Below are 72,089 nucleotides of genomic sequence, written 5' to 3'. Positions count from 1 at the left end.
CCTTGAATGGAAATGCTTGTAAACGTGTGTTGAAAGTTGAGATGTCAGTGAGTGACACTATTTTGTGTGAAAATGTGCTACCTAATGTCACTAATCCTCCTAGAAAGAACTATAATTTTATTTTATTTGAATGAAACATATATATTGGGCCCAAAAAGCCAAATAGAGCTTTCACCATGCTTTGATTCTCCTCCCAATCTAAATTGTCATAATGAAACGAGCGTTGATGATTTAGAGAATTTCTCATATAATGTTGAATCAAGCAATGTATGACTAGATAGAGAATTCTCTGTAGATGATGAGATGAAACGTGTTAACTCATCAAATTATGAGAAATTGAGATCCATAATACCTACAAATTTGGAGTAGGAATATGAATTGAACAACTTGGCAAATAAAGCATGTCAATAATAGAACATATTATTTTTCAGAACTATAACTCCATCAAATATCACTACTAAGAAAAAACATAGTTTCTAGATCCCAGTCAATAAGGAAAGGCAGTGTGGTCACAATTTAAAATCAGGGAAAGATAAACTACAATTTGAAGGGGGTGGATGAGTTCGTGCAAAAAAAGGCATGGATGAATAATTGGAGCTATATTGTAAAAAAAGAAAAGAAATGTGGACCACATTCCTGAGTTAGTGCAACATTCTATTATACAAAAAGTTGCTACATAATTTGATATTATGCATTGTTTTACGTGAAATACGATATATTATCATTTTCAATGCATTTGCATAACTATATGAACTTTTTATTGTTACATTCAAGAGACCCACATCTCGCAACGTTCCAACTTGTCAACTTTGATTATCTGATGAGCACGTTGTTGAAAAAACCTCTAGCATTGGGAACAGTGCTCCAACAATTAGCATCCAAATTTCCTCCCTGAGGGTTCTTACCCTTGTTGTACAACTAATGAGGATGTATCATTGCCCACAAGCACCAATTTTTTTCCTTCATAAATTCTTCCATCCATATAATCGCCTCATCAAAACCTTCCTAATGGACACCCCTACACTTTATTCATCCACCCTTCTCATTGTTTCAATCATCAACCCTTAACATTCCAATTTCCCCCCTAGGGTGATCCATTGCCCTAGGGTGATTCCCACATTGGTATAATTGATGGGGGTGTATCACCACCCACATCCAGTACCTTTTTCCTTTTTCACTTCCATCATGCCTTTATCCATCACCCCTGAACCATGCCTATATCCATCACCAAGTGCACCACCATCTACCTAGGAAGGTATTCTTTCGAGTTCTCCATTGCCTTATATCCTCATAGTGAGAATGAGTAGTTGATCAATATCTTATCATGAATTAATGAAATTGATTCTATGCGTTTTATTTTCTACAACTAAGTGATTATTGTAAACTTTGCAGCAACATCAATTTGGAAATGAAATTGGGAGTGCCAAGAGTTGTGAGGTGACTTATAGACGCATTTTCTAGATCAGTGATGATGCCATTATGTCATTTATGGGTACGATATTCCATTATCTATGTCGGGAATGAAGTTCCATTTTGTAAAAAATAAAAATGTATAGCTGGACCAATTTTGAATACAAATATATTAATTTGGACTTGTGTATATGACAAAGTCTTCAATGACTTTTAAATTCATGATGTGGATTTGATTTTATATTCTATCAATGTTAAATTACTTTTGATTAATGTAGTTAGAATAGAATTATTTTTTTTATTTACAAATTTTCAAGTTTGCAAGTTAAGTTACTTTTATATTTATATCTTACTCGATGTTGCATGCATGGACGAACATATCATTACCATGGAGCTTTGCTTAGTTATAATAATAGATGTATCATCTACATGAAGAGAGCATATATATATATATATATATATATATATATATATATATATATATTACTTTTGATTAATGTAGTTAGAATAGAATTATTTATTTTTATTTACAAATTTTCAAGTTTGCAAGTTAAGTTACTTTTATATTTATATCTCAGTCGATGTTACATGCATGGACAAACATATCATTACCATGGAGCTTTGCTTAGTTATAATAATAAATGTATCATCGGCATGGAGAGAGCATATATATATATATATATATATATATATATATATAGATATATATATATATATATATAATAGGTCCATGATAAGGAGATACTAGCAATCTAGGCCATTCAAAAATAGATCCATGTTAAGAAGGATTCTTCATACGTCCATGACAAACATATTAAAGTCAAGGCTTCTTGCTTAAAATTGTACATATCAGATTCGAAATGTAAGAAATTTAAAAAATGTGACACAATTCAACCCCAGAAAACAACTCAAGCAATATCAAACTCATAGAAAACAACCTAAGCAATATCAAACTAAAAAAATTGTTAATGCTAGACACTCACCCATATCCATGTTATTTACCACACAAATAATTTTTTTGTGATAAACATTATCCATATTCAAGGATCCAAGCACATATCCATCTTAACATATATTTATCTATCTTGATTCATAATATCACTATCTTTCTCGATGCTTAACCTTCAATGAGTTCATGCTAAGGTAGATGGGTATCAAAAGATTTGAAGGTGACATTCTCAATGTTTCTCTATCTTTATTCTTGACCTTGAATCATTTACATAGGCACAACTATCTTACATGTAACTATGCCTCTTTTTATTGAGGCCAAGCTAATTATATTACATGTAACTATGCTTCTTCTTATTTATTTTATAAATGAACGATTTATAGCCCACTTGCTACACCAACAGGGATATTTTATAGAATTTTATTTATTAACTATGTTTATGTACCTTGTACAACTACTTCTATAGTTGCAAGACATATAATATACCAATCAATGACCCACTATTCTCCAATGTAAAGGCATATATTATGGAAACCAATGGCCCAATATTCTCTAATGTGACCTACACATAAATACTAGTTAGAAACACAATGGAAACAAGTAACACGGTTTGTAGAAATTCCTTATAGATTCAAACTGCTAATTGTAATTTACTAAAGAAATAGACTTGAATCTACTCTACTCATCAGCGGAAATAATTAAATGATCACGAAATCACGAAGCATACAAGAGAAAGAATTCGATCAACACATTACACAACTATTTCCTAAGGAAAGCCATAGCTAAAATCCCATGCTATTTGTATATTGCATTAGTAAAAAAATATGAGAAGATCACAATGCTTTTCTCAAGCCTGAGCAACCTCTGCACTATCTCTATCTGTCTCATATCTTCCTAGACAAGCCTAGGACAATACTTAACAAATTTTTTGCTTTCCCAAGTCCCTATTTCCTTGCATTGTTTCCTTCAGAATTAGCCCCCTGTTAATTAGGGAAATTACTCAAAGGAATTGTGCAACCCATCATAGGCCTTCCTCTGACTACATGCACCACCTGCATAATTCAGATGATTATACAACTGATAATACATTGTCCTTGAACTCCAATATCAACTGGGTAACTATTATATCTAACATGCATGAGTTATTTATGAGTGAATCATCTATTAACTTGTTGTTCAATGCAGACATCACCACACTTCTATACCTCCCACTAGTTCCTCCAACAGTTGGAACTATTTTAATTGACTTTAACTTAGTTAAACTAAATGAATTAATTACAACTCAAAATAAACTCAACCAAGGCTCCTATAGTGTAGGAGACACTCCACATGACTCAAGTTAGATCCTCAAATCAAATCAACTTAGCTAACTAAGTCAAATTAACTTAGTTAACTTACACAAGTTGTCTTGTGATGTGGAATTACAATTTTATTCCTAATTTAATTCAAGGACAAAATTAAATTAGGATTTTCTTGTTGCATTTTCAACACTCACTCTCAACAAGAAAGGGACTATCTTCTACCCCTATCCTACCTCTATGAAACTTAAATTTGCATTTTTACAATTCCTTTGTAAAAATATATGCATCCTGTTCCTTTGTGGGAATGTACTCCAACAACATGATTCTCCTTTGCACACAATCTCATAGATGGTGATACTATATGTCGATATCCTTGGAATGATCATGAAAAAATGGATTCCCATAGAGTTTGATACAACTCAAATTGTCAAATTAAATCACTATAGGATCCATCTACTCACCAAATAACCTAACAAGGATATTCCTCATCAAGATAGCCTCACAAGTTGCTTGACTAGCAATGATGTGCTATGCTTCTGTTGAACTGAGTGCAACTGATATTTTCTCCATGTTGTACCAAGAAGCTGTCGCTGACATAATAGTGAAGGTTTCCCCTGATGTGTTCATCCTGTCTGATGGACTCCCTCACCAATCTACATGTGTGAAGCCTTGAAGCTTCAATCCCTTTATCCGTTCATATCAAAGACCAAACAGAGTGGTGCCTCTCAGGTATCTCAACGCATGTTTATCTACCTTCCGATAGATTTTGGTTGTCTTAACCATTGCTTGACTAAGTTGGTTAATTAAGAAACATATATATGGTCGTTTGTTCACCAAATGCATAAGTGAACCCACAAGATGTCTGTAAATAGTAGCCTCCACTGCATCATCTGAAGTAGCATCTTCCTTCCTCCAATTTCTTTCTAGAGGAGTCTCCATGGGTTTTCTTCTCTTCATGTGGAACTTCTTCAGTATCTCACTGGCATACTTTCCCCGAGAGACAAAAATTTCCTCATCTCCTTTCCATACTTCCATACCAAGGAAATAATGCATGAGATCTAGGTCCTTCATCTAAAATTCTCTTGCAAGATCCTCTTTGTAAGATTTTTCTAGCTTCTCATCACTTGTTAGAATTAAAACATCGACATATAATACTATAATCAACAATTTACCTTCAACCATAATATGGTAAGGGTTTTCATCTTCTTTACTTTTGGTGAAGCCAAACCTGGTGAAATAATTGTTGATCCTAGTGTACCAAGCATGAGGTGCTTGTTTCAATCCATACAACACTTACTTGAGTATGAACACATGTGACTTTTTGTTGGAGGTTTCAAATCCTTTGGCTGCCCAATGTACACCTCTTCCTCAATCACACCATTGATCAGGAATGTTGTCTTCACATCCATCTGATGTATCTTCTATCCCATTTGCACTGAAAGTGCTAGAATATATCTAATTGAAGAGTACCTTACTATTGGATAAAAGGCATCCTCGTAATCAATTCCCTCCACCTGAGAGAACCCTCTAGCCACAAATTTGGCCTTTTGTTTTTCCACACTCCCATCTACTACTTGCTTTACCTTGTAAATCCATATGAAACTCACTGCTAACATGTCTGTTGGTCTTGGGACCACTTCCCAAACATTGTTTTTGATAATGGATTCATACTCCTCTACTGTGCCATCAACTCATATTGGCTTTTGCATTTATTCCTTGAATGAGGATGGCTCAATCTCTTTACTCTCGCTCATCATAGCCATGTAGCCAATGTACTGGTCTAGTGACCTCCTCTGCCTGCGTTATGATGTGGGTGCTTCCACATTATCTCTAGCATCATGCATTAATCTGCCAACCTCTCTGGTGGGCTTCCTTCCATCTCTAAAACTATCTGCATGAGTGGGTTCTTCCACTCTCTGCTTCTCTACATGTGGTTATTCCACATCATCCCGAGGTTTTTCCTTTGGAGCTAAAAGCTCCTCATCTTCATTTAACTGAATCTCCCTCTCAATGGAACATCTCATGGCCTTCTTTTCATTGAAATTCACATCTCTATGAACCAATGTTATCCTGTGAGATGATAGGTACACCCGATAGTTGTGAGGTGTATTAGTGTACCCACAAATATGCCCAACTCAACTATTGGTTCTAGCTTTTTCCATGCGTCCTTGGTAACATGATAGTAAATTGATGAACCAAATATCCTAAAGTGTGCCACATCTGGTTTCTTACCTAAAAAATCTTCTTCTAGTGTACTCATCCAAAGAATCTAATGGGGACTTCTGTTTTGCAAATATACAACTGTGTTGCATGCTTCAACCCACAAGTGCAACAATAGGCCCCGATCATGTAACATTTCTCGTGCAGCTCCCACAATACTTTTGTTCTTCCTTTCAACCACCCCATTCTATTGTGGGTTATGGGGTACTATTAACTCTCGTTGAATGCCTTCTGATGAACAGAAGTTCTTGAATTCATTCGACACATATTCTCCACTGTTATTGCTTCTGAGAACCTTCACTTTCATTCCAATGACTTTCTCAATAAGTGCTTTAAATTCACAAAATTTAGAGAACATTTGATCTTTCTTCTTCATGAATAAAATCCAGCACTTACATGAGAAATCATTTACAAATATTATATAATACTTGTGATTGGCCATGGAGGTTATGGATAATGGTCCACACAAATCTGAGTGAACTCTTTCAAGGATCACTTGTACTTGATTGTCCTTATCATGAAAGGTGGATTCAGTGTACTTCCCCAATGTACACCCTTTGCATGTGTCTCGTTACTCTAGTGCACCCTTAGGAAGTCCTATAGAAATATGTTGCATGATCTTCAAAGCTCCATGGTGTAAATGGCCCAATCTTCTATGCCACAACTCACCAATGTCTTGGCTTTGAACCTTCTCTGTTTTTGTGCTCAAAGTAGCACAATATTATACAACCAATTTATATAGGTTCTTCACCTAAACCCTGATCCTCGTCACTTGCCCTGACGCTATGTGACGAATGAAAGTCTTTCCTTTTCTAAATATCACATCGTAGCCACATTCCTCCAACATATCAACTGAAACCAAATTATTCTTCAGACCCGAAACATACATGACATCTTTTAATGTTAGAGGAGAACTAGACTCCCTCTAAAAAGTAATAGTACCAATGTCGGTCATGCTATAACTTCCATCATCTCCCATTTCGATGTGCATTTGGAGGTCCTTCTCCTCCAAGTCACTGAAGAATTCTTTTTTTATGGTCATATGGAATGAGGCTCCACTATCTAGATACCACACACTACCCATCACTGATGTCACCATGCAAGCAATGAGGGTGAAATCCAACTCGAATTGTGAAGAAAGAGATTCACTTGCCGCTCCTCCTGAGGGATTCTTGCTGAACTTATTGTGTGAACACTTTGTGGCATAATGTACCAGCTCATGACAGTGAAAACATTTAATCTTTGACAAGTCCTTCTTCTTTCTTCCCTGATTGGAATCTGATTTGGAATGGGATGACTTCCCTTTCCCTTTCTTTTCCTTTCTAGCTAAGGCACAATTCTACTCATCATCATGCTTGGATGAGGATCCATATATGGTGTTCCACTGAATCTCTTCTTACACCAAGTCAGACCACAAATGCTCCCACTCTGGTAGCTTCTCCCTCCCATTTACTGAATCCTGGTAGTTGTGTCAGCTCTTAGGAATGCCTAGAAGTGCTAGGCTGACCAAATCATCTTCAACCACTGTAAGACCAACACTTCCAAGCTCATCTTGACATTGGGTGAACTTGGTCAAGTACTTTGGTATTTTTCTGCCCTTCTCCATCCTTATTTTCCTGAGCTTGTCCTTTAGTGCCAACTTCCCGTGGTCATAGTTGTTTTGAAACAGGTCTGTCAAGGCCTTCCACATTGCATATGGAGTTTCCTTACCGTGGAGGTTCGAGACAATATGATCTCGAACTCCTTCTAGGATAATCATTCTCGCCTTTGCAACACATTTTCTCCACTGTGGCAAATCTTGAGCATCAGTTGCTGGAGGCTTAGGAATATATTTGTCTATGAATTCCTTAAGACCGTTGTCTTCCAACAATGCCTCCATCATGTCCTTTGGGGTAATATCGTTTGAACTACCCTAAAGGGAATATTCAAGTCTCAATCCATAGAACGACATCCTACTTGCTTTGAAGAATGATATTGCAAATTTCATTTCACCTGCAAAAGACAAACTCATATTCTCCTCTTCTAGAGTGATTTCTTCTCTTATACCATGTAGAAATTCCTTATAGATTCAAACTGCTAATTGTAATTCACTAAAAAAATAGACTTGAATCTACTCTACTCATAAGCGGAAATAATTAAATGATCGTGAAACCATGAAGCATACAAGAGAAAAAATTCAATCAACACATTACATAATGATTTCTTGGGGGAAGCCACAACTAAAAACCCCTGCTATATGTATATTGCATTAGTCAGAAAATAGAGGGTAGCGCGTGGAAGATGCCAATCCCAACCACGCCTAGCAAGGGGATGGGGTCGCATAAATACCTCACGCCTAATTTGGGAAGCAACACAAGCCTACCATGAAAAACTCATCCTCAGATTCGACAATTAATTTCAGGATGGGAGTCCAACTTAAACCAACAGGCTGAAAATACTGAATTGGATATGGAAGAATGGGGAGATTTTATCCCAGACCCTCGCTATTCCAGAGGTCGGTACATTCGATTTTAGTAGGCAATTTATCTTTATTGGGTGATGAAAAGCATTGTGGCTAAAGCCTTGGCAACCTCTTTTGTTGGAACATCGAACACAAATACTGAATTTTAGGAAATCCATAAGGAGTTTCAACTTATTCGATCACAGATTCAACAACAAAACCCCACCTCAATCGCATATAGAAGCATATTCGATGCCTTCCCCAAACTGAGCTGCCAGGGTCCAGTGCAAAAGATCTAGCACCTATTAACTTGTTTGATGAGTAGCAATGTGATTTGCATAGTTTGGTTTTCAAAATTTTGATATGTATGAATGACTAAATTGTAGACTTCGATACGTTGTTAAAGATATATAGTCATTAGGATAATTAAAGACAATCAGGTACATATAGTCTTGTTAGATAGTGTCAAACCCTTTCGTTTTTGGATGGCATATAATGCGGTAAGGTGGCCAACAAGCTTGGTTCTGAGTGGGTAGGTTGAGGCCACTTGACCGAGTTGAACATGGATGTAAAACCTGCCTATTTTTTGAAATGAATAGAAAGGAACCGCGAGGCTTACAAAAAAAATAACAATGTTAATATATATATATATATATACATATATATATATATATATATATATATATATATATATATATATATATATAGATATAGATATAGATATAGATATAGATATAGATATAGATATATCTATATCTATCTATATATATATATATATATATATATATATATATATATATATATAGATAGATATATATATATTAAAGTAGTTAGAGAGTATGTACACCTATGTAGATTTTATTAGTCAAATCCATTTTTCCACAAACTAGGGGATCTTAGACACCAATTTGACAATTTAGTTGTTAAAGGAATTCAGTGAATAATCATAAAGCTGTTGGACATGGATAAGAATTTATAGATTCTTTATTACATTGAAACATCTTTGGGTTAGATCTAAAATGCATGATTTCACATGGGATTACCTTCTTTAGGGTTTTGAGGAAAAAAATGATTGCTAATTGTGTTACTTGTTTCCATTGGGTGTTACATTAGAGAATAGTGGGCTAGACAAGTAGTTGTGTGGGGTACGAAAACATAGTTCATAAATTAAATTCTATAAAGTATCCATGTTGGTGTAGCAAGTGGGCTATAAATCATTCATTTATAGATCAATAAGAAGAAGCATAGTTGATAGGTTAGGCAATTCTCCTTTTCTACATTGTCATTCATCTATTTTTTACTTTGAAATCGTAAAATTGCATTTGGAACTAATTCATATTTTTTTGTTCATATTTCTTATTTTAAAATAATTGATTTAGGGTTTACTTTGAAGTTGAAGTGGAGGTTAAATCCCCTCCACATATAGATTGGACTTGTAATATATTATTTTCTTTTAATTACTTTGATTGGGTAGCATTATCTTGGGACAACCCAAAACTAATTTACCTTTTTACATTTCATAGTTTTACACCATACTCAAATTAGTTGTAGAAATATCTTTAATCATCTTAATAAATTGTTGGTTTTCCATGTTTAGATTGCAATAAACTGTACTTGTACCCACTCCATAAAAAACTAGAATTTACAAAAAGCAAATAAACTCTTCAGGAAAAAAGTGCAAAAATGTGTAAAATAAATATAGTACAAAAGAAAAAAAGTAAGCCGATCACTCAACGAAATCTCTTGTTCATTGATAGAATTTAAGTATATATATATATATATATATATATATATATATATATATATATATATATGGGGATTGTTTCAAATTTTTTTACATATTCTACCTTGGCATCTTATACCATAGTTTTATAATAATATAATTTTATTAGGGATTTTTTTTGGTTAATGATAATTTAATTAAGGATAATTATTGGTTAATTATATGGCAATAATAGAGACACGAGTGTTATTAGAAATTATCTATATATATGATTTGTTATTATTATAATTAAATATATTTATTTAAAATATAGGATTTGAAATACAACTAAAGAAAGTGAAATAGTGTGTAACTATGGCATTGTTTTAGGTAGAGATGGTATTGAAAATCCATGCTTCAACAAAATAAAGGCCTTGGCCATCACACTTTAATGGTAGGAATAGGTTTTGGAAAGAATAATAAAGTAATTTAATTATGGAAATTTTTATTTTATTTTATATATTTATTCAAATTATAATAAATATTTATTGCAATTGTAAATTTCAATTAACAACCTTGTTTTCAATTTTTTCGCCTATGTTATTTTGAACACCTGCACATTCAAAAACAATGTTAAAAACATCTTTATTATGTTCTGCAGTGAGAGCTTCCTGCTCTACCTCTTCATTCTCTGCGTTCGTTTTAACTTCACTGAAACTATCTTCCACTATTATGTGATCAGTGGATATTCTCATCAAAGATTTTCAATCACTTTATCATGTTCTTGAACATCAGCTGCTGCTATATGACATACTGTTTCATAAGCAGTTCCAACTGCTTCATATCTTGCTACTACAGTGGCAACTTCAACTTTCAATGGTTCATCAAACATGGCGCTTCCCATACTGCCACAATCAATCCTTGTTTCAAAAAAGAAACCACACATATCATCAACATAATGTTCATCCACACTATGGTGGGATATCTGAGCATGCATGTGCTCATTGTCAATTTCAACTTCACCAAATCCATCAGCTACGGCTGGATTCACGTGTCTCATCACAATGGAATTCACCATCATCTGTATCATCCACATTATAGTGGCGTCCTTGAGCATTTATTTTCTCTTTCTCTATTTCATACATAGAGGCTTCAACTTCTCTCTTTGAAATATTTGTTGAATCTTCTTCATCCATATGCATGCGTGCATAATGGGTTTCAATTTTATGGTCTTGATAACCATCATCCACTTTTGAGTGGGGTTTTCCAAGTTATGTTTCCCTCTCAGAGTCTTGCTCATATACTCTCAAATCCGTGACTGACTTCATTGCTTGTGACATAACCTGATGTTGCATGTCACTCCCCCTTGCGCCAAATTCTTCTTTGTCTTTTGCTAGACTTCTCAGTGCTTCTGTTGCGGCTTGAACCTTTTTAAATATGGAAACAATCTTTACCTTTTCTTTTCGTTTCCTTTTCTTAATCTCATTCAATCACACTTTGCGACCCATGATTGTGGTCTTTCCTTTGTTTTATAGTTTCTTTCCTGACTGCATGAGGCTATCTTCCATATCGCCCCCGAAAGAAAATATGATTTTGAATATGTGTCCCCGTAAGGCACAATTTTCACCCAAAATTTTTCACCCAAAACAATGTCATGCTTGACAAAATAACCAAATAATTTTATAGACTAACAGAGTTTGAGAAGCCCTAAACTCTTTTTCAATAAAATCCTTTTCTTTCTTAATTCTCTTTCCATTAAAGAAGCACTTTAAAAATCTTCCAAAACCTCATGAAAAAACTTTATAAATCCTTTTAAGAATAAACCCTTTATAAAACCATGAAACATGCTTCATAAAATTTCCATGTAATCGCCCTTTGCAAAAAATATTTCGAAAATACTTTATACGGTTATAACCGCGATTTTAACTTTCACATGAGCTTTATTTTAAAATCATTCAAACTTTATGGAAACCTTTCGAATAACTTTACTTTGTCAAACGTTTTAATGCCACGAAACGTCAAGTAATATTACCACATGGGCTTTGGCCGTTTCTACAGCTTACGACTCACTAGACAGAAGAAACCGCTAACTATGGACACCTTTAACGAATCAGAATGGCTTCCTAAAATTCTTAACCGCGGCCGCAACTACAACTACGACCTTTAATTTCGCCTGCGTATTTTCTCGTTGGCTTCGGTTGCGCTTTCAAATAAACCTTTGAACCTTGCCCACGACTTTTCCTGGCTGCAACGACTGTGTATATAGGCCGAATAGATTCTTTTCTCTATTAAGATGGCTCGTCTTATGATGCGTTGCGTGGTAACGCTATTCACGATATAATGCCCTGAATTTCACTGTAGGGTGCATGCATTATAGCTCAAACAAGAGGAAAAAATATTTCTCTCTTCTCTCTCATGGATCACTGTTGATCCTTTTTCCTTGGTTTATTTTAAACTCACTTTGATACCAATTTGTTGGAGAGGTAGAGGAGTCAAAGCACAAATTCACACACAAGCTGTGACTCTTTTATTGATCATACAAAACTTGATTAATACAATGAAATCGGTGAAGGGTATTTAAACCTTTTTGACTAACAACTTACTTAAAATATATTAACATGCACACACACTTAACTCAGTTAACTCACACTCTAAATATGGAATACACTTAACTCTTCATTGATCACTTCACTTGACTCAACCCTCAACACTTAGTTAACTGATTCTCTAATTTTAGCCAACTCCTCATGCGGGAGTAATTACAATTTCTAATAGAAGCCGCAGTTGCTCAACCAGCGAATGGGCCCTTCTGGCACTTGTCTCCCACTCCCTTCCTCTTGCATTTTTGAGCTCTCCTGTGATGCTATTTTCTAGATGCTTCTACTATAATCTTGAGTCCCATGCCCTTCATTTCAAATTAGGACCTTGCAAGATTTGATCAACTTCTCTTCACCGGTTAAAATCAAATCATCAACATATAAGACAATAATCAATAGTCTACCTTCCACCACAATATGATAAAGGTTTGCATTTGTTTCACTTTTGGTGAATCCCAACTCGGTAAGATAGTCGTCGATCCTAGTCTACCAATCACAGTGTATTTGCTTGAGTCCATACAATGTTTGCTTCAGTATGCACACATGTGACTCTCGATAAAAGGTCTCAAAACTTTTTGGTTGCTCAATGTACACCTCTTCTTATATAACTCCATTGCAGAATGTTGTCTTTACATTAATCGGGTGGATCATCCATTCCATCTGTGCAACCAGTTCTAGAATTGAACTAATGGATGAGTACCTTGCTACCGGAGTAAAGGTCTCCTCATAGTCAATTCCCTCAACTTGAGAGAATCACTTGGCCACAAATTTACTTCTCTATTTTTCCATCTAGTGATGCTTACTTTGAAGATCCATCTCAAACCCAACATTGATTTATCTTTTGGTATTGGGACCACTTTCCAAACATTGTTCTTTATAATGGAATTATATTCCTCTACCATTGCATCAACCCATACAAGTTGCTCTATTGCTTCCTCGAAATAGGATGGCTTAGTCTCTACAAGCTCAGTCATTAGACCCATGTAGCTAGTGTATTGATCTGGTGACCTCGTCTGCCTATGGTGTGAAGTGGGTGCTCCCACATTCTCTCTAGCATCATGCAATGATTTGTCAACTTCCCTAGTTCTTTTCCTTCCTTCTTTGGATGATTCTGCTTGGGTGGGTGTTTCCACTCTCTGCTCCTCAAATTGTGGCCTCTCCACAACTTCTTCAGGTTCTTCCTTTGGAGCCAAAAACTTATGATTTGAATGCAACTAAAACTCCTTATTAAGAGAACTCTCATTGCTTTCTCCTCATCAAACTTCACACCCCTTTGCACAATTGCCATTCTTAGGGATGAAAAGTATACATGGTAGTTGTGAGGAGTTTTTGTATAACCCACAAATACCCCAAACTCTATTGTCAGCGCTAACTTCTTCATTGATTCTTTGGAGACATGGCAATAAACTGAGGCTTCAAAAATCTTGAAGCGTGACACATCCAACTTTCTCCCTGAGAAATCTTCCTTTGGTGTACTCATGCCAATAATTTTATGAGGACTCTTGTTCTACAAATAGACCATTGGGTTGCACACTTCAGCCCACAAGTGTAGAGGTAGGCCTTGGTCATGAAACATCGCCCTTGCTGCTCCCACAATGCTTCGGTTCTTCCTCTAAGTCACCCCATTTTGTTGTGGGTTGTGGGGTGTTGTCAACTCCTATCGAATGACTTCTTTTGCATAGAATTTTTTAAACTCATTTGACACGTACACAACTCCATTATCTCTCCTGAGATCCTTCACCTTCTTGCTAGTTTTTTCTCAACCAGTGCCTTGAATTCAAAAAACTTGGGGAATGTCTCATCTTTCTTCCATGTGAAGAAGATTTAGCTCTTTCATGCCAAATCATATACAAAGATAACATCGATAAAGGGCCACATACATCAGAGTGGATCCTTTCAAGCACTGTGTGTGCTTTTTTGTCTTAATCATGGAATGAGGCTTTTGTGTAATTCCCCAAGGTACACCCTTTGCATGTATATTGATGCTTTAGTGCTCCTTTGGGGAGACCTGTGGTAATCTATTGCATAATATTCAGGGTGCCATGATGAAAATGTGGTCTTTTATCCAAGTGGATATTGGTGCCCACCTGCCTATACCACCTAGACCCCTAGTCAGTTTCATTTGTTTCCTTGTTCATTTCAGCGTTTACTATTTTTAGCAGATTTTCCAGGTCCTGAACTTTCGTAGAGGTTTTGACCCCCTAAATGACATTTTTTGGGGTCCGAGATAGGCCCATAGCCCTAGGCAAGGGTTTGTGTCAAAACCTGTAGTACTCGGCAAGACCTTTCCAACAAGGTATCATGCACGCTAAACAGAGATAATATGACCAAGTTACGACCCCGGGAAGTTGGATGCCCAACTAACACCAACGGGGCTGACAAACTCTTGGTGTTACATTACCTGGGGTTAGGGTTTTGGTTGTTTATGGTTTTCTCATGTTTTCCAATAATAAATAAGCCATTGAGCCTAATTGTAACATTGTTCATAGGCATGTAGCCGCCACATCTGTTTTCAGAGATAAGCTACCATCGCCAGAGCTATCTTATTTCCATTCTCTTTGTAAGCATAATTTAGTGTTTTTCTATTAATGAAATGAAGTGTTTTTCTACTGCATCTCCGTGCTTATGATTATATCTGTAAGTTGTTGCGTTTTTGTTTAAGTTCGGACCAGTGGTATCAGAGCAGTATGCTCTTTCTCTATTTTTCTTTGCATGTCCCCAACGAGGTCAGGCTATAAGGAGTTAGGGATCGATTTGGTTGAACCATTGCAGGGTCAACCTCACAAAACCGGATGACCTCCCATGGCGGAAGAAAAGAAAGACGAGGGGACAGGATATCCTTTCAAAATTTTGCGACAGAGGGACGCAATGATGGATAATTTTGCCCAGCTCCTTCGATGGCTATCCACAAGTGATGCATCTTCATCTAACAACCACTTTGGAGGCACCACTCCTTTTAAGGTACAAGTTAACTTCAATATTCCCATATTCGAAGCCCTGATAGATGCAAACACTGTAGATAAATGGTTAAATATGTTGGAATGATATTTTCCAGTTCATAACTTTTTCAATAGGGAAAAGATTACTTTTTCACTTCTCAAAGCCACCCCACACATCAAGGACTGGCGGGAATCCTATTGTGAACAAAAAGACGAGAGTGAACCCTCGTTGTTTTCAGCTCCACCCACTTGGAATTCTTTCCGAGACACCATCAAGAAACAGTATTACCCTATTGGGCGCTATGAAGATAAATACATAAAGTGGACCATGCTACAACAAGGAAGGGACCAAGATGTGTCAGAGTTCACAAATACTTTCCATACCTTTCGCAGGACGCTGGGTATTAAGGATACTGAGCGACATTTCATGCTTAAGTACTGCCACTGTCTACACAAGTACATCCAGGATGCGATGGAGTTCCTGGACATTTCCTCGCTCGACATGGCGTATCGATACGCTGCAAAGATTGAGAAAAGGTTTAAACATAAGAAGTGAGACTTTGGATCTGCAAATCCAAAGCAAGGAAAATGTGCCCCCAAACCACATAAAAAAGGACCAAGCCAAGGCGGGGCTACCCAAGACAGCCTGCCAAAGCTCCAAGAAAAGAACATCACCACAAAGACAAAGAAGGACACAGGAAAATGGTGTGAGTTCCATAAGATCTCCACTTACAATACAAGTGAGTGTTGAGCCAAGTTGTCACTAGTGTTTGAGCTAAAGGGTCTTGAATTGGACGCAGGTTCCGAATTTGAATCAGAACCCGATAAGGGAATTAACAAAGGGAAGCAGATCCTTGATGCGGATCCCAGTGCCACCATGGCGACCACAAAGATACAGAAAATTGAACCTAAATATCTAGAGGAGGGGGAAAGCCTCTTCCGTTCATAGATGTGGGTGAAGGGCTCTCCATTGCAGTTCATTGTCAATAACGGGAGCCAAAAGAATCTCATGTCAGCAGAGGTCGTGAAGCCACTGGGCCTAAAGACTACATCACATCCACAGTTGTACACCATCGGATGAATCCACCAAGGACAAGATCTTCGCATCAACCAGCAATGTTGCCTTCCCTACAGCATCAAGCCCTTCAAGGATGAGGTACTGTGTGATGTTTCTCCTCTTGAAGTTTCTGATGTATTGTTAGGACAACCATACTTGTGGAAGCGACATGTTGTATATGAGTCTAGACCTTGCTTTGTGATTATTACTTTGGCTAATAGGTTGTACAGGATACCGGAGGTAGCCCCGCATACCACCATCTCTTTGATCACTGTAAAGCAATGCAGTAAGATCATTTCCCAGACCAAGAAATTTGTTTTCCTTGTGATTCTCCACCAAGAAGAAGGTTGTGTATATATGAAACTTCTCATGTAATTTACTAAAAACCGAGACTCAAATCTACTCTATTATTCTGCAGACTTTAATTCACAATCAAGAACATAAATCATAAACATGAAAGAATATGTATCACACATACACAAAGATTTAGCTAGGGGAAGGAAACTCCTCAAAACCTCTTCCTATCTATGTTGCATTAATCAAAGCATAAAGATGAATACATATGCTTGCTCAAGCCTGCAACTGTATAGTTTATCCCTCCATTTGACTAAATAACTCTGGCCAACACTTTGAGAATTTTCAAGCCCTCCAAGCTCCTATTTCCTTGTGTTCTTCCTTGAGGAATTATGGCCCTATTAATTAGGAAATTTCTCAATTGGAATTGCACAATTATTTTAGGCTTATTCTCTGATTACATGCACCACCTGTACACTTCGGAATAGTTTACAACTAATAGTACACTGCCTTGGAATCTCCATCTCAATCGGGTAACCCGAATTATCTACACGCATCAGTTATTTTTGGTTGATTGATTAGTTAAGTGGTTGATCACTACAGTGGTTATAGTTACACTTCCACAACTTGACCTTCTAATAGTTCCTCCAACAATTACAACTAGTTTAACTGACCATAACTCAACTTAACTGAAATATATTGCTACAAATTATAAATCAATAATATTGAATTGAACTGAAGCTTCCCTAACTCTAATTAACTGAGTTAATTGAGTGACAAGTTCCATGTCACCTCAGTTAACTACCTCCAATATTTCTGTTGAAATGGAAATTCAAATTTTCTCTAGTTTGACCAAGACAATGTCAAACTGATATTTTCTTGCTGCATTTTCAACATAACATGTTAAAGAAAAATAGTATGTTCACTTTACATTATGGGCACACCAATTTTGGTAGCTCTACCCCTTACATTTTACATTTTTTATTTTACATTTTAAATTACACTACATTTTATGTTTTGCATTTTGCATTTTACATTTATATATTCGATTTCGTTTGAATATTAATTAAAACATATGAAGATGACACTTATTTTATTATTTTATTATTTTATTCCTGAGATTCAAAAAATATTGACATATACACTTCCTTATATTACGCCTACACATCTCCCCATACTAGGTTGTAAAGTGCTTCTCACCACAATCATTCAATAGAAGTTAATTGCTACCATCTATTAATAATTAAATAAATTTTAGAATCACAATTCCAAAATAAACATAAACACACTTATGTACATAATTATATAACAAATTATTTATTTTCTTTAACCACACTTATGTACATAATTATATAACTAGCACAACCACATTAATAACACAAATTAATTGCTCTAGATCGTGCTCTCTTTTCTATTAAGTCTCTCTTTCTCCAATAGTTTCTTTCAGTTCCATTTCTATTTGTATTTCATACAACCCTTGGACCATACCATTCATTTTACGTTGATGATGATATAAAAATGTTATCCATAATCAAGATGGCTCTATCATCCATTTTCAATTAAGTTTATTAGCCGAAGGCTTCCTATTTCAACCTCAAGTGGATCAAGCTTGGTTGAATTTTTACATCAACAATGAAGATTTAATGTCATGCTAATTTGCTTCATCTTAAGACTTATATGCGGCTCAACACTGATGATTCTACTTTCATCGTTGACTAAAACATGACAGAGATTGGCACGTGGCTCGACATGGAATGACACATGCACCAACTATTACCTTGAGACAATTGGTTGTCGTAAGAATTGAACCTGAATATACGCATGTACTTCACAAGCAGACCGACGCACTGGTGTGCCATGTCATCTCAGATATGATTTAACGAACTTGGAGGTAAGCTCTGGATGCCTCCACAATTTGATCTGCCGCCTTCTGATGTACCTATATTTACACCGAATGTGTTTTCTTTATGAACTTTCATGTCCAAACACGGTTCGCTGCATCAAATCAATGAGCTTTAATTTTTTCTTTCAATCCAATGATATTTGACTAAGTGGTTCATCCCTATTTGATCACGTGGGCCGTCCCCTAAAGCACAACCACACCGTCGGTGCTCTTCCATTTCAAAATTTTCATCGAGATATTGCCACTGAAGTTGTTGTTTGGTATATTGAGGAGCTCAAGTACTACGATACAAAAACATTGCATTTGGAGATGAGCCATGTGAGCTTGATCAATGAAGACCATTTCAACATTTTCCCATTGGGTGTTTCATGAGCATGGAACGTCCCATTCATCGGCACTAAGAATAGTAATAAAAAATAGTTTAGCATATCAAAACGGTTCATTAGCTTGACAAGATTTGATTCACTAATTTCACACTCAATGAGTTCCTCCTCTTCATATTTTTCTTGGTGGATCGAAGAAAGTAGATATGATTCATCTAACATGTTTTTATTTCGTTCCTCGCGAAATTGTACTTTCTCAATCACCAAGTGCTCCAATTTTAACTTACCAAATGCTACTTTAAGCAGGTGACCCTCCACAGAGTGGGTTGCGATAAGCCTATAAACATGCACAGGTCGTGTTTGTCCAATCTTGTGGCATCGACCCATAGCTTGCATATCCATTTGAGGATTCCAATCACTTTCATAGATAATACAAGTGTCTGTAGCAGTAAGATTGATTCCAAGACCACCAGCACGTGTGCTTAAGAAAAAGATACAAAAGTTGCTATCTAGGTCATCGAAATCCCTTATTTGATTTTTCCTAGCATCCAACTTAACACTTCCATTAATGCGACAAAAATCATATCCTCTCTAAGTTAGATGGCTAGTATTCGAACAAGTTAAGAACTTTAGTCCATTGAGAAAATATCAACGTCTTTTGTTTATGAGATTTCAAATTCGTTAATAGCTTGTCTAGCAAACCAAATTCACCACACTGCTTAACCAACTACTCCAGTTTTGCATATTCAAATGACTCAAAAGATCAAGGTGGTTGCAATTCTTTCGCAGTTGAATCATGCCTCATCCCATTGCTTTGTTTCCCAGCTAGATCAAACTAAGATTCAAACTCTTCACATAATGTGAATATTTGAGGCAAAATGGACCAAAGTTCAACCAAATTATTTTGTAGGGTCGTTCTAGTCAAAATCAACTTATTTTCGATAGGTAAGGTCTTCAATTCCCTCAGCAATTTGCAGTTGGAGTATTATAATCAATGTCCTTCATAAACAACTATTTTCTATCATTCAAAACCCCATATGAAGTGACAATAATAGGGAATTTTGGACCCACTGTGTGAGGCATGTGGATTTTCCTCTGCTCTTGTTGCTCAACTTTGGAATTGTGATAGATTATAGCATTCATGCTTGGAACAAACCTATTGATTTCAGTCACCCAATTCGAGAGAGTTGAAAGAGGACAAACTATCCCATGCATGCCCATCCCCTTAAGATGAGCAAGGAGACCAATAGTCTGCACCGTCTTTCCTCAACCCATTTGATCTGCCAGAATTCCATTTGTGCTAAAGATAAATCAACCACTTTACACCCTTAATTTGACATGACTTTAACCTTCCCCCGATCAATAGAGGAACAAGTTCCATCTGTTCTTTCCAGCTCCTCTCCTCTATTAAATTATCAGAATCTTGAATTGGGGTGCCTCGTATGCAATTCTCAGTCATTGCATTGATATCATTTTTTTACTTTTTCTGTTTGATAAAAGTCTGCATTATTAGTCATCATCTTACGCTTTCAATCCCTACCACTTTTCTTCACCACACTTGATTTTGCATTGCCATTCTCGCTTGGAATAAATGTGATGTCATCCATCTTCTGAAGAAAAAACTCTAGATAAAGTTGAGTCTGACTAAGAATCTCATCCAATTTGTTAAATAGCACATGATCCATATGTGAACTCTCATCACTCAGTTTCTTTTCCATTTCCTTCTTTTCTCTCTCAGCTCGTTCTTCTTCTAGGCGTTTTTGCTCCATGGCCATATCCTCTTAAACTTCCAATGCTTCACCATGAACTAATAAATCATTATCCTCTGCATCAAAAACTGGCACTTTACTTCCAGAGATTCCCTCATCTTCTAAAACATATATAGGTGAATGTGCATCTCCTTTAAGACCTGTGGTTGAATCCTTCTCCATTTTTAAAATCATTCCTCAATACCATTCTGATAATGGTCCAAACTCTCGATAGAGTGTTAAGCTCTTCGCCAGGATTATGCTCCTGTGTCCAATCACATGCATATTGCATGAGTTTGAAAGATATGAAGTTGGGTACCAAGTCCAAGTGAAATTTTCACTCCTCAAACTTGGCCCCTGAAATACACCTGCGCAAGGCATGCTAAAATGGGAAGCTACCCAGATATGAATGTGCTTTAGGAGTTGTGTTGAGAAAATTGAGAGCATCTCTTAAGTTAATGTTTGAATTTTTTTAAATGGTTGACTCAATGCCCTTGCTCTTTCAATTTTTTTATTTTTATTTTTATTGTTTTGGTGTATTTTTGCACATACAAAATAAATGAAAACGGTCAAGTCAAAATAAATGGAGAGACAAGAATATCCATGGACGCTACACTGTACCCTTCTTCATATCCTTCCCAGGACAAAATAGAGCCCTCTAAGTGTAGGAGTTGCAAAAAGTCTCCCAATTGGAATTGTTTCAACCAATTTTAGGGCACCGAATAAACACCCAAAATCCAACCAATTTTCACCTGTGACAGAACCCTACAATATCCCCCAAAACAACCAATCGAGTGAGCCAAACTTAAGATGCTATGATGCTTGCACATGAGGGATCAATCCTTGCACCTCTATTTGTTTTCTGCGTAATATCTTTGAGTTTATGCTTTACTTCCTCACCCTCCAGGCAAACAAAGATAGAGACAATGAAGTTGAGACAAAATGAGCCAGCCACAATGGAGGAGAGAAAAAAAGAACGAAGTTGAGACGAAATTGTTAGTTAAATATTTTATTATTATTTTTGTAGTCATTAGAGAAGTTGCGGAATAAAAAATAAGTGTGTGATTCGGTCTTTTAACCATTTATTTAGTGTTAGAGGTATCTTTAAAATATCGTAGGCCAGGCCATCTTTTTTTAGTTGTAATTTTTATTATATTATGAAGGGAGAATAATTATTATTTTTTATTACACAATAAAAATTAAAATTTTAAGTTATATATATATGTATAAAATGAATCTATAAAAATAATATATTAAATAATAATGAATTTGTTTTTAAATAACGAATTAAATTATAATGAATTTATAAAAACAGTGTATTAAAATTATTTTTTAATAAATAATTAATTTATAAAAATTAAAAATATGATTTTAAGTTTTAATAAAAAATAATAATTTATTTCTCAATTATCCACATTCATATTCATTTTATAATTTAAATATTTATAATATATATATATATATATATATATATATATATATATATATATATATAAATTATTTAATTATTTCAGAATTAACTTTAACTAATTATTTAATATTAAATTTTTAAATTTATTTCACAATTTAATTTACTAGAAGTTTTTCAAGTGTATTATTTGTAAGTGAATGAGTATTTTCAATGTCAATGTTATGACAAGGATTAGATTTGTTATTATTAGAATCTTTTCATGTGAATTGACAAGTTAATATTTTGACTAATTATTTTGAAAAGTGATTTCAAGTTTTTAATTTGGTTAAGGATAAATAATAAATATATATAAAAAATAAAAAATTAAATATAGAATTTAATTGTAAATATTAGTATAATTATTACAATATAAAATTAAAAAATGGTCAATCATGGTCCAATTTTGCAATGTGATAAATATTGTCTCGATATGAAAATCAATCATGCTAAACCATGATCAACCACGGTGCAACGTCGCTTTGTGACAAAAATTGTTTCAAGTCCAATGTCGTAATGTGGCAAAGATTATCTCAATATGAAAATAAATCAAGCTCAACCATGATCAACCACAGTCCAACATCGCTTTGTGACAAAGATTTTCTCAATATGAAAATGAACCTTGGTCAACCACGATCAACCATGTTTATTTTAAGGATTATATACCTTGCATTTATAATATTAATCCCCTGGGTTTATAATACCTTTAGGTTTTAGAATTAATCCTTGGATTTAGAATCATGGATTTTCATATGAGACGACCATGGTCCAATGTCACAATGTGACAAAGATTGTCTCGATATGAAAATCAATCATGCTCAACCATGACCAACCATAGTCCAGTGTCGCTTTGTAACAAAGATTGTCTCAAGTCTAATGTCACAATGTGACAAAAATTGTCTCAATATGAAAATCAGTCATGCTTAACATGATCAACCATGATCTAACATCGCTTTGTGACAAAGATTGTTTATAATATTAATCCTGGGGTTTAATATACATCCCTTGGGTTTACAATCATGTTCATCCATGGTCAACAATGGTTAAATGTCACAATGTGCCTAATATTGTCTCAATATGAAAATCAACAATGGTCAACCATGGTCCAACATAGCATTATGACTAATATTGTCTCAGTATGAAAATCAGCGATGGTAAACCATGGTCATCCATGTTTATTTTATGGTTTATAATATTTATTTTAGGGTTTTTATACTTTGGGTTTATAATATTTATCCCTTAGGTTTAATATTATTTCTTTGGGTTTATAATCTCTTGGGTAAACCATGGTCAACCATGTTTATTTTATGGTTTATAATATTTATCTTACGGTTTTTATACTTTATGGTTTATAATATCATTCCCTTGGGTTTATATTATCAATCCATTGGGTTTATTAATATAAGGGTTCATATTCCTAGGGTATAATATTATTCATAGGGTTTATAATATTAATATTTGAGTTTAATATAAATCCATTAGGTTTATAATCATGGTCAACCATGTTCCAACATCACATTGTGACAAAAGTTGTCTCAACCATGCTCAATAACCATGGTCACATTGTGACAAATATTATCTCTTGGTCCAATGTCACATTGTCACAACTCATCCATGGTCAATCATGGTCCAACGTGGCATTGTGACAAAGAATGTCTCGATATGGAGACCAACCATGGTGAACGAAGGCTAGTCATTGTCCAACGTCGCATTGTGAAAAAGGTTGTCGTGAAAATCAATCATGGTCAACCATAGTCCAACGTTGCATTCTGACAAAGATTGTGTTAATATGAAAATCAACCGTGGTCAACTATGTTTATCTTAGAGTTTATATACCTTCAGTTAATAAAATTTATCCCCCAGGTTTAATATTATTCCCTTCGGCTTTTATTATTAATCTCTTTGATTTATAATATTTATCTTAGGGTTTATATATCTTGGGTTTATAATATTAATCCCTTGGGTTTATAACACATCGGGGTTTTAGAATTAACCCTTTGGGTTTATAATATGAACTCTTTGGGTTTATCAATCTCAAAGTTCATATTCTTAGGGTATAATCTTATTCATCAGGTGTATAATATTAATCCTAAGGTTTAATATAAATCCCTCGAGCTTATAATCATGGTCAAACATGCACAACCATGGTCCAATGTTACATTGTGACAAAAATGGTCTCAATATGAAAATCAACAATGGTCAAATGTCACATTATCACAAAGATTGTCTCAATATGAAAATCAACCATGGTAAAACATGGTCAACATGCTTATTTTAGGGTTTGATAGTATTTATCTTATGATTTATAATATTAATCTCATGGGTTTATACCTTGGGTTTAATATTACTCCCTTGAATCTATAATCCCTTAAGTTTATGATATTAATAATCACTTACATTTATGATATTTTTTTTTACCAAATCAGTAGAAATTCTTTATATTTCTAAATAAACACATAGTACAAAATTAATATAAATAAATAAATTATTTAATATTCATTATTTATTATTAATATATAGTTAAATCATTAATTATTAATTATTTTTAATAACATATTATTGTTTGTATTATTATTTCATTAAATTATTTCATATTATTTAATTATTTAATATTAATTCCCCGGATGCGGGTGTCATCGTGCCAGGTTATGGGGAGCCACATGCCCAGCATGTGCCGCCACGTGATAGACAAGGGATTTTAAATGCCCCTCGCCGCCGAGACGTTAAGACGGGAGGAGCAGAGCAGGATCCTTAATGAGGACGCAGGGAACGATGGCGAGATTGCAGAGGGCAATCAATGCGGGCAAAATCCAAGGGAATGTCAGTTGGCTTAAGAGGGAAGGTATGTTCTGGGCTCAGAGTGCAGAGCAAGCAACTCAGATCTCTGAGGGAAAGCGTTGCGCTATTGATGTTGAGAGCGAAGGCATTCATTCTGACGAAGATTGCTTCCTGCTTGTTTATCCTGGGTACTGTTTATGTAAGGTTGAGCTCTGCTTCGGGACAATTGGGGGTGATCGCACTCATAACAGGCCCTCAAGCATTGTTTTGGAACAAGCAGTGGGTGTCGCTGAAACCATGGCGCGCTCGCGTGAAAGAATGTCGTGTAGAAGAGGTTCTGGGCGCGGTGAGTCTTCACGCCCCCCTGCAGCGGATGTCCACCATCACTGCTGTTGCTGCTATTGCCACAGAAGGGCGGGAGCCACACCAATTCCAGCCAGTCATTTCATGGAGGCCGACAGCTCCAATGATGGAGCGCCCATGCTTCCAGCGTTCGGCTCAGTCATTTTTACCCTTGGCAGCTCGCGGGATAATGTTGGCATTAACGCACACATCTCAGTTCTTTTTACAAAGGTTTCTGAGGAGAACGAAGAAGGAATGCAACCGGTCTCCGCTGAGGTACTTCCAGAGGGCAGTGGGGAGAAACGCCCAGTGGTGCAGCCGACAATTGCAGAGGGAAATCCAGAGAAGGAGCTTCAGCAGTCCCCTACCCGACTTCAAGAGCAGGAGACGTCGGCCACAGCGCAGGACCCTATGGCAATGTGGGCAGGCATCCCAGAAGGCCAAGGCTGGAGCAGAATTATTGAGGAAAAACCTGAAGATTAGTCCCCAGCGGCACACTATGTCATACATTTCTCTCTTTCAGGTCTGGTATAGGTTCTGGGTCTCGGTCGAGGCCTGGATTAAGCTAAATATCTATGTTTGTATCTTTTCAGTTCTTGTTTATGTTCACGTTCACTATAGTATAGGCAGTAGGCCTTGCAAAGTCTGTTACGCGTCTGTCTGTTTGATGCCCCTGCGCGGGCCGTTTTGGTATGACCTGGAAACAACTCTGTGTTTTGTCATGTAGGAAGTGCTGCCCCTGCGAGGGCGAATTCTCAGTGAAGTAAAGCTACCCAAGGTGCCACAGTCGGCCCTGGGCAGCCTGTCTTTTTGAATGTAATGCTTACCTGTACATAATATAATAGATTAGATAGCTTTGCCGAGAAAAAAAAGTTTATTTAATATTAATATTTAAATTATTATCATCATTATTTATATTATTTATTATTATTTAATTAATAAGTATTTTTAATAACTATTATTGTTTGTATTATTATTTAATTAAATTATTTAATAGTAATATATAAATTATTATTTATTATCTAATTATTTATGAAAAATATTAATTGGTTATTTCTATAATTTATAATAAATAGTAATATTTTTACTGTAATAGTTCTTTTTTTTTTAATATTATATATTTATAGTAGATACACATTTCTATATTCAAGCTTCTGTGATTCATAATGAATTAAACAAAGTCTTTTGGTAGAAATCACATGAGAGAATGTTTTTGGCCGACGCGTTTCGAACCAATAAGTGTTTCGAAACACTTGTTGGTTCGAAACACGTAGGCCAAAAAATTCTCTCATAGATGCAAATTATTATCATTATTTATTATTATTTAATTATTAAACATTTTTAATAACAATTTGTCTTATTATTTGATTAAATTATTTAAATATTTGATATTAATATTTAAATTATTATTATCATTATTTAAATTATTTAATTGATAAATATTTTTAATAAGAATAAGGTGCATACTTCTTTGAAGCCCCTCAATACTATCCGGAGCTCCCTCAAGTCAGTTAAGGATTAGGTTGACCCCAAAGATATGAAAGGTGTCTACTTAGTCCCTTGCTCATGCGGAACACCCTATATTGGAGAAACGGGTTGTTCCATCAAGCAGAGGATTTAAGAGCATGTGGCAGATATTAGACATAACAGGTCCCGCTCGTCTGCCTTAGTTGAACATGCGTCTAATACTAAACACCACATATGTATTGAGGATTCTTGGGTTTTAGCCAAAATTGATCACTTCCATCATAGGAAGTTCAGAGAGGCATTAGATATTGAGAAGCATTGTAACAGTCTAAATAGGGATGAGGGCTGGAAAATTAGCAGCCACTGGATCCCTGCTCTCCATTCCTAGTTTTTATTTATTCCTTGAAATTTCTCCATTTATCTAGATTTTGATTTTCCCCCGATCATATATATATATATATATATATATATATATAATTAATTAATAGTAATTTAATATTATTATTTATTTTATTTACATTTTACATCTGTTTAATTTTTTCCCTATTAGTTCTTTATTTTTTAAAATTATTTAAAAATTATGATTTATCTTTTTTTTTTTTTTTAATTTGTTTTTTGAAAATTTGTTTGATTCTTAATTATTCATTCTTAATCCTCTCTTTTTTTTTTGAATATTATTATTTATTTAATTTACATTTTACATTTTTTGAAAGTTTTTTTTTATTCTCAATTATTCATTCTTAATGCTTATTTATTTATTTTATAATTTATTATTATCTATCTATTTTATTTTATTTTATTTCATTTTATTTATTTATTTTTTATGAGAATGTTTTTAAATGTTTGTAACTATTTTGACTTTATAACATTTTATTTTTATTTAATCAATTTTTATTTTTGACTTTCTAATGGACCAATTTATATTTGGAAGCATCTCCACTTATATATATGGTTAATGTTAGATCAGATGCTCCACCTTTGCCCTAATGATAAACCACAGTGGAAGGTTCGAAACATTGGCTCCAATCAATTATTTGATGGGATTTCTCCGGAAAATTTTCTCTCTAAACAATATTATTGTTTGTATTATTATTTAATATCATTTAATTATTTACTAAAAATATTAATTAATTATATCTATTATTTATAATAAATAATAATATTTTTATTGTAGTAGTTTTTTTTAATATTAGTTTTATTATTATACCTTTATAGTTTGTGTAGTAGATACAAATGAAGCCTTCGATTTGTATCAAGCATTTAATTACTTAAATATAGTTATACTGATTTTTAATTGAAATTAATAATCCAATGTGCAAATTATTTCTCTTGAACTTTAAATTTCTTTTATAAATAATCATAACCAAACATATATAAAATTTATATATATTATCCATCTAAAACATTATGATATTTTTAATAATATAAAATTCAACAAATTGACAATCCACGTAAAATGCTTCAAAGTATATACTAGCAATTGCTCCAAAAAGTGCAAAGAGTGGCAGATAGGTTTTTTAAATTGGAAAAATTTATGAAATTTGGAAAAATGGTATGATGGACGCATTTGTAGGATATGTATACCATATGTATTGGCAAATTTAAATTTTATATAGATATTGTAAAAGATGATATATATATATATATATATATATATATATATATATATATATATATATATATATATATATATATATATATATATATATATATATAAGAACACTAATTTGATTTACTTCTAATAAAATACTAAAACTAGAGAATAACGATTGTTGAAAACTACCCTTTAAATTCAATTAAAATAATTGGATTATAAAATCTACAGTTTAAATTATATTATTAATTAATATTTTTTTTCTTCTAAAAATTAATTAAAATTTATTTACAGTGTATTTTAATTTACATATGAATGATAAGTGGTGCTATTTTAATTTCATATATAATCCAAATTAAAATACAGAATAATGAAATTTTGTAATGAAGATTAAACCTGGGATGAACAAAGACCATAAAAAGGCTTTTCAAAAGGCAATTTTGTGTACATTTCCTCAGATAAAAACACAAAGATTATCTTAAACTGTGGCATACAAGAAAATGAAAATGCAAATGGCAACAATAGATTTTGTCAAAAACTGATAATTACCTGGAAAAGTTGAAAACTAAGCCCTTGAATAGTCTGCAAAAGGAATATCCAACCAATCCACAAAATTGAACAAGACTAGTAAATTCGTAACAAAACTTTTCCACCAGTGCTTAGTCTAAAGAGCCCACAAATTCACCCGAAAAATAATGGAAATTCTGGCAAGATTATGAAAAAAACCAACATAAAATTTTGAAAATCTGGGTTACCACTATCAAACTTCAGGGTTCGGGTTTTCCCAGGGGTTCTTGATGGTGTTGAATCCATTTTCACCATTAAAACACTCCAACACTCCAATTTTATTTTATTTTTTACTAGAAATCTGTCATCCAGGAAAATTTGTAGCATCGAAGATGTTTCATTTCATTGGGATAAATATTAAAAGCAACATTTGATGATGATGAAAAGAGCCAATTAATTTGTGCACAATTCTAGTCTTTTCAGATTGGAGCGAATAATTCCACATTCGAGTTGGTGTTTCCAAGTATGCAAAGCCTACAACGAAATTACAATAGAACGGAATGTGAGGAATTGAGAATAGTTTATGCAATCCAAAAATTTTGGCACTATATCTTAGCTAACTTCTAAGTATTTATGTAAGCCATTAAGCTCTGTTATATTTAACTAATAAATCAGTACTACATCGAAGGATCTATAGATAACTACTACTACTAGAATAATTTATTGTAGATTTAAACTATATTTAACTAAAAGGTATTATTTATTAGCAACTTTAATATATCTATTGATTCGGAAACCATTACAAAGAAACGAGCATATCAATGTTTAGGAAAATAAATAAACTGAAAGGAGCTAAACTAATATGTAGGCACTATTCTATATGAAATAAATAATTATCGTGCCCCAGATACTGCTCGCAACTTCACCATCCCTGATAATTATAGATGTCATGTCATAAGTTCTTGTATCTTGAATTTCAATAGGTAATGAAGGCACCACCCTAAACATGCATATAGATCAATCAACTAATTCATTGAAAGAGTTGTCTTCTAAGAAATGCTCAGTGCCCATCTTCATATTGGTCGATCAATTCACATTAGTTCAATACAAGATGGGTTGATAATGTTTGCATGATTAGCCCAAATTACATTCTGAATAATACAAGTTTCGTCTTGAGAATTGAAAAACGATTTCAAGGTTGCCTTCCTACTAAATATCCAATGTGTTTTCATTGACAATTCAAAATTCTGACTGCACCTAGATGAAGTGAGAACATCGATGCTTGTTTATCATACAAATTAAGATTGATAACTTAGTTGAGACGTCCAAACAGTTGGCTTCTTTTCCATTACAAAACAAAGAGGGTAAATCCAATGCTTGGTGCTTGGACATCCCCATCAGATTACATGATACCTCATATTGATTTGGAATAAATTTCTAATGATAAGAAAGATGTGGATTTGGCTTGAATCTATAATCATGTATGCATGATTTGAATCCACACTTAGTAGGTAATCTATCTAGTGCATCATACATGTCTCTTGCGAGTCCACCCGCCACTTTTCGAAAGGAGAATGTTACTCTGACTCCCATGTCTATAACATTTTGGGGCAAGACATTACATAACTGTAACACCATAGCGATCAAAAGATTATGCCAGGGAATTATGCAAGCTCTAGCTAAACTTTGGAGCAATGGTAAAAAAACTTAAGAAGTTGAAAACACATTATTGCCAACTTTCTCCCAGTATCTATTGGGATCAAAGACAACCTTGTCAAATCCTTTTGTTCTTGTCTTTCAAATGGTGTATATTGATCATTTTGGGAGATGAGAGACAACCATCTAAATTGATGATCTTTGATATACTTTTCATGTAGCTCCACAAAATTCCATAGGAGAGGAAGTCAAGAACAAGACGTGGCTTTAGGAGTGTGCTCGATTTCAATAAGCATATGTTAAGGAAAAGAAGCATATGCATTCATTGGACTCTAATAAGTTTTTCCAGCATTGGTGTCAAAAGACTAATTAAGACCATGAAAATACTTTGATGCTTTCAATAAACACTAGCTAAATGGAAGTCAATACCCTACAATATTTGTGTACACAATTGATTCAAAATCTCGGATCTTCATTGCACAGATCCATGGAAAAAACCAAATAAAAGCACATTCGAGACAAGCATCACAAGCTACCATTGCCTGCGTACTCTTATTAGAAGCAAGAAGATAAATTTGGAATGCTAAGCAGCACATATTATTCTCTTACTAAACAAGAATGAGCTTAGCATTTGAGATAACCCTACAAAGACTACAAAGACTACTAAACTTCTTCCTTGGTTGGTGGCGCATGTGAGATATGAAATTTCACCCTATCCTCGTTGTCGTTTTCACTTAGAAAAAAGAATCAAGCAATTCAAATTTCTCTTAAAAGGTGAAACTAAGACCAAATGGAATAATGGAATGGAAAAATGTTGGTATTTTTGGTTTTCATAACAATTGCAATGACAAGTCTAGCTTCTACTCATTTGATGGGGAAACCAATCTAGGTTCAGAAAGATGGGCATCTCCTTTTCGAGGCCTTTTCCAAGAAGAACATGTTCCTCGGCAATCAAACATTTCAGAGACATCAACAGGAAAGAAACTTCCAACATTGAATTGATTTTCAACAAAAGGGCAAACCCATCCATCTAGTCATGTTCCTCCCCCCCTTGAAGAGTTGCAGAGTGAGCTCTTATACAGAGAGACCTATTCAGAATGCTTGAAATTGGAGTAAAATCAGAGGACGGAACAGGTGGTGAGGGTGCTAGGCTACAAAACCTCTGCTGAATGTTCATATGATATTTCTGAGCTCTTCTCGCAGCAATTCTCTCCTTCTTGTGAGCATTCTGGTGTCCTCCCAATGCCTGAGAACTGTACAACTTCCTAGAACAAAATAAGCACGGGTAAATGTGAGCTTCCAAAGATCCCCACTGCACAGAGCCCGTGCTTTCACCAATTGTTTTCGAGACCTTCCCTAGACCTCTCAAAGTAGATTTTGCAATTGCCAAATAAAATTTTGTCTTGCACTCTAAAAATACTGCCATGCAAACAAAATAGGAAAGCCCTCTCCAAGCAATTTTATTTATGCTAAACCCCTATAACTAGGGATGTCATTTGTGATCTTTCTCTCACAATATATGTAATTTTGTTCTTGTTTACAAAATAACATAAAGGTATAGAAGAATAGACCTGTGTGAAAATAAATCAAGTCCAGTTTCAAATTTAAATAAAAATGTAGGGCTATCTACTGTGATATTGCAAGTCATTTGAGATAGAGAGGGCCCGCAACAATTGCAGAAAATGGATATGGGAAACCCACAAGCCCATGCTTGAATAGCAGAGATGAATTAAACTGTCCGACGTAGCATAGATTCTTCTGACTTCTGTTCAACTTCCGGGACTAAACACTGTGGGCGCTGGAGCTTTACTAGGACATGCGAGGGATGAATGAGAAGGTTGTCGAAAGTCGCAGAATAATTTCCCATAATGGCTTTGAGAAAAGAAGCCATAATTCCACAACAAAACATGCACACGAGTTTCTTTAAGATGCACCCGAGTTGTCTTGTATATGTAATAAAATCAGAGGAAACCGGAATTGGTGGTGGCTGCCATCGATAGAGTCTTCGTTGTGTAGTTGTGCACCATAAAACTATGTTTAGTGCCATAAACTCCACGAAGAATTCAAACGAACTCTCTTGGAACTCCGGCGTAAAAGGCTCTGACGTAAATATGGTGCACACTACAAGTGGAGAGAAGGAGGGTGTGTAAAAATCTGTGCATAGATGTCAGACAGAAACAAGAAGTGTAAACGAAAACCAGAGGTGAACTGATTCAAAAGATAGGCCTATTGACCTAAATATATTTGAAAATTATATATATATATATAATTTTTTTTTAAATAATTAATATTATGATATAATACTAATTTATTTTCTAATTTCAATTTCTTCATAAAATAAGAGGTTTGCATATTAAGAGATTTAATTTCTCTAGACTTTTCGTAAATCTAAGTTAATTTAATTATTAACTATAATTAATTATTAATTTAATGATGATTATTATTATTATTATATTTATTTTTAGTTTTATATAATTTGACCCAATCAAAATGTTTTATTGATAATTATAATTATTAATTATCTTATTTTATTTTATTTTGACAAGTTAAAATACTTGAATGATATTACATTACATTACAACATCTCTACCATACTAGACTAGGAAGCCCCTCTAAGCCCAAAATTATTTAATGAGTTAAATAAGATTACTTTAAGAAACTATTATGTAATAAGTTAAATAAGATTACTTTAAGAAACTATTATGTAATGAGTTAAATGGGATTACCTTATCATTGCTTTCTCTCTTCCGTGAAGGGTTTCCGTTCAAATTTTCCCTGATTTAGCATGTAGTATGAACAAAAAACCATGAATAAATAAATAGTAGGAAAAGAAATTAAAAATGAATATATTGAAACATTATAACAGGGTTTTCTCCCCCCCCATTCAAAACTTGTCAAGGTTTTAGAAGTTTTGGAGGGTTGAGCTCTATGTACAGTGTTCAACACTCTATGTTGGGTATGGATCTGTAAATTTATATATTGTCTACTGTATATTATTTATTTAGGAGGCGATAAACGTAGTCTATCTAGTTTTATGGGAATTAAATGACCATTTTTCATGCCCATCTTCGATCTGTGGGAATTCTTTCGAGGTATTTTCATGGATTAGTTTGAGCCTGTCGAGAATATTAACATTCGACTTGTTTTATTATTATATGATTTTACTATGAGTTCCCAGCTACGAGAGCCCTTGAGATTTTTCATTGGCTTAGCAAGGTCTTCCACAAATTTCACATCTGTTAGACACATGAATGATTACGACTTGCTACTGAAAAAATTTGGACAAACCCCTCCTACAAATTACTCAAACAAACAACCAAAGTCAGCAAAAGATTGCAACATACCTTGTTCGAAATGCAAACAGAGCACTTTTCTCAATCAATAAATTGTGGCCTATTTACTTACTTGCGAGAGGGAAGGTTGTGACTGATAGATTTCATGTGGAAGAGAGGGCCACCATGGAGTACCAGTGGAGGTGAGGAAGCTTGTGAATAATTTTCGTTGTCTGTCATGTCGTCCGAGGAAGCCGAGGAGGCCATCAAATGTTAGAAAATAAATTTTACGAGGGCAAAGGAACTCAAAAATCAGTTGCGGAAAAGTAGGAAAGGTCAACTTCAGTTGTGGAAAGGTAAATCTTAGGTTGAGGCGAGGATATCACAACCACATAGGGACTTAATTAAAACACAGAGTTCACTCACGACAAAACAGAGTAAAATAAAAAAGGTTACGGAAATTTACTTGTGTAAAATTAAAACCATAGCACAATTGACCACACTTTATATTATATGTCAAAACATAAAGAAATTACATTGGCGTGATAAATCGAGGCTGAAGCTCCAAGTCAAAAATAAAATAGACTTACTGTGATTTACGCATTACTAGGTTGTGGAGTAAACTTCTGTAAAACTCCGTAAAACTGGTTTTCACGCACCCACCAAAATTTCCTCCACGATTTTCTCCTCACTACCTCAGATACTCTCGCTCCCTAACTTGCCCAACATGCCCAACATTAAAAATGACTTTTACTTGCATGTTTATCCCAACATATGAATTTCACATTAATTACATGACAGACAAAATATTTAATACACAACATGGGCGATTTTACATCGTAAATAATTTTCTGAACTTGCAGGTGTTGTGGAGTGTAGGCAACAGTCGTAGAATGAATGTTTTCCCATATCTGTTTATTAAAATTTATTAAGTTCTTTAACCTTTGTGATGTGTTACGGAATGGTCCGCTCTGAACTTATGTTCTGACCCCTGTTCTTTTGCCTGTAAACAAAATCGCAACCGTGTAGTGGTTGACTGGGCAAACATGATGGTTGTTAGTGTGTTTAAGGCGGTGGTTGGAATTAATATTTCCAACGCTCCCCCTTAATAACAACTGCCACCATTGACAATTCCCAAACAATCTCTGGGATAAACAAAACTTTCACGTGCCAATGGCTTTGTGAAAATATCAGCAAACTGTTCCTGTGACCTGCAGTGCTGCAACACAATTTCATCAGTGTTAATCAACTCTTTGATAAAATGATATTTAACATCAATATGCTTGGTCCTATTGTGAAAGACCGAATTCTTTGACAATGCAATCGCAGATGTGTTATCGCAGAAAATAGTTGTTGCTCCCTCTTGGTCGCGGCAAAGATCCCTCAACATCCTTCTCATCCAAACTGCCTGACACGCTGCTGCTGTTGCAGTGACATATTCAACTTCTATTGTTGACAATGAAACTATTGACTACTTTTTGGAAGCCCTTGAAATGGCTCCTGAACCCAAATGAAAAACATAACCCAACGTGCTCTTTTTGTCATCGACACTTCCTGTCCAATCACTGTCGGTGTAACCAACCAGCCTAAAATCATGTGTTGCGGTGTACAAAACGCCATACTGTTTTGTCCCATTGACATACCTTAGAATTCTTTTCGCTGCTTGCCAATGTGTCTCCTTGGGTGTCTCCATGAACCTTGACACCAAACTCACTACATATATTATATCTAGCCTAGTGGCGATCAAATACATCAAGCTGCCTATCATGCTCTTGTATAATGTCAGATTAACATTGCTGATGCAATCTTCTTTGCTCGACTTCAAATCCATGACAGTTGGAGTTGGTGTAGGCTTGCTATTCTGCATTTTAAACCTCTCCAACATGTCCTCCACATACTTTTCTTGAGAGATAAAAATAACATTTTCTATTTGCTTTACTTCTATGCCAAAAAATTATCTTAACACCCCAATTCAGTCATTTCAAATTCATTCTTCATGACTTGTTCGAAATCAACGATGAGAAAATCATCAGTGCCTATTAAAACTAAGTCATTTACATATAAGGCAACAATGAGAATCTTACCATCATTCTCTTTGATGTAGAGAGTAGGCTCACCGTCACATTTGTCAAAACCATTGTCCAACAAGTAAGCATTTATCCTGTTGTAACATGCACGCGGTGCTTGCTTCAGCCCAGAAAGAGCTTTCCTCAACCGATACACTTTGTCTTCTTTTCCTTCTACCTCATAACCAGGCGGTTGCGCAACATACACTTACTCTTTCAGCATTCCATTCAAGAACGTTGACTTTACATCCATTTGATACACTTTCCATTTATGTTGTGCGAGAATCACCACAACTGTACACATCGTCTCCATCCTCGCGACTGGCACAAAAGTTTCTGAATAATCTCTTCCATGTTGTTGCTTGTATCCTTTGACAACTAGCCTTGCTTTGTGCCTTTCAATCTTCCCATCAACATTGCTCTTGGTCTTATAGACCCACTTCACTCCAATGACTTGCTTTCCTTGCGGCAAGTTCACTAACTCCCATGTGTCATTCTTTTCTATTGCTTCTATTTCTTCCTCCATTGCTGCAACCCATTTTTCATCTTTGATTGCATCTTCAAAATGGATTGGGTCATCTACATGACAAAACTGTAGAAATTTTGAATAATATGACACATATTCAATGGAGATTATCCTGATCATGTACTATTGCGGAATACATACACAATACATAAGCTCCAATACACAATACGTTGATCATCAATATAGCAGCATCAATAACAATAAAACATCAAGAGCATTCACACATTAACATAGTATGTAACCCCGGGAAAGCATCTCGCTAAAAACCCCAACTATCTGTATATTAATGATTGAGAACATGTAACATTACAAAGTACAATGCTTATCACAAGAAATCCAGTACCAGCTCCACCCGTTACACACAATATAGCTAAGATCTGATCTCCAAATCTATTCCACTGCTTTCCTGCCTCCACTGCTCAATACTTGCTCAAGAATGAATGAGAATGGATTAACCAAACTCGTATTTACCTCCAAAGAACCACGCACACTGGGAAAGACGTGAGCAGAGGCTATAATACTGGGCAAATACATGAGCAAACTCATTGGCATACTCAATCCCTTGATTGTGCAAATCCTCAAGCACAACTATAGTCGCAACTGATAGCAATCTGATCCTCTAACACCTGTCCCTGCTGAACTGAACATGCACTGACATGCAACTGAGTTAACTGATGTATTCTATAGTTGAATTATGAGTTAATAATTAGTTTAACAACTCATCATTAGTCTATTTGCAATTAGACTAATTACAACTAGTTTAACCAAGTCAAACTAAACACAACTCCATCAACTCCACAATCAACTCCACCAAACTCAACTGATTGAGTTCTAACTGAAGTCATGCATGGAACAACTCAACTGACCCACCAAGAAAGCGTACTTCCTTCTGACAGCTGCATGTGCCACATCTGTAGCTCAAACTGAAGTGCTCCAAGAGAATAAGATCAAGTTTATAGTCCAAATATTATTATGAAACAATAATATTTGATTTTTCTATTTTGGGCAGCTAGTCTAAAAATAGACTTTGATCACTCCTACTGTGATCACTCATACTGTGATCATCCTTGCTGTGGTCACTCCTACTGTGATCATCCTTACTATGCTCCAAAAATAGAACTTGCGCCATAATTTTCCTGCGAACCCACTTAGTGAAGGCAACTCTTTTCACTAAGCTCCATCATCTTGTTGCAATCTCAACACTCCCTCTTGACAAGATATGGATTATCAGTAACCCCTATCCTACCTCGGTGGTACTCGAATTTGCTCCTGGTGAGAGCCTTCATCAGAATATCAGCATCCTGATCCTCCGTTGTAATGTACAAAAGTAACATGATCCTCCGCTGCACACAATCTCTGATATGATGGTACCTGATGTCAATATGTTTAGATCTATCATGAAATACAGGATTAGCCGAGAGTTTAATGCAACTCTGGTTATCACGGTAAATCACAGTAGGATCCAAATGAGAACCAAACAAACCAACCAGGATCTTCCTCATCCATATAGCCTCGCATGTAGCCAAACTTGCTGCCATATACTCGGCCTCTGCTGAACTGAGTGCCACAGATCTCTACTTCATGTTGTACCAAGAAATTGCTGTCGATCCAATACTGAAGACCCCTCCTGATGTGCTCTTTTTGTCCGTTGGGATCCCTGCCCAATTTGCATCTGTGAAGCCACATAGCTTCTCCTCATCCTCCTGTCTGTACCACAATCCATATCCCGATGTGCCTCTCAAGTAGCACAATACATGCTTGCTCGCCTTCCAGAAGAGCTTGGTAGGCTTAACCATAGCTTGTGAAAGCTGGTTAACTGCATAGCATATATCGGGTCGTGTATTGACCAATTACATCAGCGACCCCACCAACTGTCGATAAACAGTGGCATCCACTTCTTCTCCCGAAGTGGCATCCTCCTTCCTCCAACCTCCAGGAAGAGGAGTATCAACAGGCTTGCAGCCATGCATGTTGAAATTCTCCAGTACCTCCCGAGCATACTTGCCCTGAGAAACAAACAGTCCACCACTACGCTGCCATATTTCCAATCCTAGGAAATAGTGAAGGAGGCCCAAGTCCTTCATCTCAAACTCTGTAGCAAGATCCTTCTTGCATGACAGTATCAACAGCTCATCACCCGTTAGAATCAAATCATCAACATACAATACAATGATAAGCAGCTTACCCTCCACCACAATTTGGTATAGGTTAGGATCCGCCTCGCTCTTGGAGAATCCAAGTCCTGTGAAATAGTTGTCTATCCGTGTGTACCAAGCACATGGTGCTTGCTTCAACCCATACATCACTCTCTTGAGCCTGCACACATGCGACTCGCTGCTGAAGAACTCAAAGCCTTCAGGCTGCTCAATGTACACCTCCTCCTCAATGACTCCGTTGAGGAACGCAGTCTTCACATCCATCTGATGAATGTGCCATCCCATCTGCACTGAGAGAGCAAGAATTGTCCGTATGGAAGAATACATTGCGACAGGTGCAAAGGTCTCCTCATAATCGATCCCCTCTATCTGTGAAAAGCCTCGTGCAACAAATCTTGCCTTGTACTTCTCCACACTCCTGTCAGCTGCCTGCTTAACTTTGTAGATCCATCTCGAACCCACCATTGATTTCCCTTCCGGTTTAGGAACAATCTCCCATGCACTGTTTCTGACAATAGAATCATACTCTTCCACCATGGGGTCTACCCATGCGGGTTCCTCCACAGCTTTCTCGAAAGAGGATGGCTCAGTCACAACACACTTGCTCATAAGAGCCATGTATCCAGTGTACCGTTCAGGGGACTATCTCTGCCTGCGTTGGGCTGTAGGTGGTCCTACAACTTTCTCTGCATCTTGAGCCAGTCGCTCAGCTTCTGTCAAGCGTTGTCGCCCTCTGATGGTTGGCACTGCATGAGTGGTCTCTTCCACTCCATGAACCTCGTCCTGTGGCTGATCCACGTCCTGAAGCTCATCCTTAGGAACTAATAGCTCCTCATCTGCATGCAAGTGTAGCTCCCTCTCAAGCGAACACTTCATGGCTTTCTTCTCCTGAAATTTTATATCCCGTCACACAACAGTTTTACCATTGTCTGGCAAATACACATGATAGTTGTGGGGCGTATCAGTGTACCCCACAAATATCCCAACCTCAGCGGTCAGCTCCAACTTCTTCCTGGCATCCTTCGTCACATGCATGTAAACGTTAGCACCAAAAATCCTCAAATGAGAAAGATCAAGTTTCTTACCAGAATAAGCCTCCTCGGGTGTACTCATGCCAAGTATCCTATGAGGACAACGGTTCTGCACATAAACTGTTGTATTGCATGCTTCCGCCCACAAGTGAAGGGGTAGGCCCTGATCATGCAACATCGCCCGTGCAGCACCCACGATTGTTCTGTTCTTCCACTCAGCTACCCTGTTCTGCTGTGGGTTATGGGGAGCTATGAGCTCTCTACGAATCCCTTCTGCCTTGCAGAAATCCTTGAACTCGTCTGAGATGTATTCACCACCATTATCGCTCCTAAGGGCCTTCACCTTCTTCCCCGACTCCTTCTCGACCAGTGCTTTGAATTCACAGAACTTTGAATACGTCTCACTCTTCTTCTGCATGAAGAAGATCCAGCACTTATGAGAGAAATCATCAACAAAAATCACATAATACTTGTGTTTTGCTGTCGAAGCAACTGAGAAAGGTCCACACACGTCTGTGTGAATTCTCTCAAGGATCATCGTGGCTCGACTATCCTTCTCATGAAAGGTTGCTTTCACAAACTTCCCCAAAGTACACCCCTTGCATTGATCTGACTGCGCAAGTGTGCCTTTAGGAAGTCCTGTAGTGATCTGCTGCAGTATCTTCAAGGCTCCATGGTGAAGGTGACCCAATCTCCTGTGCCACAACTTGCCATCATCCCGGCTCACCAATCCTTTTGCCTTGCCTGCCATTGTTGTGCATCCATCTACATGCAACTGATAAAGGTTCCTTACACGAACCCCTATCTTCCGGGTCTCACCAGTTGTCTTGCTGCACAGGAAAGCTTTTCCCTTGCTGAAAACAACATCATACCCCTTGTCTTCTAACATCACCACTGAGATAAGATTCTTCTTCAATCCTCGAACATGCATGACTTCCTTCAATACGAAGAGTTTACCAGACTCCCTCTCAAAGGAAATGGTATCGATACCAGTCGCACTGTATCTACCATCATCGCCCATCTCGATGTGCACTCCAAGATCTTTGTCCTCCAGATCAGAGAACAAATCTTTATCTCCCGTCATGTGAAAAGACACACCACTGTCCAAGAACCACATCGATCCCATCACACTTGAAACCAAGCATGCGATCAATGAAAAATCAAGCTCAAACTGCGAGGCTAGAGCCTCTCCTGCTGAAGATCCAACAGCTTGCTTGTTCTTCTTCTTCTACGGACAATTAGTGGCATAGTGTCTGTGCTGGTGACAGTGAAAACACTTCACCTTGGACATATCCTACTTCTTGCCTTTCGTACCAGACTGAGAAGCTTTCTTGTTCTTCCCCTTCTTTTCTTTGGCAGCCAAAGCGCAATTTTCTTCATCAGCTCCCTTTGACAAAGATCCATCCCTTGTACTCTGCCCGATCTCCTCCTGCACAAGATCTGACCACAGTCTTTCCCATCCTGGCAATTTCTCCCAACCATTGACGGGGTCCTGATAAGAATGCCAACTCTTCGGAAGACCAAGGAGAGCTAAGCTCACCAAGTCCTCATCATCGACAGTAACCCCCACACTTCCCAGCTCATCTCGACATTGAGTGAACTTCGTGAGATACTTGGGCATACTGTCACCCTTCTTGCATTTGATGTTTCTGAGTTTATCTTTGAGCGCCAGCTTCCTCTGATCGCTCTTGCTTTGGAATAATTCTGTTAATGATTTCCACATCAAATATGGAGTATCCTTTCCATGGAGGCTGGACACAATGTGATCCTTCACGCCCTCCATCAGAATCCCTCGACATTTTGCGGTCTTCTTTTGCCAAGCATCAGCTTGAGTAGCATCAGTAGGCTTTGGGACATCCGTCTTTATGAACTCCTTCAGCCCATTATCATCCAATACTGCCTCCATCCTGTCCTTCCATGCAATATAGTTTGAGCTGCCCTCAAGAGCATGCTCCAATCGCAATCCGTTGAAAGACATTGCTGCATTGTCACCAAGAAAACACTGCTGCAAATTCGAATTCCACCAGCAACCAACTCAACCGCCTCGGATCTAAGATTCGTGAGAAAAAAATATTTATCGTACAGAGATTGACTGTATGGGCTTTTACCAGATATTTCACCTTTTAAAGGAAGGATGAATCCAGAGGCTACCTGGCCTGATTACAGGCTCTGCCTAGAGAAATAGAATGTAAACACTTCCTGAATAGTAGATCTGATGATCAACAGCTCCGATACCATGTAGAAATTTTGAATAATATGATACATATTCAATGGATATTATCTTGATCATGTACTATTTCGGAATACATACACAATACATAAGCTCCTCTACGTTGATCATCAATATAGAAGCATCAATAACAATAAAACATCAAGAGCATTCACACATTAACACAGTATGTAACCCGGGGAAAGCATCTCGCTAAAAACCCCAACTATCTGTATATTAATGATTGAGAACATGTAACATTACAAAGTACAATGCTTATCACAAGCAATCCAGTACCAGCTCCACCTGTTACACACAATACAGCTAAGAGCTGATCTCCAAATCTATTCCATGGCCTGCCTGCCTCCACTGCTTAATACCCGTGCAAGAATGAATGAGAATGGATTAACCAAACTCATATTTACCTCCAAAGAATCACTCACACCGGGAAAGACATGAGCAGAGGCTATAATACTGGGCAAATACATGAGAAAACGCATTGGCATACTCAATCCCTTGATTGTGCAAATCCTCATGCACAACTATAGTCACAACTGATAGCAATCTGATCCTCTAACACCTGTCCCTGCTGAACTGAACATGCACTGACATGAAACTGAGTTAACTGATGTATTCTATAGTTGCATTATGAGTTAATAATTAGTTTAACAACTCATCATTAGTCTATTTGCAGTTATACTAATTACAACTAGTTTAACCAAGTCAAACTGAACACAACTCCATCAACTCCACAATCAACTCCACCAAACTCAACTGATTGAGTTCTAACTAAAGTCATGCATGCAAAAACTCAACTAACCCACCAAGAAAGCGTACTTCCTTCTGACAGCTGCATGTGCCTCATCTGTAGCTCAAACTGAAGTGCTCCAAGAGAATAAGATCAAGTTTATAGTAAAAATATTATTATGAGACAATAATATTTGACTTTTCTATTTTGGGCAGCCAGTCTAAAAATAGACTTTGATCACTTCTGCTGTGATCATTCCTGCTGTAATCATTCATACTGTGATCATCCCTGCTGTGGTCACTCCTGCTGTGATCATCCCTGTTGTGGTCACTCCTGCTGTGATCATCCCTATTGTGCTCCAAAAATAGAACTTGCGCCATAATTTGCCTGCGGGCCCACTTAGTGAAGGCGACTCTTTTCACTAAGCTCCATCATCTTGTTGCAATCTCAACAAAAACAAAGAAAATAATGAATTCAGGCTAGCGTTACTATCAACTTCATCTTGCTCATATATTTCATTCAAATTTCTGAATTTTGGTCTTCTTATCCTTGTTTAAGATGGGTTTGATATGTCACTTGGTGTTGTGCTTTGTGGCGTGCTTGGAGAAGCACTTTCTTGACTACGTGACGATGTCCTATTATTTGTTGATGGTGTTGTTTGCTGCCTATTTTGTTGAGCTTGAATAGGAGTAGAGGGAGTCACAGTTGAGGAATTACTTGCTACTGTTAATTCCTCTTTGTCCTCATGAAATATACATGCTTTCACATTGACTGTCTTCTCTAAACTTCCATCCCATGCTTCCTCTTCTATGAAATACACATCTTTGTTGATTATGACCTTCTTGGTTAATGGATTGTAGAGCTTGTATGCCTGGGTTCATCATTGTATCCAACAAATATACATTTCTCCCCCTTGTTGTCCAACTTCTTCCTCAACTCATCCGGGACATGTGCATACCCCACACATCCAAAAACTCTCATGTGAGTGACACTATGCTTCCTTCCACTCCATGCCTCTTCAAGAACCACGTTCTGGATGCTTTTGGTTGGACAACTATTCAAGATATATGTTGTACAAGCGACAACGTTAGCCCAATAATCATTTGGCAAATGCTTTGCCTTCAACATACTCCTTGCCATTTCCATAATGGTCCTATTCTTCCTTTTGCCACACCATTTTGCTGAGGTGTATATCTTGTTGGAAATTTCTTGTGAATTCCATGTTTCCTGTAAAATTGAAGGAAATCATTTGAGATGTATTCACCACCTCTGTCAGTCCTGAGAACTTTGATGTAGTGTCCACTTTACTTCTCAACAAGAGCTTTGTATTGGCGAAAGCACTCAAAGACTTCACTTTTCTATTTTAGGAGATAGACCCATGCCTTCTTTGTGTAGTCGTCTATGAAGGTCAATACATAGTTGTTGCCACCAATTGATGGTGTCTACATTGGTCCACATAAATCTGAGTGGACAATCTCCAAAGGCGCCTTTGCCTTTACTAACTTTCCTGCTGAAAATGTCTCTCTATGTTGCTTGCCCAAGATGCATCCTTCACATAGGTTGTTCGGTTTTTCTATGAGTGGTAATCCCTTCACCATGCCTTTCCTATGCAGCAATTCAAACTTTTAAAGTTGAGATGTCCAAATCTCAAATTCCATAACCAGTTTTCATCTTTGACCTCTGCTTGATAGTTCACTTGTGTGACAGTTGCCTATTTTCTTCCATCCTCTTGCGAGTTCATTGAAAGGTGTTCTTGTGCACCTTCTTCTTTCAAATATGATCTTATCTTTAGGGGAAACATTCTATTATTTATCATCTGAACCTTTGCAATCAGCTGTCTGCTTGGAGGCCTATCCAAAATTGCGCACACATCATTTTTGAAGAAGACATTGTAGCCCTTTTGCAATCGCTGTGCAATGCTTATGAAGTTATGCTTTAGACCAAGGACAAAGTAAACATCTGAGATGTACTTCTTCTCCCCCTTCTTTGTTAGGATATTAACTCTTCTTTTTCCCATGACAAAGACTTTGCTATTAGTCCCTAATGTCACTTCAGATTTCACACTTTCATCTAGATTGAAAAACTTATCTATGTTTCCTGACATGTGGTTGCCACACCCTGAATCTAGATACCATATATCACTTTGTTTTTCTTGTGTTACATTACAAGCTAAAAACATGCTATCATGGTTATGTTTTTAGTTTGTGAAATTTACACTTGGTTTGTTACTAATGTCATATTGTTTCTTTCTACATTCATTTGCATAATGTCCATACTTCTTACAATAATGACATTGAACTTGAGATTTATCATACCTCTGACCTTGTGCTTGATTTTGGCTTGGGCCTTGACTTGGATTTTGATTTTTGCCTCTTCCACTTGAGCTTGAAGGGCTGCTTCTTCCACTTCTGTGTGGGCTTCTTCCTCTTCCTCTAGCATATGATCTTCCTCTGCCTCGACCTTGACCAAAGGAAACTTGTGTCTTGAAGGCATGCTCCAATGAGGAGCTTGTTGCTCTATTCAGTCTATGTTCATGAGAAATTAGTGATGCATGAAGCTCATCCACTGAGAACTGTGAGAGATCTTTTGTCTCTTCTATGGCCACAACTATGGCATCAAACCTTGCTGGAAAACTTCTCAAAACTTTCTCAACTATTCTTCTTTCCTCAAGTGTCTCACCATGAGACCTAATTTGAGTAACCAACCCAATTACATGTGTAAAAAATGAGTCTACATTTTCTGACTCTTTCATACAAAGTGTTTCAAAATCTCTTTTCAGCGTTTGCAGTTTTGTTGTCTTCACTTTTGCCATGCCTTGGCAAGCTATGTGGAAGGTGTCCCATGCTTGCTTGGACTTCGTTGCTTTTGCAACCCTTGGGAAAATACTTTCATGAACTGCTTGGAAAATATAAAATAGTGCTTTTGAACCCTTATTCCCGTTGTCCCTCAATAGATCTCAGTCTTCTCGAGACAAGGCATTGTATGCTGTTGTTGGTTCTTGAAAACCATTCTCCACCAAATCCCAAATATCTTGAGACGAAAATAGGGTTTTCATTGTAATAGCCCAATAATCATAATTTTTGCCATTAAACTGAGGTATTTGAGGATTAGTCAAGCTTGTGCTTGATGTTGCCATTTCTCAGTGTAAAAAAAACTTTTTACCTGCTGGTAAATACGCTTCAAAAATTCTACCCTCAAAAACAAATTTTAGTTGCTAGTAAAAACACTTGTTTTTACACTAACAATATTTAACCCGCTCTGATACCATGTTAGAAAATAAATTTTACCAGGGCAAAGGAACTTAGAAATCGGTTGCCACAAGGTCAACTTGAGTTGCAGAAAGGTAAATCTTAGGTTGTCACAACAACCACACAGGGACTAAATTAAAACACAGAGTTCACTCACAGCAAAAGTTCACTCACTACAAAACAGAGTAAAATAATCACTACAAAATGAGTAAAATAAAAGAGGTTGCGGAAACTTACTTGTGTAAAATTAAAACCATATGCACACTTTATTTATATGTCAAAACATAAAGAAATTACATTGGCCTAATAAATGGAGGCTTCAGCTGCAAGTGAAAAACACAACAAACTTATTGCCATTTAGGCATCATTGGGTATGTCAAAACATAAAGAAAGTACATTGGTGTGATAAATGGCATGATAAATGGAGGCTTCAGATGCAAGTGAAAAACACAAGTAAAACTGGTTTTCACGCGCCCACCAAAATTTCCTCCTTTTCTCCTCACTACCTAAGAGACTCTCTCGCTCCAAAACTTGCTCAACATGCCCAACATTACAAATGAATTTTCCTTTTATCCTAACATATGAATTTCACATTAATTACATGGACAATTTTACATAGTAAATACTTTTCTGAACTTGCAGGTGTTGTGGAGTGTGGGCAAAAATCGCAGAATGAATGTTTCCCCATATCTATTTATTAAACTTCATTAAATGCTTTAACCTCCGTGATGTTTTGCGGAATGGTTCTCCAAAACTTGCCCAACATGTCCAATATTACAAATGATTTTTTCCTTGCATATTTATCTTAACTTATGAATTTCACATTAATACGCAACAGGGACAATTTTACATAGAAAATGATTTTTTGAACTTGCAGGTGTTGTGGAGTGTGGGCAATAATCGCGGAATGAATGTTTGCCCATATCTATTTATTAAACTTCATTAAATGCTTTAACCTCCGTGATGTGATGTGTTGCATAATGGTTCGCTCTGAACTTCTGTTCTGACCCGTGTCCTTCTGCTTGTAAACAAAATTGCAACCATGTAGTGGTTCACTGGGCAAACATGATGATTGTTAGTGTGTTTAAAGTAGTGGTTGGAATTAATATTTCCAACATCAAATTGGCTAAAGAAATAGAAAAAAAAAAGTAAAAAACGAAGATAAATCTCATAAATGTCTTTCTCCCTGTTGAGATTTTCTATTTGGAGTAAAATAGGCAAAAATCTCTGTAGGTGACAACAATAGAAATTTAGTTCCTAGATTAGCTCCAGGTTGTTGGGAGATGATTAATGCCTCCTATATTTGATGTGAGTGAGTTAATGAGGTGGTTAGATTCTCTTTGTTATATAACAGGCAATCATTCGGATTGTTTGCTGTGAGGGTGATATTTTTGTGAGGATTTCATTATGTAATCTCCTGATTGATTAATAAGATTGCCGATGCCTATGTTGTGTGGACGTAGCCCAGATTGGTTGGGTGAACCACGTTAAATTCTTGTGTCTTATGTGCTTGAATTGATTTTCTGAGTAATTTGTTTAATATTGTTGTGCATCTGATCTCCAACAAGTGGTATTAGAGCAGTTGGAGGTGTAGTGCGTGCTGGAGGTGGAGCGCTAAGGCGTGGAGGTGCTGGTGCTGAGAGGATTCTCTGCGTGCGTGCGTGGTGGATTAAAGACTGGCTGATGTTGGAGTCTTCTCTGAAGTAAACGCTGCCTGATGCCGGGGTCTTCTCTGAAGTAGACGTTGCCTAATGCTGGAGTCTTCTCTGAAGTAAACACTGCCTGATGCTGGAGTCCTGCATGTGGAAGCTTGTTGTTCAAGCTGCGTGGAGCTAGTTGAGCCTGCGTGGAGGCTTGAAATTGCTGTATTGCTGGAGTTGCATGGTGTAGGCAGGGTTCAACGTTTGTTTCACACTGAATTTACGATGTTCTCCAGTGGATTAGCGCTGACGTTATAGAGGTATTGTTTTTTAAAGACTGTGCTTTGTTAAACATGCGCTGATATAACATTTGGTGGAGCGCAAAGGCGCTGGAAGGTTGGGTCAAATGATTTTTTATTTCATGCCAGAAACAATGTTAAGCATTTAAAATTTGTGAATAAGATATTTGGTTGGGAAACAGCAAAGCATAAACAAGTAAGAATCTAAAATTTCCCCAATCCCAACATTGCCCGACGACAACTTAAAAATGTGGCAGTTCAGTGGAAGGAATTTAAAAAAAAATGTGGTGAGTTTACTCTGAAAAACCGCAGGTGCACGCTGTCTCAATCTATTAAACCCGCAGGTGTGGCGTGAATGATTTTATTTTATTGTTTTTTGATAATTCAGAGGGCGTGATTGCCAACGTCCCTTGCGCGCACATGTTTGGCTCAACGTTTGTGCTTTGAAAATCAACATTTGTATACTCAATTTTTTTGCAACTTGGTGGTAGTATATAGTTGCATGAATCTTGTTTATTAAAACAAGCAAAGTCCGAATTGTGCAGAATTATGCATAATTGTTAATAACGCAAGCAAAGTCCCAGGCTCTTATAAAGTCCGATTGATAGTGAAAAGCAGTTTCATTTGTGCAAACCACATTCGATGTTTTTTGGTTGATAATTGGTCCTTTAAAAAGAGCAAAAGTATTTACAAATGGGTCGCCATGGAGCAGTTGCTTTGAAAGTTTTGTTTTAAAGGAAAAGGCAGACATGAATAGGCAGTTTTTTTTTATTGCTGGTATTTAAAGTGGATTTTGGAGATTATTGTTTTTTGGTTGATACAAATGGCGAAAACTCAAAGTGCCCGGTTCGAAATCGATAAATTTAATGGCAAAAATAATTTCGAGATCTGGAAGGTAAAGATGCATGATCTGTGTAGAGCCTCTAACTTGCAGCTAATTATCTATCATTACCTACAGCTTTTCCTCACTTATTCCTCTCTTTTGCCCTATTTTCCTCATAAACCTACCCAGATCATTACATTTGATGTCTTTAAGCATGATTGGTTAGCTTTGCTAATGTTTGACTATTTGTCTAGATTTTTGACATATGCACAGAGATTCCGCAGCTGTCTGGCAATTCCGTAGCCATTCAGCAATTCCGCAGCTATCTAGTCATTCCGCAACCTTTTCATTGATCTCTATGTTCCACGTGTCATTTTGAAAAACGAATCACATGGGCACGTGGGAATGAAGGTGTTAAAGGTTCCTATGCTATTGGTTCGGCCAGCAATGCCACGCACACCTCCGGTCAACGTGGAACAAACTTCGGTCAACAAAGCCAGCTCAAACGGTGCTGCGTAAGCTGAAAGGTCACGTCACTCCAGATGGCGATTCCTCCACGCTACGCAGGTTATGGGAGACAGGATCCAACCTTGGATTCAACCTCCATGACGACCGTACCCTCCAGAAAAGCACACGGACCTGTTTACGTGTTGCTGAACCATTTAATTAGCATGACTGTTAGTTAATTTCTCGTTTCATGTTTTACGCAGTAGGCAGTTGTTCATACGCCTATAAATCCAGCGTCTGCGTACGCTTAAGGATTAGTCTTTAGTTATTTTGTTTATGTAATTGCTGCAATTTTAGCGTATCCAGAAACTCTGCTTTGAAGCTGTTGTTTCAGCACTTTTTACTGTAATTTCTGCATATGAGTTAATAGAAGACTGTGCTGTTTTGACTCTTTCCAGTAGCTGATCTTTCCTTGGGTTTTGTGGATGGAGGGCCCCTCATAACAGCCTTTGTACAGTAAATTTTCCTTTATGTTCTTGTCATTTCCTTCTTTTGAATTCAACAATTTTCCTTTTCTTTAATACATGTACAGTTTTGATTTACTTTCGTTTCCAGCATTCACTTTAACTTATCAGGATTATTTTCTCCAGGTTTTAGCCCGAGATTGTGTGTCTTTGTTGTATTTTCTTTATCTCAGATGGTATTTTCAGTTGTCATATTCATAGTTGCTGCCTTTATTCTGTTTTTCTAGCTTAATTTCTAGTTTAGTTTCTCAAGTTGTATGCTAACATATTGATGGTCTCCTTATCATAAGTTGTTCATCTTTAAGAGATCAGAATACTAATAAATTACAGCTTGCTTTGAGTAGTTTTGACTGATATCACTAACTCTTTTTTCACTTGTTACATATAACAATGTATGTTGGAAGCAGAATGCTGGAGAAAGGCACAGTGGTGTTATAATTTGTCATTTTAGAGCTTGATCACTTTTTAGACTTATCTCTAACTACTTCTTAATCGTGTTTCACATAGTACTATATGTTGGAAGCAGAGTGTTAGGAAGAGATGAACATTATAATTGGTCTTTAAAGTGGTTTTTCTTACCTTTTTATTTGCAGCAGCATGAGTAGTGACTAGTGCCATTAGAAAGTGGTTCTTTGCTTTCAGTTTCATTTCAAGTTATTTCTTTCAATCTCTTTCTTTGCAAGTTTAGAAGGTAGTTAGAAAACACCAGTTGCACACACTCACTCATTTAGAAATCACCTTACACACACTATCACTCATCTATTTATAAAATCATCACTCCATCTTAGGAAGTTAAATTGACCACAACACCCCTAAATGACAAAAAGATCTAAGAGGTTACTTAAGTACATACTGTACACCTTCACTTCATCAGCTTACGAGCCCTGGGTTGACATTTTATGATAGAAATTTAGACAACACTAAATTGACTAAACATTTTGGCGCCGTTGCCGGGGAAGTGAAATTAAGTAGCCATATTCTTAGAAAAAAAAAACATAAAATTTCAAGGAAAGAAGTTGATAACCTATCAAAGTATGCTCTCCTCTTGCACTTCAAAGTGATCTGGAGGATCAGAAAAGAGAAAGTTATTGATTTAGTAGTCTCTTGAGTATGCTCTCTTCTTGCGCCTAGAGTGACCTGGAAGATCAAAAAAAGAACTATTAACTTGACTTGAAGAAAAATAATAAAAAATGACATGCATAGAGCTAGAGATTCTAGGGGAAGGTTTTTAGCTAGAGCTCGAAGTTCAATTTTTACAAGTCCATCTGCTTCAAGGGATAGACAAGAGACACCTCCCTCATCTCCAACCGACACTCCTAGCCCTAGAATTCCTGGAATTCAAGAGCCAAGAATTGACTCCCCCACACCTTCTATTGAATTTGAACCAGGAAGAGACCCTTCTCTTTCTCCTACAGAAAGACCAATTGTAATTGAGGAAGTAGAATCATCTGAAGAAGAAGGAGAAATCTCTTCTCATTCACCCTTTGTAGAGGAACCAAAAGATTTTGAAATCCCTAGGGGAACCATCATGGCAGAGGAAGAAGGAGGTGGTAGAGGTAGAGGTAGAGGTAGAGGAGGAGGAGGAAATAACAACAACAATGGAGGAGGTAGAGGCCCCCTTGGAGGAGGAAATAGAGATGGGGATAACTCATTTGGGTTTCCCATTGTTAATGAGGATTCCCGAGCTACTATGAAAAACATATCGCCATATGTCCTCCGAAATTTCCATGGGTTAAGGACTGAGGACCCTGAAACGTTTTTATTTGAGTTTGAAGTTGTGTGTCGAACTTATGACTATCTGGATGACTCTCAGAAACTCAAATTGTTCCCTTCGACATTGAAGGATCAAGCTTTGAAATGGTTCATGGGGTTACTCACTCAATCCATTAGGTCTTGGGATGAGATGAAACAAACATTTTTGGATAGATATTTGGACTAATGTATGCCTACTAATCACAAGGACGAGGTATTTAAAATGATACAAAGAGAAGATGAGAGCTTAGAAGATTTACTTGAAAGATTTCAATATAACTTGAAAAGAGCAAAAATGAGTAAGTTGGATGAAGAGACCTTAAAAGCCCTCCTATTAAAAGCCATTAGGGATGAATGGATAGATGTCTTGAACATGATGGGGAAAGGGGATATATCTCAACTTTCACTCAATGATATAGCAGAACTATGTATCCATCTCTCAAGGGGAAAATCAAAAACTCAAAAAGGGCCTAGAGATCCTTCTCTCCTTAGAGCAAATAAATCTGCAACGGGATCAGTAAGTAGGGCTGAAATCGGCAATATGCTTGATGAATTTATAACTGACATCTTAGGGAGTCTCAGTGAACAGTTAGATACCCTTAAGATTCACAATAAACAAAAAGCAGAAGCTGAGGCTTTAGCCATCTTTTGCCCGAAATGTAGAAAGAAACATGCTTTAAGGGAATGTCCCTTGGATGCACACGTTGTAGAAACATGCGTAATTTGCTCAGAAACTCATGAGACCAAGGATTGTCCTTCAATACCTGGCCTCAAAGCAGTCTTTCAAGAGGATCCAAATACACTTGAATCTCTCTGTTTTGTTGCAAGGAGACCTTGGCAAGGGCAACAGAATCAAGGGTTTAACAACTCTATGAATTTTCAAACCCAACCAAATTGGAATCCTTGGCAACAACCTTGGCCTCAACCTCAAAATCCTTTTCAAGCATGGATGCAAAGCATGCAAAATCCTTATGGGAGATTTGCTCAATTCTATCAATATCCTCCATCTTTTCAGAATCAGCAAGCTCCACAACTTCCAAATCAAGGTCAACAATTGTCATTGCCATACCCTCAACAACAACAACCTCCTCCACAAAATCAAAATTCTCAACTCTTGCTTCAATCCCAACAGAAGTCAAATCAACTTCCCTCTCAGCCATTACCAAATCCAAATAATAGGAACCCTCAAAATGCTTACATGATGGAAGGTCAACCATTCCCTACCTATATGGTTGTTCCTCTCAATGAAGTACAACTCAGATCAGGTAGAATCCTAGATCAACCTTCTACAAGTGGTCAACAGCCAAGCATTTATGAGGAAGAATCTCTTAAAGTCAATAAGGGTTCTGAAGTATCACTTCAAAACCAGAATATCCAAAAAGAAAAAGAAAAAGAATCAACCTCTACAACTCCCATAGTTGAGCAACCTACATCTTTAGCTACACCTCCTTTTCCTGAAAGATTACAAATTGACAAAGGAGTGGAAAGGCAAATTTGGTTGCCTGACTATAGTTTTCTAGATGAATTGAAGAATGTATGTATCAAGATCCCCTTGTTACAAGCCATTAAGGAAATTCCCATTCTAGCAAAGACAATAAAGGAGTTGAGTTTGAAGAAAACAGGAAAGAGAACCAGAGATACCAAAAGGATACATCTAGTTGGAAAAATTGCAGACATTATGATGGGTAAGATTACCATGCAAAAGTATGTGGATCCCGGTAGCCCTATTGTCAAAACTCATATTAATGGGGTTGAAATCCCAAATACTTTGATTGACTTAGGAGCCGCTATCAACATCATGAGTAGACAGACCATGGATCAGTTAAAGCTTCCTAACCTTCTCTTTACACCTACTTTACTGCAACTTGCAGATCGATCAATCATTAAACCTGATGGTGTATTGGAAGACATTCCAGTCTCCCTAGACTCTTGGGAATATCCAATTTATTTTATGATTTTAACTCCCAAGAACAATCTAGGAGGACATCCTCTTATCTTAGGAAGACCTTGGCTAGCAACAGCTGATGCTTTTATCAGTTGTAGGTCTGGGGACATGTACATATCAGATGGTAATTCCACCAAGAAATTCAACTTGTATCCTCCAGCAAAGGCAATAACAGAAATAGGAGAAGATGAGTGGGTCGATGATGAGGATACTATACAACCTGTTCTAACCATCTCTGAAATCAGTGAAGACACTCAAATCCTAAATACATTGGAAAATTTTGAAATACCTTTAGAATATGACTCTACACAGTTTCAGTTAGATGTAGACATTGAATATCTCTCCTCTAGACAGATGTCTCTCTTCTCAATGGAAGAGTTTGGTAGTTCTACAGTTGAAATCCTTCCAGGAAAAACACTGAACATTAACAGAAACTTGGAAAGACCACAACAAGAAGAATTAACCAAACTTTTGCAAAAACATTCCACTGCATTTGCATGGGAATACACTGACATGAAAGGAATCGATCCTAAGACTTGTATTCATCACATCTATATTGAAGAAAACAGCAAACCTATTAGGCAACCACAGAGAAGGATGAATCCAAACCTTAGGAAAATCGTGAAAGAAGAACTCCAGAAATTACTCAAGGTAAACTTCATTTACCCCATTTCAGATAGCTAATGGGTTTCTCCCTTGGTTATAGTGCCCAAAAAGAATGGTAAATGGAGAGTTTGCATTGATTATCAAGAATTGAACAAGGCAACCTTAAAGGATCATTTCCCTCTACCTTTTATTGATCAGGTACTAGACACTTTAGCAGGTAAAAAGTATTTCTCATTCTTGGATGGTTTTAGTGGGTATAATCAAATTCAGGTAGCACCTGAAGATCAAGACAAAACCACATTTACTTGTCCATGGGGAACTTTTGCCTACCGAGTACTCCCTTTTGGATTATGCAATGCACCTGCTACTATTCAAAGGGTTGTATTAGGTATCTTTTTAGATCTAATCCATGATTGTGTAGAGGTCTATATGGATGATTTTACAGTTTACGGTAATACATTTGAAGAAGCTTTGGAAAATTTGGAAAAAGTACTGATAAGATGTAAGGAAACAAATCTTTCTTTAAGTCATGAAAAGTGTTTTATGATGTTTACTGAAGGGATTGTTTTAGGACATCATATTTCAGGAGATGGGATTAAGGTTGATAGATCCAAAGTTGAAGTCATCTCTAAGTTACCTGTTCCAAATTGCCAGAAAGATGTTAGAAGTTTTCTTGGGTTTACTGGATATTACAGAAGATTTATTGAAAACTTCACTAAGATAGCATCTCCTCTTTTCAAATTTCTTACCAAAGACTGTGAGTTCAAATGGGATCCTGAGTGTCAGTCTGCCTTTGAAACTTTAAAGACTAGAATATCTTAAGCACCCATCTTAAGGGGACCAAATTGGAAACTCCCTTTCCACATTTCTACTGATGCTTCAGATACAGCTCTAGGAGCTGTTTTGGGACAAAAGGATTTGATCCCATATGCCATTTATTACACCAGTAAAAATTTGACTCCCACTGAGTTAAATTATACTGTTACAGAAAAAGAGTTCTTAGCTGTGGTATATGCGATCAATAAGTTTAGACACTACATAACCGACCATGAAACTTTTGTCCATACTGATCACTCTGCCATAAGATATTTAATGAACAAACCTGTTACTAATGGCAGAGTTACAAGATGGCTTTTACTTTTACAAGAATTCAACATTACTGTGTTAGATAGACCTGGGAAACAAAACACAGTAGCTGATTTCTTGTCTAGAATCCAAAACACTAATGAAGATTCTCCAGTAGAAGATAAGTTTCCAGATGAATACTTGTTTGCAGTAACTACCAAGACTCCTTGGTAAGCAGATATTGCTAATTATCTAGTTACAGGGAAGCTACCTCTACACTTATTTCCTAATGAGAAAAGGAAAATCATTCAGGAGAGTTCACATTATTCTTGGATTTCTAATGAATTGTTCAAAACAGGGCCAGATTGTATAATCAGAAGATGTGTTCGGGAAGATGAAATGCCTGACATCCTTAAGGCATGTCATGATGAACCATGTGGCGGACACTTTGCTAACAAGAGGACAGCCTATAAAATCGTTTCTCTAGGATATTATTGGCCTTCTCTCTTTAAAGATGCAAAGCAGTATATTAGAAGGTGTGACAACTTCCAAAGAGTTGGGAGACCAACTCCTTCAAATGAAATGCCACTACAGCCACATGTATGCATCGAACCCTTTGAGAAATGGGCTCTAGATTTCGTTGGACCTATTAATCCACCATCAAAGCAAAACAAGTATATATTGGTTTGTACTGACTATGTTACTAAGTGGGTAGAAGCAAAATCTTTGCCTTCTGCCACTGAAAATTCAGTTGTTCAATTTCTTTTTGAGGATATTTTCACTTGTTTTGGTGTCCCAAGAGAAATTGTAACAGATCAAGGAAGCCAATTTACATCTAAATTGATGGAGAAGCTAATGGAGGAATATAAGATCAAGCACAGAACATCTACTCCATACCATCCACAATCAAATGGCCAAGTGGAATCTACCAATAAAGTTCTTGAAGGCATTATCACCAAGACTGTTCATCTTCATAGAAGAGATTGGGCGGAAAGGCTTCCTGAAGCCTTATGGGCCTATAGAACTACATGGAGGAACACAAAAGGACATTCTCCCTATGAACTTGTTTATGGGAAGGAAGTCCTGCTCCCCATTGAGTTCCAAATCAAGACCTTCAAGATGGCAGTCCAATTGGGGATAAGCCACTCGGAAGCCCAAAAACACAGAATGGACCAGCTAAATGAGCTAGATGAAATAAGACAAGATGCAATTCTAAGGACCGATCTAGTTTAACACCAAAGAACTAAATGGCATGATCGACATATCAAAGAAAGAAAGTTTCAGAAAAGAGATTGGGCTCTATTGTTTGATTCAAATTTTAAAGACTTCAAAGGAAAATTTCAAACTCATTGGCTTGGGCCATATGAGATTGATGAAGTCTTTAGTAATGGAGCAGTTCGAGTGAAAACTATTGATGAATTTCATACTCCTCTTATTGTGAATGGCCATCGCTTGAAGATCTACCAGAAGCCACTCTCAAAAGAGGAATTTGTCAAGTTGTTTAAAGAAGATTCTGCAATCAGGTTGGTGGAGAAGGATTCTTCTCCTCCATCAGCCTAATCTTTGGTTTTTGAAAAAAAAAGAAAAAAAAAAAAAAAAGAATAAATGTATAGACCTGAAAACCAATCTCTGATTGGCAGTCCTATGCAGAAAATCTGAGGTGAAAATCAGGGTCACCTGACACCTCACATTTTCCAAAAAAAAAAAATCTCTCTCTCCTCCTTGTTCCATCTCATTTCGCCATTTCATCCACTTCATTCACCATCTCATTCATCCAATCATTCTCACTCCACCTCATTTCTTTCCATCCATCCATCCATTACATTCCATCTCACCAATAAAGTCATTGTCAGATTTATTTCACACAGCTAAAGTTGTTTTGTGCAGACAGAAGGGTATCACTGCAGTTTCCGCAGCTGAGGAGCAATTCCGCAGCCAACATCCCAATTCCGCAGCCGATACACTTTCTGCACCTGCATAAAAAAAAACACAGTCTGTTTAAGAAGGAATCTGCAGTCCAAAAGTCATCAGCAAAAATTGAAAAAAGGTCATGTAGCAGCAATAAACAATGAAAGGTTAGCACAGATGAGCAAAAGGAATCAAAGCGCGGATACATGAGGTATGATCTAATTTCTAAACCTACGGTTATAACATTTTGCATGGTTTACGGATTGTGGTTTTATCCATTTAATGTAATGATTACCAGTCCTTTCCATTACTCGACCGAAAATCCACGTATCCCTCAACCTTGACAGTCCCTATTCATCACGATTTTTAAAACTCAAGCACGCGTGCTCTTCCATTTAAATTCCTGTACCTGAGTGACGTAGACAATTGTACTACGGCTCTCTGCGTTATTATTCCGCAGCCAAATGTACACTCATGACCGATGTCTAACGGACTTAACCGTTTCTTCCCATTATTTATAACCCTCCTACGCATAATCTCATTCACGCTGTTGATTCACTTCCGCATTTCCTTTTTTTTCCACTACTCTGCCACCGTAACCATACTCTGTTTTCTCCTCTGCTAAACTTCGATCACTGTTGTGAGTGTATTACGGCTGTTGTGTTGAAGCCGTAAATCTATTGTGTTGAAGCCACTATTGAAGCCGTATAACCCTTTCTCAAAAGGATTAAAACAGAGCTGTAAGGCAAGCCAGAGAGTTAATGGGTAAACTTTTGAGGGCAGAGCCAGAGGGCTCTAAATTTCTGGAAGGATATCCCCAAGTCAAAGACGCTTTGCAGAAGGCAAATTGGCTCCAGTGCATCCAAAAATTCAAGGGTTACCATAGAGAGGTCACGAAGGCTTTTGCACATTCTTTCAGAGACAAAGACAACCAAGTGGAAATAGGAGATCTGAAATTTACAGTCACTGAAAGCAGTTTAGCACAGGCCACTTCACTACCACAAACTGGGGAGAGATGGTTCCAAAACCGATCAGTACAAGACCAGCAATGGAAGCAAATTCTGAAAAATCCAGGTATGGACACTAGAATTTTTACAAAGGGAATCCCTGTTAGTCTTGTCAAAGAAGAATGGACAACTTTGCTTCTGTTAGTACAGAAATTCTTTACATGTGAAGGAAGATTTGGAGTTTTGTATGTCTACCATGCCAAAATTATGATGCATTTCTTAGGAGAGCATGACATTAACCTTCCATACTTTTTACTCTCAAGCCTTAGAAAAATGTGCTCAATAGTCCAAAGAAACCCAAGAAACATTGAGCCACATTTGTATCATCATGGGCTTGTTAAGATACTAGTTGAAGAACAGTTGAAAGCAAAAAGAGATACATGGGAAATATTTCTTGTAAGGAATCATTTCCAAGAGATAGGGGAAGCCTCTGGTGGTTCACCTCAAGTGCCTAAAAAGAGTAGAAGGAAAAGAAGAGAGGAAATTACCCCAGAAACTGTTGTCCAAGAAGAAACTGTCCAAGACCTTGTTGAAGAAGAAATTGCTGCACATCATTCTGAAGAAGAAAATGAGCCTGAGCCTGCTGTAGACATTGACCAAACAGCCCAAGAAATCATTACAGAAACCCTGCAAGAAATTGTCCAAGAAGCTGCTCAAAAGAAAAAGGAGAGTAGGAAGAGACAAAAGGAAGATAAAGGAAAAGCTATAGCCCAAGAAACCTACCTTACTCCTGAAAATTCCAGTGAAAAGGACACTCAGCCATTGGCACATAGATTGGCCCAACTTCATGAGGCTGCCCTTTCCAAGAAGATGCAAAAACAAAAGCAAAAGCAACAAAAAGAAAAACAGAGCATCACCACCGTGAGGAGGAGCAGTAGGTTACAAGGCAAAGTGGGGACCACAAAGGATAAAAAGTCACTCATTATTGACTTGAGCACACCTGAAAAGGTTGCTACAAGACTTGATTTTGAGAAAATCCCTCCACATGTTGAGCAGGTTGAGACTAGTCCTCCACGTGAGGAAAGTCCTTTTGAGCATGAACCTGAATTTGAGCATGAGCCTAGTCCAAAGAGGTCACCAGAGATTGACCCAGATCAGCAGAAGGTTTATAATTACCTGGAGACATTAGAACAAGCTGTTGCTGGTCCAAGCACTGTTCTACCTCTTGAGCAGCAAATCCACTCACTCAAACAGGAAAATTTTGAGCTTGAAGTTTTAAATCGCCACATCATACAAGAGAATGAAAAATTCAAGGAGCAAGCTAAGGTGGACAAGATGATCCACGATAATACCATGCTTCATCTAGGCCTTTGGCAAAGGAAAAACAGAAAGCTAAAGAAGAAATGCAGGAAGCTAAGCGGAGCTTTGGTCAATCTAAAATTCAGATGCTTGGTGAGGAAACCAAGAGTCAATGTGGCTACACAGAGGAAGAGGAGAAGACTAGATGTCCTAGCAGAGGCATCTCAGCAGGTAAATTAAACAATGTTTTCGTTGCATGAGGACATGCAACACCCTCGTAGTGGGGGTATGTAGAACCTCTAACTTGCAGCTAATTATCTATCATTACCTACAGCTTTTCCTCACTTATTCCTCTCTTTTGCCCTATTTTCCTCATAAACCTACCCAGATCATTACATTTGATGTCTTTAAGCATGATTGGTTAACTTTGCTAATGTTTGACTGTTTGTCTAGACTTTTGACATATGCACAGAGATTCCGCAGCTGTCTGGCAATTCCGCAGCCATTCAGCAATTCTGCAGCTATCTAGTCATTCCGCAGCCTTTTCATTGATATCTATGTTCCATGTGTCATTTTGAAAAACGAATCACATGGGCACATGGGAATGAAGGTGTTAAAGGTTCCTATGCTATTGGTTCGGCCAGCAATGCCACGCACACCTCCGGTCAACGTGGAACAAACTTCGGTCAACAAAGCCAGCTCAAACGGTGCTGCGTAAGCTGAAAGGTCACGTCAGTCTAGATGGCGATTCCTCCACGCTACGCAGGTTATGGGAGACAGGATCCAACCTTGGATTCAACCTCCATGACGACCGTACCCTCCAGAAAAGCACACGGACCTGTTTACGTGTTGTTGAACCATTTAATTAGCATGACTGTTAGTTAATTTCTCGTTTCATGTTTTACGCAGTAGGCAGTTGTTCATACGCCTATAAATCCAGCGTCTGTGTACGCTTAAGGATTAGTCTTTAGTTATTTTGTTTATGTAATTGCTGCAATTTTAGCGTATCCAGAAACTCTGCTTTGAAGCTGCTGTTTCAGCACTTTTTACTGTAATTTCTGCATATGAGTTAATAGAAGACTGTGCTGTTTTCACTCTTTCCAGTAGCTGATCTTTCCTTGGGTTTTGTGGATGGAGGGCCCCCATTCATAACAACCTTTGTACAATAAATTAGCCTTTATGTTCTTGTCATTTCCTTCTTTTGAATTCAGCAATTTTCCTTTTCTTTAATACATGTACAATTTTGATTTACTTTCGTTTCCAGCATTCACTTTAACTGATCAGGATTGTTTTCTGCAGGTTTTAGCCCGGGATTGTGTGTCTTTGTTGTATTTTCTTTATCTCTGATGGTATTTTCAGTTGTCATATTCATAGTTGTTTCCTTTATTCTGTTTTTCTAGCTTAATTTCTAGTTTAGTTTCTCAAGTTGTATGCTAACATATTGATGGTCTCCTTATCATAAGTTGTTCATCTTTAAGAGATCAGAATACTAATAAATTACAGCTTGCTTTGAGTAGTTTTGACTTATATCACTAACTCTTTCTTCGCTTGTTACACATAACAATGTATGTTGGAAGCAGAATGCTGGAGAAAGGCACAGTGGTGTTATAATTTGTCATTTTAGAGCTTGATCACTTTTTAGACTTATCTCTAACTACTTCTTAATCGTGTTTCACATAGTACTATATGTTGGAAGCAGAGTGTTAGGAAGAGATGAACATTATAATTGGTCTTTAAAGTGGTTTTTCTTACCTTTTTATTTGCAGCAGCATGAGTAGTGACTAGTGCCATTAGAAAGTGGTTCTTTGCTTTCAGTTTCATTTCAAGTTATTTCTTTCAATCTCTTTCTTTGCAAGTATAGAAGGTAGTTAGAAAACACCAGCTGCACACACTCACTCATTTAGAAATCACCTTACACACACTATCACTCATCTGTTTATAAAATCATCACTCCATCTTAGGAAGTTAAATTGACCACAACACCCCTAAACGACAAAAAGATCTAAGAGGTTACTTAAGTACATACTGTACATCAGCTTACGAGCCCCGGGTTGACATTTTATGATAGCAATTTAGACAACACTAAATTGACTAAACAATCTGATGGTACAACAGGGCGTGGCAAAGGCATTGTTGGGCAGGTCCAAACTGCCTTCCCCCGTGACAGATGATGAGTGGAATGAATTGGATGGCAGAGCCTTGAGCGGAATTTGGTTGTGTTTGGCTGATGATGTTTTATTTAACATCGTGTCAGAGAAGACTGCAGCTGGTTTGTGGACGAAGTTGGAGAAGCTGTATATGACAAAATCCTTGACAAATCGGATTCTCCTGAAACGACAGCTTTACGGTTTGCGGATGAAAGAAGGTACCTCGATTACTGATCACCTGAATGTTTTTAATACCTTACTGGTGCAATTAGACAGTCTAGATGTGAAATTTGATTCAAAGGATAAGCCAATAACTCTATTTTGTTCATTGCCCGAATCCTGGGATCACTTTGTTACTTCCATAAGCTTTAGTACAGCAGACATTCTTGAGTTTGACGATGTTGTTGGAGCCTTGTTGTCTGAGGAGACGAGGAAGAGGTCAAATGCAGACACCCCTACATCAGAGGTAATGATGGCCAGAGGTCGCTCAAGAGAGAGACACTCCGGGGGAAAGCATAGTGACTCTCGTTCAAAGTCCAAAGGAAAGAAGACAAAGGTGAAGTGCTGGCATTGTGGCAAGGCTAGACATCTGAAAAAGGATTGTTGGAAGCGAAAGCAGGCTGCTAAAGCAGGCTCTTCGACAGAAAAGAAGGAAGGCAACACCACAGATACAGGTTTAGTATCTGGTTCAGGTATGAGTGATGAGGTATTGTCTGTTAATGTTTCAAAACATGATCAACATTGGTTGTTAGATTCCAGGGCATCTAACCACATGTGTATTCATAAAGATTGGTTTAAGACATATAGATCAGTTGATGATGGAGTCGTGTACATGGGTAATGATGTCACTTGCAGTATTGTTGGAATAGGAAGTATACAACTGCAAATGTTAGATGGCACAACCAAATTGTTAACTGATGTGAGACATGTACCAGATCTAAGAAAAAATCTAATTTCATTAGGAGCACTGGATACGAATGGATATAAAACTGTAATTCAAGGTGGAGTTATGAAAATCTATAAAGGTATTTTACTAGTGATGAAGGCTAAGAAGGTAGGAAATCTTTTTCAATTAGAAGGTAGAATTGGGTTAGATCATGTGTCGGTGTCTGAACAGGACACTAGTTCCATCCGCCTATGGCATCAAAGGTTGGGCCATATGAGCGAACGAGGGTTGAAAATTTTGGCTGATCGCAAGTTACTTCCTAATCTAAGATCTGGAAAGTTAGATTTCTGTAAACATTGCTTGTTTGGAAAACAAGGTAAACAAAAATTTAAAACATGCAAACATACTAGTAAAGGAATAATTGATTATATCCATTCAAATGTTTGGGGTCCAGCCCCTACAGCGTCATATGGTGGCTCGTCATATTTTGTATCGTTTATTGATGACTTTTCTAGAAGAGTGTGGGTCTACATGTTGAAAAGGAAGTCTGATGTTTTTACAGTTTTCAAGCAGTTTAGAGCATTGGTAGAAAACAGCACTGGTAGAACTATAAAATGTTTAAGAACTGACAATGGTGGTGAGTTTACCTCCAAGGAGTTTGACAGCTATTGCAAGGATGCAGGGATCGAAATACATAAGACCACGGTTTATACTCCTCAGCAGAATGGAGTTGCTGAACGCATGAACAGGACTCTTCTAGAGAGAGCAAGGTGTATGCTGAGTAACGCCGGGTTGCAAAAGGAGTTGTGGATGGAAGTAGTGGCAACAGCTTGTTATGTGATAAACCGATCTCCATCAACGGCCATAGACTGCAAGATTCCGCAAGAGGTATGGAAAGGACACCCTTGTGACTATTCTAAACTCAGAGTGTTTGGTTGTGATGCATATGCTCTAGTGCCTAAACATCAACGAACTAAATTAGATCCAAAGTCGAAAAGGTATATATTTGTTGGGTATGGTGATGGAACAAAGGGATATATATTGTGGGATCCTACTACCCGCAAAATCATCATCAACAGAGATGTAAAGTTTAATGAATCCTCTCTTGTACAGTTAGATGTAGATAGTAGATTGAAACAGGATGATGTATTTGATTTCCAACACATTCAGTTTGACAGCATTTCTAATGATAGTAATAACGACCATAGTTCAGATTCTAGTCATGAACAGGTTTCAGAATCAGATTATGAACAGGGTTCAGATGGAGGTCATGAACAGGTCTCAGATGGCGATCATGAAGAAGTTCCTACAGATGATAGACAGCCAATTGTGGAAGCACCAGAAACATTCTTAAGGAGGTCTACAAGGATCAAACACCCTCCGAGAAGGTATGATGATCATGTTACTTCAGTTGCTTTCACCGCTAATGATGATGAACCTTTGTGTTATCAGGAAGCTGTAGAAGGTTCAAATAGTGACAAGTGGAAAGCAGCCATGAAGGACGAAATGATGGCCTTAAGTAAGAATGGTACATGGGATCTGGTTGAGCTTTCGAAAGGCAGGAAAACCGTGGGGTGTAAATGGGTTTTCAAGCTGAAACGGGGTGTGAATGATACGGAAGACAGGTACAAAGTATGGCTGGTTGCAAAAGGGTTTTCTCAGAAAGCCGGTATTGACTTTCATGAGATTTTTTCACCAGTGGTTAAAATTGTTTCAATTAGAATTGTGTTAGCATTAGTGGCTTTGCTTGATTTAGAGTTGCAGCAGTTAGATGTTAAGACTGCATTTCTACATGGTGACTTAGATGAGGAAATATATATGGAACAACCGGAAGGCTTTGTTCACCATCGCAATGAGAAATTTGTCTGCAGGCTCAACAAGTCATTATATGGCCTGAAGCAGTCGCCTCGGCAGTGGTATAAGAAGTTTGATTCTTTCATGTTGAGTCAGAAATATGTTAGAAGTGAATATGATCATTGTGTTTATTTTAAACAATTGAATAATGGCATATTCATTATCTTGGTATTGTATGTTGACGATATGCTTTTAGCAAGCAAGAGCATAGAAGAAATCAACAGGTTGAAGGCTCAGATGGCAATGACATTTGATATGAAAGATCTAGGAGCAGCAAGACAAATTTTGGGCATGGAGATTTTCAGAGACAGGAGCAATGGTAAGCTATGGCTATCAAAACAAAAGTATATTGAGAAAATACTTTTGAGGTTTGGTATGAATAATGTGAAGCCTGTTTCAGTCCCTTTAGCTTCCCATTTTAAGCTTTCTTCGAGTTTATGTCCTAATAAAGATGAAGAAAAGGATTATATGTCTCGAATTCCATATGCCAATGTAGTAGGGTGTTTAATGTATGCGATGGTTTGTACTCGACCAGATATTTCACATGCAGTTGGGGTTGTCAGCAGGTACATGGCAAATCTGGGTAAAGAACACTGGTCAGCAGTGAAATGGGTGCTTCGGTATCTGAGAGGCACAAGTAGTTATTGTATCACTTGCAATAAGAGTAGTGAATTTGTTTGCGGATATGTTGATTCCGATTTTGCAGGTGATTTGGATAAGAGAAGGTCAACTTCAGGGTATGTCTTTACTCTTGCAGGTGGAGCTATAAGTTGGATGTCAAAGCTACAGAACATTGTTGCTTTGTCCACTACTGAAGCAGAATACATTGTTGCTTCTCATGCTTGCAAAGAAGCGATTTGGTTGAAAGGTTTGTTTGGTGAATTTGGTAGGTTGCAGGACAACATCAAGTTATTTTGTGATAGTCAAAGTGCAATACATTTGGCTAAGAATCCGGCCTATCATAGTAAATCAAAGCATATGCCGATCAAGTACCATTTTGTAAGACAGGTTATCACTGAAAGGGGAGTCTCTCTTGAAAAGGTACATACAAAGGAGAATTGTGCAGACATGTTCACGAAACCAGTTTTGTTAGAGAAGCTACGCTGGTGTTTGGCCTCTCTTGGCTTGCAGAAAAGGTAAAATAATAATAACAGGGCATCAGGCTAATTGTTGTCAAGGTGGAGATTGTTGAGATTTTCTGTTTGGAGTAAAATAGGCAAAAATCTCTGTAGGTGACAACAATAGAAATTCAGTGCCTAGATTAGCTCCAGGTTGTTGGGAGATGATTAATGCCTCCTATATTTTATGTGAGTGAGTTAATGAGGTGGTTAGATTCTCTTTTCTATATAACAGGCAATCATTCGGATTGTTTGCTATGAGGGTGAGAGTTTTGTGAGGATTTCATTATGTAATCTCCTGATTGATTAATAAGATTGTCGATGCTTATGTTGTGTGGACGTAGCCCAGATTGGTTGGGTGAACCACGTTAAATTCTTGTGTCTTATGTGCTTGAATTGATTTGCTGAGTAATTTGTTTAATATTGCTGTGCATCTGATCTCCAACACTCCCACCACTGGAGATATATCATCAAAGGACGAAAAAGGTAGCCAAAAATAGGGATCTACTTATTAAAAAAAAGTTTATCCGCCTAATTATTTGAAAACTTCCCAAAAAAAAAAAAAAACAATACAACGGACTTTGTGAAGTGGATGAACCCAATCACTATATCATTCTAATGAAGTTTTAGTCTTCTTTGTAAACCAACATGGTTTAATATTGGTCTATTTTTAATGATTACCAACCAATGATCATTTCAATGGTTACAACAGAGATTATGTAATATTTAAATGGTTTTAAGCTTTGTCGATAAAGCCAATGGATTTGCATGAGTGTTTGCTGAACTGATCCCGCTCACCACTAACACGTCTGAATCGATACCCTCACCACTAACACGTCGCCTCGAATGGCTGACCGATTCCCCTCGCCACTAACACGTCGCGTAGCCACTTAAATATTTATTAAATATATGTTTGTAACGCGCAAGACGTAACCCTTCGTGCAATCACAGCGGTCAATCAGGTTATACGATGCAGAACATTCTGTTAATATTCAATCCTGTGTTTTGATTTATTAAAAAAATAAAAAAATTTGAAGCCCACATCTAGAGCTTGAAATAAATAAAATAGACTAGTATCAATTTTTTTAATATTATCTTTAACCATTAGATTTTATGTTTATGTCGATAACGCATTTGATTTTATGTTTATGTTGATAATGATTTTCACAGGAGAAAGAGAAAGAGAAAGAGCAAAAGAAGGGAAAGCAGGAGGCTACCAGAAATTACTGGCCGAGTTCCAATTTTTTTTTCAAATTAAAAGAGGTGCTCGTGGAGGGAATTGAGGGCATTATACGTATTGAATATAATTCATAGTTTAATCATTAATGATCATTACTTGATTTTATTTAAACGTTCTACTTTAAAAATGCTCTTACTTCCATGTGTTAATACACAGAAAGATGTTCCAACTGGCGATGCGAAGACAATCGCTCTGGATCTTGTTAAGCGAGCGGGCATGGGACACCTGGTTACCACAGGTTTTCTTGCAGTGGCAAATATTTTGGAGCGGTACGAAGCAATCTCTACAAATAAAGGAGCCTGCTTGTCCCTACTTAAGGAGATGGATAAATTGGCCCGACATGTTAATGAACTTCGAAAACGGCCTGAATTGAAGGAATCGATGGTGGATTCTATCAGGGAAGCAATAGCGTTGATAGTTGAAGCCTCTATCGCTTGCTGCACTCAAATTAATGCTACAAAATTTTCAAAGTGAGTACTCACTTAACATACTTTAGTCTCATTCATTAACATTGTGTAAATGGATGCTAAATTCTAAATAAATTCGACCCCTTTTATCAAATAGTCATCTAAATAAATTTCTTAAGGCAGGTTTTTCTCAACTACTGTGAATGGAGAAGAGTTGGCTAAATTTAAAACAAGGTTAGCAGAAACAGACACCCATATGCAGAGAAATTTTAATATATGTCTTTACGATGCCATTGTGCGTCGACAAAAACCTATGGAGCTACAGTATCCAAAACATCCTAAAGGCGCAGGTAAATTGCGTACTGTTGAAAAAGATGTTATTTTAGATATTTGTATAGTTTTGGAGTTCATAGAGGTTTATGGTCTTTTGTGTTTAAATATGTTGCAACAGTTGGCATCGAAGATCCATTGAAAGAAGTTATTGAACGACTAGAAATGGGAAGTGACAAAAATGTTGTAGCAGTAATGGTGCATGGCTTTGGTGGCATGGGAAAGACTACCCTTGCCGATGCCGTGTTTGCACGACTGCTTAATGCAGAAATAGAAGGATATAAATATTCTTATGCTAGATTGTTTAATACTATAGCATCAACTCTGTTGAAATTATAATTTCAACTGCAGTGAACAGAACAACAGCAACTACTTTATTCATTTGTCGTGATCCGGCGCCCCACATTTTTTCCGATCTTTCTAGTCACTGCCATTACCATCTTTTCACTCTTTAATTATTTTTGAGTTCCCAAAGGATGAAGATCAGATACAACACTACATCATTACTTCTCAACAACCATATTAATGAGCAGAACGACTGAAAGAGAAAAGAACCAGCCTCGAGCCGACGTTGCATTTATCAGTCATAGATTTCATCACCACCGACTCAAGAAATATAGCAAAATATCAAATCTGTTAATCATGAGCGGCAGAGACTTCATTAGCAAGTTAAAGCGGCGAAGACCCTTTCCCGCACTATAAATAGAAACAGAAACAGAAGTAGAAAACAGAGGAAATAGATTGAAAGTCCTTTTGTAACACACAGCAGTGTAGAACAAGAGAGTTTTTTTTGTATTGCACAGTAGTGCTGAAATTTTCTGAGATAGTTGTTTTGTGGAACTGGAGCGTTCCTGTTGTAATCCCTCTGTCAAGAGGAAGATGCTCTTTAGCATAATATTTTGTGAAGATCCCTCTACGTGAGGAAGACTTATTTTATCAGTTAGTTTATCGTTCATAAATAGAAGTTTCTTTTTGCCTGTTGCTGTTACACCGTAAGTCGAAAAATACTTGACGTCAAAAATCCCCGTTGCTGTTACACCGTAACTCAAAAAATACTTGACGTCAAAAGTTACGTTGCTGCAACACCAAAAATTTACGTTGCTGCAACACCACGAACAGCAACTGAAAAAATTTACGTTGCTGCAACACCACGAACAACAACTGAAAAAATTTACGTTGCTGCAACACCACGAACAGCGTTGCTGCAACACAAGTTACAGCAACTGAAAAAAAACTGTGTTGCTGCAACACCGTTTCCAGAGAACGAATTTTTCTGTTTTTCTAAGTTAAAAACAGAGTAATTTTCTGTGTCAAAGACAGAGTATTATTTTGATCAGTTTTTGATCCTGAGGCAAAGTAGAGTATTATTTTTTGCTCTGTTCTTGTGTTTTTGAATTATCAGAAAACAGAGTATTGCTATCTGTTCATATTTTTGTTGTTTCAGAATTTATCAGAAATTTCTCAACAGTGGAAACTGAGGATTTTTCCACTGTATTTTGTTTGGAATAACCAGAAATTCCCGACATGGTATCAGAGCTTGTCCAGGCTCTTTGAAGACATCAAAGAAGCTGAAAGAAGATTTGTTGCTGCAGCAAATTATCCAGCAGAGCGAAAACGCTGCCAAGGTATTTTTCAGATTAGTTTTTTGTGTAGTTGCTGAAGACAATTAAGTGATTTTTTTTACAGTCAAGTATTACAAGAATGGCCAGCACCAGCGTGGGTATGTTTAATACCCAGCTCCCACAGTTCAATGGGAAAAATTATGACTACTGGGCAATAACCATGAGAGCCCTGTTTGCCTCACAAGATTTATGGGAACTTGTTGAATATGGATTTGAAGAGCCAGCAAATGAAGAAGAGTTTATTGGATTAACTCAGGCAGAGAAAGAGTTGTTGAAGAGCAATAAGAAGAAGGACTCAAAAGCCCTTGTATTCTTATATCAAGCAGTGCATGAGAGTGTGTTTCTGAGGATAGCAGCAGCTAATACATCCAAAGAAGCATGGCAAACTCTCAAGACAGCCTATCAAGGCATGGAGAAAGTGAAGACAACAAAACTACAGTTGCTAAGGAAAGATTTTGAGAACCTGCGTATGAAGGAGTCAGACAATGTTGACTCGTTCTTCACACAAGAAATTGGTTTGGTCACACAGATAAGGTCTCATGGAGAAACTCTTGAAGAAAGGAGGATTGTGGAGAAACTATTGAGGTGCCTACCCTCAAAGTTTGATGTGATTGTCACCACCATAGAAGAGACAAAGGATCTCTCAAATTTTTCAGTTGATGAACTTCATGCATCACTGATAACACATGAGCAGAGGTTGAGTAGAAATGAAAACTCATCTCTAGAGCAAGCCTTCAAGACCCAGATGTCATTTGGAAGAGGAAGAGGTCAAGGCAGAGGAAACAAGAGAGGAAGAGGAAGAACCCAATACAGAGGCGGAAGAAACAGTCCAGCAAACGTTCAAGGAAGAGGCAGCAATCCAAATCAGAACCAAGGCCATGGCAGCAGCCAGCAAAGTGGACAACATCATGCTCAAGGACAAAGGTATGAAAAATCCAATGTCCAATGTTATTATTGTAAAAAATATGGGCACTATGCAAATGAATGTAGGAAGAAGCAGCATGATATGAGTAATAGATCTAGTGCAAATATCACTAGAGAAAATATCAGTCAAGATAATGTGTTGTTAGTTTGTAATATGGCTGAAACAAACAGTGAAGATATATGGTTTCTAGATTCTGGTTGCAGCAACCATATGACAGGAAACATAGCCCTGTTTTCTGATTTAGATCAGAGTGTGCAGTCACAAGTTACACTTGGGACTGATAGTAAAATTTTTGTTATGGGAAAAGGAGAAGTTAAAATATTTACAAAGAAAGGTGAAAAGAAAACCATAGCAGATGCCTATTATTTTCCTGGAATGAAGTGTAATCTCTTGAGTATTGGACAGCTTGTTCAGAAGGGTTACAATGTTTTCTTTGAGAATGATGTATGCACCATCATGGACAGATTACCCAGCAAACATTGTATTGCTGAAGTGAAGATGACAAGGAACAGGATGTTCCCTCTCAGAATAAGGGCAGATCTGAAAAATAAAGAAGTAATTGCAGCAGTAACACAAGAGGCTCTCCAAAGCGTACCAAAGGATGAAAATTGGTTGTGACATTTGAGATTTGGACATCTCAACTTTGGAGGTCTTAATTTTTTGAGTAGAAAAGGAATGGTAAGAGGATTACCATTGATAGAAAAGCCAGACAGTCTTTGTGAAGGTTCTATATTGGGAAAACAACATAGAGAAAGTTTTCCAACTGGGAAAAGCATAAGGGCAAAAGCACCTTTAGAAATTGTCCACTCAGATTTATGTGGATCGATGCAAGCTCCATCACTTGCAGGCAGCCAATATTTCTAACATTTATTGATGACTTTACCAGAAAGACTTGGGTTTATTTTATGAAGAATAAGAGTGAAGTGTTTGAAAAAATCCAAAATTTCAAAGCACTTGTAGAAAATCAAAGTGGGCTGCGTATCAAGGTTTTGAGAACTGACAGAGGAGGTGAGTATATCTCCAAAGAATTTTTACGTTTTTGCAGAGAAAATGGAATTCATAAGCAATTTACAGCAAGTTACACCCCGCAGCAAAATGGAGTTGCTAAAAGAAAAAACAGAACAATCATGGATATGGCGAGGAGCATGTTGAAGGCAAAGCATTTGCCAAATTATTATTGGGCTGAAGCTGTACACTGTGCAGTATATATTTTGAATAGATGTCCTACAAAAGCAGTGATGAACAAAGTGCCAGAAGAAGCATGGAGTAGGAGAAAGCAAGGAGTCACCTACATGAAATTTTTTGGTTGTGTGGCTTATGCACACATTCCAGATCAGCTAAGGAAGAAATTGGACAGCAAAGGGGAGAAATGTATTTTCATTGGATACAGTGAAGAATCCAAAGCTTACAGGTTATATATCCCATCCACCAAGAAGTTTTTTGTGAGCAGAGATGTTCAATTTATTGAAGAGGAAGCTTGGGATGGAAGCATAGAGAAAACAATTAATGTTAAAAACTGTTTGTCTCATGATGATGATGATGAGGAGTTGGCTGAAACACATCCCCAAACAGCAGCGCCAACAACAGAATAGCGAAAGACACCCTTGAGGAGAAATGAGAGTGCTTTTCCAAGCACACCACAAGGAGGAAATTCAAGTGCATCTACAAGCACTTGCACACCGAATGAAAGAGGTAAGAAATTCAGAAATTTAAGTGATATTTATGATGAAGGAATGAATTCCCTGTTTTCTTTGTATTGTCATGTTGATGACCCTGTTCATTTCGAAGATGCAATTAAAGATAAGAAATGGATAGAAGTTATGGATGAGGAGATGAATGCCATAGAAAGAAATAAGACATTGGATTTAGTTGAGCTACCAAAAGGTAAAGAAGTCATTGGAGTTAAATGGGTCTACAAGACCAAGAGTAATGCTGAAGGAAAGATATAAAGGCATAAGGCAAGACTTGTTGTCGAGGGATACAAGCAGCAATATGGGACAGATTATGAGGAGACTTTCGCACCAGTTGCAAGAATGGAAACAGTAAGAGCAGTGTTGTCCATAGCAGCACAAAACAAATGGAAAGTTTACCAAATGGACGTGAATTCAACATTCTTGAATGGAGTATTAATGGAAGAGGTTTACATCGAGCAACCTCTAGGCTATGAGAAGAAAGGCCAAGAGCACAAAGTCTGCAGATTGAAGAAAGCTCTTTATGGGCTGAAGCAAGCACCAAAAGCGTGGTACAGTAGGATAGATTCCTATCTACTAGAGAACGGATTTGAGAAGTGTGAGGGAGAACCCACTATTTACATCAAAGAAAAAGACTGTAAAATTTTAATTGTTGTGTTATATGTTGATGATGTGATTTTTACA

At 37.0% G+C, this 72,089-nt stretch overlaps 1 protein-coding gene and 2 pseudogenes across 1 annotated transcript; 1 reads left to right on the top strand and 2 right to left on the bottom strand.

Annotated features, from left to right (window-relative positions):
* Window positions 1-19,093: 19,093 nt before the first annotated feature.
* LOC149210523 (chromatin remodeling protein DDM1 pseudogene) lies at window positions 19,094-19,933 on the bottom strand (annotated as a pseudogene).
* Window positions 19,934-19,940: 7 nt separating this feature from the next.
* On the bottom strand, window positions 19,941-21,066 carry LOC149210522 (chromatin remodeling protein DDM1 pseudogene; annotated as a pseudogene).
* Window positions 21,067-25,949: 4,883 nt separating this feature from the next.
* LOC149210521 (uncharacterized) lies at window positions 25,950-67,506 on the top strand. Its single transcript, XM_089398986.1, has 6 exons — window positions 25,950-25,973; window positions 26,178-26,228; window positions 66,361-66,453; window positions 66,587-66,900; window positions 67,021-67,187; window positions 67,289-67,506. The coding sequence occupies exons 1-6, from the start codon at window positions 25,950-25,952 to the stop codon at window positions 67,504-67,506; spliced, it is 867 nt and encodes a 288-aa protein (XP_089255112.1).
* Window positions 67,507-72,089: the final 4,583 nt, after the last annotated feature.

Source organism: Pinus tabuliformis, chromosome 1_2 (assembly GCF_031772625.1).
Source record: "Pinus tabuliformis cultivar Carrire ecotype Pingquan chromosome 1_2, CPIR1, whole genome shotgun sequence".
In the NCBI taxonomy this organism is placed as follows: domain Eukaryota; kingdom Viridiplantae; phylum Streptophyta; class Pinopsida; order Pinales; family Pinaceae; genus Pinus; species Pinus tabuliformis.
The sequence above is the reverse complement of the archived record's forward strand: the minus strand, read 5'-3'. Positions and strand labels throughout refer to the sequence as shown.

Coding starts and splice junctions, on each gene's coding strand:
- LOC149210521 (XM_089398986.1), top strand. CDS start 25,950: ATGTCATACATTTCTCTCTTTCAG. Junction 26,229..66,360: donor GTGAAGTAAAGCTACCCAAG/GTGCCACAGTCG, acceptor TGATTTTCACAG/GAGAAAGAGAAAGAGAAAGA. Junction 66,454..66,586: donor TTTTTTTCAAATTAAAAGAG/GTGCTCGTGGAG, acceptor GTTAATACACAG/AAAGATGTTCCAACTGGCGA.